At 39.6% G+C, this 69318-nt stretch overlaps 7 protein-coding genes across 19 annotated transcripts in view; 4 read left to right on the forward strand and 3 right to left on the reverse strand.

Moving 5' to 3' along the window:
- The first annotated feature begins 1028 nt into the window (after positions 1 to 1028).
- Positions 1029 to 11984, forward strand: rapsn (receptor-associated protein of the synapse, 43kD). Its single transcript, XM_026927067.3, has 8 exons — positions 1029 to 2009; positions 4438 to 4776; positions 5378 to 5536; positions 6514 to 6612; positions 7223 to 7345; positions 7499 to 7552; positions 7769 to 7968; positions 9456 to 11984. Exons 1-8 carry the CDS (start codon positions 1797 to 1799, stop codon positions 9526 to 9528), a joined length of 1260 nt encoding a protein of 419 aa, XP_026782868.1. The 5' UTR covers positions 1029 to 1796; the 3' UTR covers positions 9529 to 11984.
- Positions 11985 to 12181: 197 nt separating this feature from the next.
- ighmbp2 (immunoglobulin mu DNA binding protein 2) lies at positions 12182 to 20285 on the reverse strand. The gene is made up of 16 exons (XM_026927815.3): positions 20156 to 20285; positions 19802 to 19888; positions 19518 to 19687; positions 17762 to 17957; positions 17566 to 17663; positions 17306 to 17469; positions 16731 to 16931; positions 16436 to 16583; positions 16150 to 16324; positions 15628 to 15810; positions 15374 to 15492; positions 15143 to 15237; positions 14895 to 15018; positions 13945 to 14802; positions 12652 to 12851; positions 12182 to 12447 (listed from the first exon to the last, which is right to left on the reverse strand). The coding sequence occupies exons 2-16, from the start codon at positions 19876 to 19878 to the stop codon at positions 12250 to 12252; spliced, it is 3006 nt and encodes a 1001-aa protein (XP_026783616.3). The 5' UTR covers positions 19879 to 19888; positions 20156 to 20285; the 3' UTR covers positions 12182 to 12249.
- A 635-nt stretch (positions 20286 to 20920) lies between these two features.
- agk (acylglycerol kinase) lies at positions 20921 to 29605 on the forward strand. Of its 2 annotated transcripts, none has more exons than XM_026926924.3 (15): positions 20921 to 21215; positions 21487 to 21526; positions 22372 to 22451; positions 22562 to 22637; positions 22724 to 22816; positions 22916 to 22948; positions 24064 to 24158; positions 24299 to 24368; positions 24454 to 24533; positions 24636 to 24693; positions 24780 to 24927; positions 25061 to 25149; positions 27070 to 27140; positions 27282 to 27366; positions 28988 to 29605. In XM_026926924.3, the coding sequence occupies exons 1-15, from the start codon at positions 21106 to 21108 to the stop codon at positions 29117 to 29119; spliced, it is 1260 nt and encodes a 419-aa protein (XP_026782725.3). In that variant the 5' UTR covers positions 20921 to 21105; the 3' UTR covers positions 29120 to 29605. The 2 variants fall into 2 exon arrangements, with proteins under 2 accessions (XP_026782725.3, XP_053090799.1); XM_053234824.1 differs by having other exon boundaries at positions 20922 to 21215; positions 25061 to 25158.
- Positions 29606 to 30217: 612 nt separating this feature from the next.
- Positions 30218 to 41269, reverse strand: dennd11 (DENN domain containing 11). 6 transcript variants are annotated; one of them, XR_008301902.1, is made up of 11 exons: positions 40689 to 41269; positions 38471 to 38570; positions 38178 to 38336; positions 36801 to 36948; positions 36212 to 36350; positions 35791 to 35922; positions 35310 to 35460; positions 34926 to 34994; positions 32790 to 32981; positions 32204 to 32338; positions 30218 to 31928 (listed from the first exon to the last, which is right to left on the reverse strand). XR_008301902.1 is itself a non-coding variant. In XM_026927738.3 (10 exons), exons 1-10 carry the CDS (start codon positions 41068 to 41070, stop codon positions 32320 to 32322), a joined length of 1491 nt encoding a protein of 496 aa, XP_026783539.1. In that variant the 5' UTR covers positions 41071 to 41269; the 3' UTR covers positions 30218 to 32319. The 6 variants fall into 6 exon arrangements, 4 of the variants coding, with proteins under 4 accessions (XP_026783539.1, XP_026783538.1, XP_026783540.1 ...); XR_003403523.3 differs by having other exon boundaries at positions 32204 to 32342; XM_026927738.3 differs by having other exon boundaries at positions 30218 to 32338.
- A 2166-nt stretch (positions 41270 to 43435) lies between these two features.
- Positions 43436 to 49247, forward strand: wee2 (WEE2 oocyte meiosis inhibiting kinase). 4 transcript variants are annotated; one of them, XM_026927021.3, is made up of 12 exons: positions 43436 to 43578; positions 44128 to 44397; positions 44493 to 44692; positions 44794 to 44848; positions 45823 to 45992; positions 46164 to 46285; positions 46424 to 46570; positions 46658 to 46762; positions 46864 to 46949; positions 47663 to 47833; positions 48614 to 48762; positions 48972 to 49247. In XM_026927021.3, exons 2-12 carry the CDS (start codon positions 44137 to 44139, stop codon positions 49129 to 49131), a joined length of 1626 nt encoding a protein of 541 aa, XP_026782822.1. In that variant the 5' UTR covers positions 43436 to 43578; positions 44128 to 44136; the 3' UTR covers positions 49132 to 49247. The 4 variants fall into 4 exon arrangements, with proteins under 4 accessions (XP_026782822.1, XP_026782821.1, XP_034160899.1 ...); XM_026927020.3 differs by having other exon boundaries at positions 43442 to 43578; positions 44077 to 44397; XM_034305008.2 differs by having other exon boundaries at positions 43448 to 43578; positions 44135 to 44397.
- A 936-nt stretch (positions 49248 to 50183) lies between these two features.
- Positions 50184 to 59092, forward strand: bida (BH3 interacting domain death agonist). Of its 2 annotated transcripts, XM_026926948.3 has the most exons (5): positions 50204 to 50327; positions 50767 to 50793; positions 52277 to 52581; positions 54379 to 54512; positions 58691 to 59092. In XM_026926948.3, exons 3-5 carry the CDS (start codon positions 52302 to 52304, stop codon positions 58859 to 58861), a joined length of 585 nt encoding a protein of 194 aa, XP_026782749.1. In that variant the 5' UTR covers positions 50204 to 50327; positions 50767 to 50793; positions 52277 to 52301; the 3' UTR covers positions 58862 to 59092. The 2 variants fall into 2 exon arrangements, with proteins under 2 accessions (XP_026782748.1, XP_026782749.1); XM_026926947.3 differs by lacking the exon at positions 50767 to 50793 and having other exon boundaries at positions 50184 to 50327.
- A 2011-nt stretch (positions 59093 to 61103) lies between these two features.
- bcl2l13 (BCL2 like 13) overlaps positions 61104 to 69318 on the reverse strand; it is an 18145-nt gene continuing 9930 nt past the window's right edge. For all 3 annotated transcript variants that reach the window (XM_026927358.3, XM_053234883.1, XM_026927359.3), the window contains exon 7: positions 61104 to 62924. In XM_026927358.3, the coding sequence (XP_026783159.2) occupies positions 61596 to 62924 (1329 nt within the window). In that variant the 3' untranslated portion in view covers positions 61104 to 61595. The remainder of the gene's footprint in view (positions 62925 to 69318) is intronic.

Genomic DNA, 69318 nt, shown 5'->3' on the forward strand with positions numbered 1-69318 from the left:
TGCCCCTAAAATGTCTGTACACAGGCTTGTACTCTGCTATTTACAATACAGGGCTTAGATGACTGCTGATAAAAAATATGTATTGCGTATACATGAAACATGAAATGAAGAGACCTGATAGGGGAGGTCACTTCCAGGATGACAACGCCCCAATCCACAGTCAACAAGTGTTTATGAAGTAACTGTGCTTTGCCACTTCCCATCTCTTTGTTTAGGCTCTTGTTGCTTTTCCTCATCAGCCACAAATCATTGCCGATCACGTGAATCACATGGGAAGGCTACGGGAATAGAAATTAACCTGTTTGACCCAACCACTATGGCATTTCCTCAATTCACAACTCTTACTAAGCTTTAACTTCCCTTCATCATCTAATACTGCTACTTATTTTAGCTGCTCATATCCTTTTTTTATCCTTTTTATGAATATGTTTAATGGCAATAAGTCTTAAAAAAATCACATAGGATCCAATACTAGGTACAAATATAAGTAACTGATGTCTAATTAACATTTCCATAGGCTTATTACAAATTGTGCAAATTAGTAAAGATAAACAAACTACTTACATGGCAACTATTAAATTAAATTAATAAATTTCTGTATAAAATTGTTTATTTAGTTATACAGGGAAATGTGAACAGTCAAAGCTAATGAGGGCTAAGTCTGTGTCTTGATCATCAACCCTCCAGGAATTGTGTTATGATCATGCCGTGACTTACAAAGTCCAGAGACATGTCTTGGGAAAGTTGTGAATGGCAAGGTGTTAAAAGTGCCTATTTGTATCCTCGAAGCAAGCTGAAAGGAAAGGGGGGTGGGAAAGCTAGAACTTGATAATTCGATCCCATTGATGTGTCTCAAGAAGCATTGATACTGTAACTTAAGACAAATACCATGTCAGACTTTGTGAACTATTCTAAGCATCAGTTGCTGACACCAGAGCAGGGGGTATGGGGGGGTGGGGGGTTTGGGGGGGTGGCACATATGCGCTTTAACAAGGCCCGCCCCCAGGAACTCGCCAGCCAGTGCAAGGAGTGTTTGACTTGCTCAGCTTTAATGTTGTGAAATTACTGTCTGTTTTTAGCTTCTCATTTGCTGAGCCCTGAATCTTGCAGAACTCCGGACCCTTTTTTAGGCATTTTCCTGTTTCATTACTAATTGTGGTGTTGATGTCTGATTGAAAAAAAAAATCTGCAGGTGAGGTGAAGGGTTGGTTTCAAGGCTGGAGGCGAAGCATGTAGGCGTCTTTTGTGACCTTGGGTCTTTTCAGAGACTGAAGCTGGATTCCAGCAGGGACACATGGTCCAGACTGACAAGGCCATCTGCTACAGCGCCAGGCCAGGAGAGGGAGGGAGGAAAGAGGTAAAGAAAGGGAGGGCAGGGGATACAGAATTCCTCCCACTGGGGTGTGGAGGGAGTAGATATTCTGGGAGATCATTGCCAGCACCTTGGAGTGGAACTTATGCATTCAGTGTCTTCAAACGTCACTGGAGTATTCTAAAGCTTCTATGGTGACTCGTTGAGAAGATCCAGGTCTGGCCTTCAAACTGAGCAGCACAGATGACATTCTTGTAGTGATGAGCAATCTTGGCTTTGGGGTTCTTGTATGCAGTGGATCCAGTTCCTTCCTCTTGCCTCTGCACCCGAAGCTGAGCACGGTGGAATAAAGAGGCTGGCGGGTGCAGAGGCCTGGCGTGGGCTGTCTATCTCTTATCTGCTTCTACGTCCAAACAGCGACGGAAAGGGATTGTATGCTTTCGGTTCTTCTGAAGACCAAAGAGCCAGGTAAAGGAATATTTTTATGAGGCACATGTTCACAAAGATGGGCCAGGACCAAACAAAGCAGCAGATTGAGAAAGGGCTCAAGCTTTACCAGTCAAACGAGACGGAGAAAGCTCTACATGTCTGGATGAAGGTTCTGGAGAAGACCACTGATCCCGGGGGCAAGTTCAGGGCTTTAGGTTGCCTGATCACAGCACATTCAGAGATGGGGAAATACAAAGAGATGCTAAAGGTAAGCTACATTTTTCATGTTTGTCAGCATATTACTGATATCATAATGCTTTTCAAATTTATTAGAGAATTTGATATTATGACTAGGTATGTGAAGTTTTATATTTTTAAATATTTGTGTAATTGTGTAAAAAAAAATCCTTGATATCCATTTTCTATATATAATGATATAATTGTACATTCATAGCATATACTTGTTTTGGATAGCTATTATTTAAAATAGTAACTAAGTATTGTTATTTGCTAATTCTTGCTAGGTAGCTTGCTATATAGATTGAGGTATCTAGCTAGAATAAGGCTAATGCATATTATAATAAGTTAGACAGACTGACCCACATCTCTTAAGGATTCACATATCATTGTAAGCTTTAATATTATATTTCAGAAAAACATGAATTTTTGTCCATAAAGACAAGTTTGATTATGGTATTATATGATTTACATGAATATTGTCTATAACCATTCACATAGAAACATCATAGAAATGTGTGTAGCAGCATGTAGTCACAAAATTTAGAATTGAACATGTACTATATATATGGAAAAAGCTATCAAGTTCTTTGTTGATAACTGATCATTAGCAATGACCAGTTTTTAATGTTCAGAAACAGCTCCTGTAACACACTTGATTCACTAAATTCTGCCATCAGAAGCATCTGAAACTGAGAATCAGTTTAGAATTAAGATTGCAAATTCACTATATTTTAAATACAAAATGAAAAAAAAAATAATAAATCAGTTACTGTACTACTTGTACTACTGCCACAAATTCTTCTGTTAACAAATGAACAACTTATTGTTCATTGTTTTCTTTTCTTGTAATTTCTTTTTTTAATGAAGTTAATGTTGCTTCCACTCTTTGGCCTGTTTGGGCAGTTGGGGGATAGCTTCAACTATCTCAGTAAAATCTGATACAGCTGGAGAGAAAAGAGACGGTGCTGTCTGTAATGTACTGGCCTGCAACTTGACCTAAGTGATTTGCTCAGGTTAAAGTAGGTTTGAAAGCTATGTGAGAGAGAGAGAGAGAGAGTTCCACTCAGATACACAAACATTTAGGAAGTTCTGAAAAAGACAAGGAGAGAGTCCTTGAGGAATGCCTGGACTGTTCACATGTGTGCTAAGCCACTAAAGAAGGCATTTTGATGAATATATTGTTTGAGTTATTGTAACAAATATTTATGTGATATTATCTCCCTTAGAATAAATCTGCTTCATTTTTCATATGATCAAAATATTACAAACTAACAAACACACTGCTGATTGTCAGTTGTCTCTAAGCTTTTGATGGCTTTTAATTTATATATATGTGTGTGTGTGTGTGTGTGTCAACATAAAATGTTGTCCTAATATTTTACCCGTAATGCCATCTGTTCTCATATGCCATAATGTCATTAAAACAGTTTTCTAATTTTAAAGTAATATTACACTACCATTTGCCTACTTTGTTGGGTTCAAATAAAACAAAGTGATCTCAACTATTTAAGCAAATCTTATCAGACGTTAATAGTTACAGGAATTTAAGTGTGATAACATGTGATATATCTAACGTAAATCCTGAGGAGCCATTTTAAATTTGTGGCTTCCGAAGGAAAGCGGTAACGAGAGCCTCATGATATATGAGCCCCAACTCAGGATATCTTGTTGACATAAACCCCCTTACTCCCAGGAACATGCTTTGCTAAGTTTAGTGTAGACTTCATTAGCACGCTAATGCTCTTAAACAACATAAACAAGAGTAGTGAACAGAGTGGGAGAAATTGTACTCATACTTTTGTGTAGTATCTGTACAATTTATGCCTGTAGAATGCATTGAATGTTTTTTAAAATCAGTTGTGCTGATCATTTTGAAAGTTACAACTATAGGACAGAGTGTGTGTGGACTGATACTGAAAAGAAATAAGTAACTACGTAGATTTGTCTTTAAATGGGCACGCAATATAATGTAAAAGTGGAAAGATGATTCTATTAAAAGTTATTCAAGTAAATGCATTTGAAAGCTCACAAAACTAGTACTGGCTTCATATTAATGAAATGTCTCAGGGGGATTTAGGATCAGATTTCCCAGTCAGCATTCATAAAAATGTAAAATCACTTATGAATTGCAAATACACTTACTGAGCAGCTTAGCAAATATAAGCCTAAGGGAAAAAAATCCATACATTAAGGTACATGTAATATTTTAGCTGTGAGATTTATTCACTGTTTACTGAGCCGTTCATGATAGGCATAGTCTTAAAAGATACAACAGCACAAGCGTCAAGAATATTGACTCATAGATACCTTGTATGAATAATTTTAGCATACGCATTATTGTATGAACTTACACTCCTTTGATCAATCCTGTATAGAGTAATTCTTACCAAATTATTCATACTTTGCTTTTCTGTCATCTCCTTCTCCACTAACACACTCACACACATATGGATCAGTATGCCCTAGCTCAGATTGACACAGCACGAGAGATGGAGGACCCAGACTACCTAACCGAAGGCTACCTGAACCTGGCCCGCAGCAACGAGAAGCTCTGCGACTTTCAGAAGACCATTTCATACTGCAAGACCTGCTTAAACATGCAAGGCACCACTGTGAGCCTGCAGCTCAACGGCCAAGTGTGTCTGAGCATGGGCAATGCCTTCCTGGGCCTCAGTGTCTTTCAGAAAGCCTTGGAGAGTTACGAGAAGGCCCTGCGGTATGCACACAATAACGATGACAAGATGCTGGAGTGCAGGGTGTGCTGCAGCCTGGGCAGCTTCTACATTCAGCTAAAGGTACAGTGCTCAAAAGGCCCTGCTGCTGGTAATTCTATCTATGTGAAAATGATTGAGCTATTATCCTCAGACCTGCTTTTGAACTAAAATTGATTAATGTGTAGCATGCTATATAGTTGCATAAGCGTTAAAATTATGGCGCACTCCCTGAACAACCGGTAGTGTAAAAGGTTGGGTCACGTACAACCTTCCACTGGTCTGATGTCACTCTGCTGCAGTCACTCACAGCGCGGCACTATAAGAAACCGCCAACATGCATCATGCAGGGTAACAGAAGACAAGCCAAATACAGCAGGCCAGTCCAGATATAGACCTTTGTACTCACCTTGACACTGGAGATTTGTAGATTTTAATCCCCCGGATACCCAGAATGGTCTGGTGTAATGAGTCTGTGATGAAATGGCATGTGGAGAATGTACTCGTATGTCAAAGGCACTGACTGCCACAATATAGAAAATATAAAAATAGCCCATTTTTAACTTCCTAGCATGATGTTTATGCAGTACATTTTGATATTCATTCATTCACTCATTCACCAGAAAGTATTCACTGGATGTTTTACCATACGATATATGTTCATGCATATTCTTTGCTCTTGTAGGATTACGAGAAGGCCTTGTTTTTTCCATGCAAAGCAGCTGAGCTTGTCAATGACTACGGGAAAGGCTGGAGTCTCAAGTACCGTGCCATGAGCCAGTACCACATGTCAGTGGCCTACAGGAAGCTAGAGCGTCTGCCAGATGCCATGGAATGCTGTGAGGTAAGCACTAGTGGAGGGTTCTAGTAAGAGCTCATTTGGAAAGGTTAATGCAATCACTGATTCATTTGGCAGACACTTTTATTCAAATTGGCTAACAAGTCAAATCAAATACTACCCAAGAATATAGCTGTTAATCTGTTAAACTCCCAAGACATACTGTTGGTTCCAGACTTCACTGCTTTTTTTTATTAATTTCACTGTAGTTTCTGGATGATTAATAGTAGCTACTGGATTATATGTGTTATGATTATTTACTGAATTTGCATCAAAAGAGCAGAAGCAAGTGTGAACAGATAACACAGAGCCTTGAGCAAGTTCTGATACAAGCAAGTCATGAAATACTCAGTCAAACTAGACATTTTACACTTTGACTCAGGCAATTAATGGGAATGAATGTTTTATAAAGACAGTGAGGTCATGTTAGAAAATCTCAGTATGTAACAGTAACTTAGCAGACTGCCATTGGAAAGCACTGCAACTGTAAATATATCACACATTATATCAGTGATGACCTGAATGTCTCCCAACTGTACTGAAGTTTAGCACTCGCTTTGTCATAGTTTCAACTCTGGTGACACACTCCATGTTTCTGTGCGTAGCTACATCTGAATGGCGTCCAACAACTGACAGGTGCAGCTGTTTGTGAGTCGTGTGCCAGACCACCCAACTTTACTATGACAGAGAAAAATAGGCCAAGGGCCCTGTACCATGTTAAAGTGCCGTCGTCATGAAGAGATTAGTCCCTACACTAACAAGCAGTGCTACAAAGAGACATTGCTCTGGACCATGAATATCACACTGCAGTAATATGGGGACAGATGGCAGAGTAGCACATTCCTCTTTACGTTTATGATCGAATTTCAGCTGTTGTGCAACTGGCATGGGGGGCTGTGCTTCCCGAAAGTGTCTTGTGGAACTATCTTTAATGCTCCTGTAACCTTAAAAACAAAGTAAACGAATGCCGTCTGCCCTCACAGGAATCAATGAAGATCGCTCTGCAGCACGGAGACCGTCCTCTGCAAGCCATGTGTCTCCTGAATTTTGCAGATATCCATCGCTGCCGCAATGATGTAGATGTAAGCCACTTTCATCTCTGAAACTTCATCTCTGAAAAGCTATTTGATTAAATCAACACAGTTCCAGGCTTCAGTACATAAAGATTTGTAGCTTGTGACTTTAGTATTATAAGGTTCTGTCTCAGTGAAAGTAGATTGCAAAGTAGAACTTTATTTATGCTTGCTATTATTTGTTTATCTATGTTTTATTTCCTCTGATGCTTGCTGAACAAATCCTCAATCCCATAAGGAACACTGTTCATTCATTCATTCATTCATTCATCTTCAGTAGCTGCTTTGTCCTGGTCAGGGTCGCGGTGGATCCTGAGCCTATCCCAGGAACACTGGGGACAAAGCAGGAATGCACCCTGGATGCGTCACCAGTCCATCTCAGGGCATCATTCACACACACATTCACACACTCATTCACACCTAGGGACAATTTTAGAATAGCCAATCCACCTACCACCATGTTTTTAGTAGGTGAGAGGAACCCAGAGACTGTGGTGGAAAAACACACAGACACAGGGAGGACATGAAATTCCACACAGGCAGTAACCCGAGCTCCAGATTGAATCAGGGACATTAGAGTTTACTATGAGAAGGTTGATCATTTTCTGACTTTTCTCAGAAAGCATTCCCTCGCTACGAGTCTTCAATGTGTATAATGACAGAGATTGGCAACCGCCTTGGACAAGCAGCCATCCACTTAGGAGTGGGGAAGTGTTGGCTACTGCAGAAGGAGCTTGACAAGGTGATGAAGTGCTTTGAAAATCTGCATTTAAAAAACATTATAGAACAATATGAAACAAGCTTACACTTACCAGCATCTGAAACTGTGCGAGCTATTATAGTTCTCAGATACCTAATTTATTATATTTCTGACACTATTTTATCTCTTTTCCAGGCACTGGATTCTTTTCAGCGAGCATACGAACTAGCAGACGGAATAGGAAACAAGGTGTGTTAAGCAAGTCAAGCAAGTGTGTTAAAACAAATACCAGTCAAATTACCTTTATAACCCGTCTACTTCCACAGCATGAATCAGAATCAGAATCATTTTATTTACATGTATTAGGAATTTTTCTTGGTGTTTGGTCACAACGCTATACATTCAACACAGTTTATAAAAAATGTTTAAAACTAGCCATTTTTTGTCCCGTGTGTTTTTCCACAGCTGTTTTGTCTGAAGGTACACTGCCTGTCAGAGGGCATCTACCGTAGCAGGGAGCAGCAGGACCAGCTCAGAGAGCAGGTGGTGAAGTTCCTGCAATGCGTAGAAGAGCTGGAGCTCTACTGTGGCATGTGTGGCGAGTCAATCGGGGAGAGGAACCAGCAGCTCCAGGCTTTGCCTTGCTCCCACATCTTTCATCTCAAGTACGTGTCCCTCCTGTTCTCATGCTCACATGTTCAGTGTTTCTGATATAAACTATGAAAGGCAGTTTTCTGACTGACATAACCACATCATTAAGGTGTCATAGAAGATACAATTTATAGATTATTGAGTTGTCATGACAGTATGGCAGTGGCATATTAGCATTATTGATAGCCACCATAACATTTGATGATGAGATGGCTCATGTCACGTGATCTAGTTAGCATATATTTTATGACATGATACATACTTCATAACATACTTTTGACACATACTTCATAAGAACTGTCATAATGTCTGATGAAATAAGTGTTACATTTGCTCTGGGCTTGTAAGAAGTGTCACCTGACATATAGGTCATTTTATTTGTTTAACCTTTTTTATGTAGGATCATCTTGCTTTGTTCTTGTCACATTTAATTAAACCATTTTCACCCACCAACATATAAATTAGTTCCTTCTGTTTAAATCCATGACATCCATGCTTGTGAGAGAAACACGAGTACAGGCCTAGACTAACCTTTGTTTACGCTCACTGTCATTGTTACATTCCAACACGGATACATGGGATTAGGAGCATTGATTTAAAACTCTAATTAAAATGTTTGTCTAATCTACTGTTGCATTCAGATGAAGATGAGAACATGATATGCTGCTGTTCATGTGGTGAGAACACTGTTGAAGGATAACTGAGATATAGCCTTTATGAATTTCTACAGAACATCTAAATGTACTCTCACAAGCCATTTTAATAGGAACATCTGTACACATGTTCACTCATGCCGTTCTTCAATCAGCCATAACTGGACAGTTCTAGATTGAAGATTTGATGTGTTGTGCATTCTGAGATGCTTTTCTACTCACCGTGGTTGTAAAGAGTGGTTATTTGAGTGTCCATAGCCTTTCTGTCCCAGGAGATCAGCAGTTTCTGAAATGTTCAAACCAGTCCATCTGGCACCAACAACTGTGCATTTGGCATCTAGTAGGAAAACAACATAAAATCATGAATTCTTCTAAAACACGGACAATAAGCAACACAGTCCTGTGCAACAGAATACAACATACCATGAAAAATGATATATTAAATTTTACTTTTATGCTGGAATTCTCCTTCAACTGAAGCTCTTAGCCTGTATCTGCACTGTGCTGTCACCGCATGATTAGCTGATTGGACAATTGCATGAATGTACAGGTGTACACGTGTTCCTAAAAAGTTGGTGAGTTTATACCTTTTTTATGACTTATGACGTTATCTTTTTTCACACATTGCAAAAATTAGCATGTGACATAATATGTCATAACATTAAACATCATGCCAGCCAACATATCAGTTAAAGTTAATAGAAACATGTAACTGGACATGACAGCATAAGTCATTTTTCATGACATGTTTTCGATGTGGCTAGTGCTCAAGTAAATTGTTACAGAAATCACTTCATATAGATGCTGGTTAATTGATTATTTCTATTTTTTTTTTTTTGTTTAATCAGGTGCCTGCAGACGAACGGGACACAGGGTTGCCCAAAATGTCGCCGTTCCTCCATGAAGCCAGGTTTTGTATGATGTGGTTGTGAAGTTCCTCTTTGGACTAGGCGACATATCAACGTGGCTCCACTTGAGAAAAAGACTGCAATGTCCTCTACCAGGAGACACAAAAACAGAAAAAAGGGAGTGTGTTAAATTCCACCCTGTTCAGCTCGTCTGGAATTAATATCGAGACTGAACACAAATGGAAATAGCCGAAATGGTCACTCCAACCATCTGCACAAAGTGTATCTTTGTGCTGTGAGACTTTGAAGAGCGCTGACTCAAATCTGTGCGTACGCCCTAGTGGGCTAGCCGGAGGCAGCAACTCAGATACAAAATTCTTAAAGCACTAAGAATTTAAGAAAGATAATGAGACAAGGGGTCACTATACATATCATATTGCCAAGTCAGTGTACACTGGCTATATGGCATGGATCATGTTTTCATGGATTCAGGTAGAATTATAATCTTTAGGACATGCCGTGTTTGGCATCTGTAAATTGAATAAAATGTAGAAATTATGCTGACTGTTAAACTGTATTACATTTTCATACTATAGTAGTATTATTATTATGATTATTGCTAGGCTACTGTATATATAGCACTAACAAACCATATACATTTAAACTGTATAACTTGAGGATATAGTTAATGCATTGTATATACTTTGTACTACAAAAAATAGTGTTAGTAGCTCGTTTGATGTTCAGGGAGGTTCAGTGATTACAGTGATGGTAAAATCGAATACAGCTAGCTGTGGTTTTAAAACTATGTTCATAACAGACCCTCTCAAGAAACTAAAATACTATTTTATACTAAAGATACTAGTGTTAACTGAACCGAATGTGTGCTGCAGTGGTTCTTGACTACAGTCCCGAGGATCCCTTTGCACTGCATATATTTTTTTCTTGCCGATTCTACACAGTTAACACAGCACACAGTAATAAAAGCCCTTCATGAGCCATTCAAAACTCAGTCCAAAGTGCGGGATCATTAGGGACTGGGGCTTAGAATCATTTCACTCCTGCATGTCTGCTTGGCTCCCTGCTTTCCCTGCCCACAACAGCGCTTTCATAGATATGACAAATTTTTCGCAAATGTATGTATGCATGTATGATTACTAAAATATATAGGTAGCTTATTAAAAATTGGATGCGTATTACACAGCGGTTACACAGACTGTACAGTGGTTCGACATCTAACATTATGACAGAACATTTGGTAAATTAAAGATTATTGTTGAATGTCAACTCTTAAGAAGGACTGAATTCTTATAACTAAATGGGAGCAATGTGAGATGCTGCTGCTCTTCTGTTTGTGTTCATTCTGTTTGTGTATCATTATTAGTTATACCTTATGTTTTCAAAATTAATAGAACTGTCCCATTTTACTAACAAAACACATGTAGCAATTTCACCTTCTGTCTACTCCTAGTACAAAACTACCTCTTTCCATTCTTTACTACACAAGCATGTTTTTGTTTCAGGATCAGATTTAAGCTCCAAATATAAGAATATATGTTGAATGTTTGAGAATGGTCCTTCAGACATATCCAGTGGATTTTTTTTTATAGTGAAATTTCAATAAACCTTTTTTGCTACAATTGATGTCAGACTCTTCCTTTTCCATGACGACATAGCTACACACTGTGCATTTGTAGCAGCTTTTTTTGTAAAGCTGTTACAGGTCCCGTCACTCAGCACAACTTAAACTAAACTGATCCTCAGTAATGAGTGCACAGGCGTGCGATATGAAAAGAAGCAGTTGCTTCCTGATAATTGGTGAAGTTCTAGCCCAAGGGTGTCCAAACTTATCCACAAAGGCCCACTGTGGGTGCAGGCTTTCATTCCAACCAAGCAGAAGCCACACCTGAGTCTACTGAAAGCCAGGATCAACTGATTAAACTGGTGGAATCGGGTGTGGCTCCTGCTTGATTGGAATGAAAACTGCACCCACACCGGCTCTCAGATTACACACCCCTGCTCTAGCCATATGGTTGTGCATAAGTTTAACAAATTATTATTCAGTACTCTTATCAAGTTTTCTTAATAACTTTAACTGTCAGTTTTTTTTTGCCTCCTCCCAAACAAAACCTTTTAATAATTTTCATTTATGTTCATTCATTCTTGCCTTTTGCTTCCACTTTTCCTTGTGGCAACAGTCTGAGATGGTCTCTTCTCTGTCCCTAGCCACATATTAGAGCTCCTCCTGAGGGAATCCCCAGACATTCCCAAGCCAACTGTGAGATATATCCTTTCCAGCGCGTCCTGGGTCTGCCCCAGGGTCTCCGACCACAGCGCCATGTCTGATACAGTTCCTCCTGGAGGGCATACCTGTAGGCACCCAAAAGCACCTCAACAGCAGCTCTACTCTCAGGCTCTCTCAGACTGCTGAGCTCCTCACACATCACGGAGATTAAGAACAGCAACTCTGCAGGAGAACCCTGTTTCCACCACCTGTACACGCAGCCATATTCTTTCAGTCACTACTAATGTGCCTTTTCTCATTTTCTAAAATAAATCATTTATTTTAATATATCTTAATAGTTTAAACATGTATTTCAATTCCACTATTAAAAAGTTCTAAGACATTAGCAATCAAAAAAAAACTAAAAATGACAATGTTTAAATATTGTTGCAGGTGTATTTCAAGTGCTCATATATAAGCATAGATCTACTAATGCAATGCATAGATCAAACCACCACTTTATTCGTTTAATTAGAATAAATTAATTTTTACACAGCAGAACTGAAATATTCAATGTTCTTTATCCTTTGACTTGGATTTTCTTTGGGATGCCATGTCTTTGAGTTTAGAGTCTAGTTTGCGTTGCAGGTATGCTTTTTTGTTCGGATCCATGGACTTGTCCTTCTGCCCGCTTCCAGCATACAGCACTCCCTCTTTGCTTATTCTCATGCGAGCCTGCGCCTTCGCTTTGTCTCCACATCCATGGACCTACAAAACAATAAACTGATTATAGTAGTATGCCAACATCGGTAAGAATGAATGAATGAATGAAAACTAGTTGAGACCAGTTATCGTGCTCTCAGGAGAATAATGTGATCTGTCCTGCAGTAGTTTTTATTTATGATTAGCAATGTTAGCATTTTGACTGACGTATACTATTACTGAGAAGGTTGTCATTAAAGCATGTGCTACCTCAGGTATGTGGTGACTCAGGCAGTACTGTCTGTTACAGTAGACACACAGCTGCCCCAGTGTGAGCACACTGGCTTTACACTTCATGAAGCCACACACGCTTTCTGCTTTCACCACAGCATCAATGAGTGCATCAAAATCATCCTCAGCTGTAGCAGCTGCAGCAACGTCCACAGCCCCTGCTTTCATTTTCCCCTTTCCTAAGACAGAAAGTCACAATAACATGATAGTAATGTGGAATATACAGCTGGACAGAATTAACCCAGCACAGAGATATAATATTAAATACAATGCCTTGCATAAGTCTTCACCCCCCTTGAACTTTTCCACATTTTGTAGTGTTACAACCTGAAACTGAAATGGACTTAACTGGGATTATACAGTATATCATTAATCTACACATAATCTACACAAGCCCATAATATTGAAGTGGGATGAACAAAATAACAAGTTCAAGTTGTGACTGCATCAGTATTCAACCATTTCTGTGAAATCAGTTGCCATCAGAAGTCACACAATTAGTTAAATCACCTCCACTGAGTTTGCAAATAAAATATAACATGCTCTCTATAGAAATAAAAATGTTCCTGTAAGGCCCTAGATTTTATTATGGAACTACCAACACAAGTCCATGCTAGTAAAGTCAAAAAGCATCAATCTGGGTTTGATTATTTAAATAAATGCCAAACTTTGAACATCCTACAGAGCAGCATTAAATCCATTATTTAAAAATGCAAAGAAAATAGGACAACTGTGACTCTGTCTAGATGAGGCCTTTCACCAGAAGTCAGTGATTTGGTCAGGAGGGCATTGAACAAAGAAACAAACAAGAGACCAAGGGTAACTCTGAAGGAGTTGGAGAGATCCACAGCTCTGAAGGGAGAAGCTGTTCACATGACAACCACAGCCTGAACACTCCACAAAGCTGGGTTTTATGGAAGAGTGGCAAGCCAAGAACAAAAGCCATATGGGTTTGCCAAAAGACATGTTTGAGGCTAAGAAAACATGTGGAAAAAAGTCTTCTGGTATGTTGAGACCAAAATTGAGGTTTTTGGTCTTGGGAGAAAGAGCTTTGTTTGGTGGAAACCATCATCCTGAGAAGACCATTCCCACAGTGAAGCATGGTTATGGGGGTGCTTACCATCAGCAGAGACTAGGAAATTGGTCAGGGTTGAAGGTAGGATGGACATTTTGTATAAAATCAAATGTTAAAAATCCCAATTAAGTTAATTTCCTACAACTACAAAACATGGAAATGTTCAAGGGGGTGAATACTTATGCAAGGCAACGTACCTTTTGTTACACCTTTGTTCTTTTTCGTGGATGGCCCTTTGCTGTCTTTATGCTCTGTCTCCTGTCTTTTGCTCTGAATTTTCTCCTCCCGTTTTTCTTGCTCCCGGCGCATACGCTCCAAATGCAAGCTTTTCAAATCTAGAGCAGGCTTTAGTGGTTGCCTGTTGGATTCTTTTTCTGTTAGTTCCTCTGGAGTCTGGATTTCTGGCCTTGTGGACACTGATTCCTCTTCCAGTCTCTCCTCTGGCTCTGCCACTGGTTTGGAAACAGTGATATGACGCTGTTTTCCGGTTCCCTTGCTCACATGCTTTAGTTCCAGCTCTTCACAGAGTTGGTGGACTAGGAGGCGTTCATGTGAATTCAGAGAGGAAGGAAATTGAAGCTCTGTCTGACTTTGGTTGTCCAGAAAGATAAGCAACTGCTGCCTCATCTCCTCTTTCTTAATTTGAGACTCAATTTGATCATCTGCTTTTGGTTTGGGAAGGCTTGACTTTAGGTTACTGCTGATGTGGGGATCATCCTTTGATTGGCCGTTTCCTTTGCTCTTGCTCTCAGAGATTTTATTGTGCTTGGTCTCATTTCTCTTGCCTTGTTGGTTTTTTGCCTTTGTTTTGGTGGAAGATGCTTTAATGTTATTCTGTTCGTCTTTAAAATCGCGGTGGTAGTTTTCAGGAACCAGGTCCTCTAGGTACTCGAAGGCAGTGCGAACCTCCCCGTGTTCAGACATGTAGTCAACCAAGCTCCTGAGAAAGTCATGGTTTCGGACAGTCTGGGAATCACATACCACTACAAGCTGTCGTCTGGCACGTGTTACTGCCACGTTGATCCTCCTGTCCTCCGCAAGAAATCCAACCTCTCCTGCAAGCTCAAAGTGAAACAGTCAAATGAGGTACTGATCATTTAGATCCTATCCTTGTTGTTATTTACTAGTTTCACATATGTTGCCTCACCTTTTCTATTAGATCTAACCAGAGACAGCAGCACTGCCTCCTTTTCTCTGCCTTGAAAGCCATCTACAGATTTGATCTCCAGGTCAGGATACTCATTTGAGAGTTTCTGTCTTAGCAGATCTACCTGAAACATAAACAGTGAAGGTTATGACAAAAAAGTAATGTATGATATACTGGGGAAACATATTTGCAACTTCCTTCAACAAAACCTTCCCTTTAATTGGAATGTCTGGAAAGGAATAGTCTACCTGTAGGTTATAAGGTGCAATGACTGCAATGTCTTTGGCCTGCACTCCAGCCTCAGTCAAGGTTTTCACATGAAGTGCCACTATGTCAACTTCACCTGGGTTTTCAGAAGGAAAAAAAAAAATAAAAAAAAAATCTAAAGTTACACTGTAAATGTTTAGGCCAAATTGTGATTTCCAGTGATGTGAGGTCAGAGTAGAAAATAATACAAAGATTTAATATCTGATCATTACCCTGATTGCCTTTTGACTGCTCATCTGTGTCCTCCATTTCATTAAGACCACAGCCAGCAGTGTCAATTAAGAGCAGAGGCATGCTGGTCTCCTCAACATGAGTTACACCAGCCAGGTCCCTGATGAAAAAAAGATACTACACTAAACACCTGCAAAGAGACATTATGTCTAATCTAAAACAGACAACAATGCTACAATTCCAGTACCATTATAGCTATATAAAAGTGGGCCTGACCTAATATTCAATCGCATACCTTAATAAATGTTTCTCCACTGAAGGATGTGCAGTCAGTTTCCCTTGGTACATCTGCTCTGAGGCCCACTGCATGATGGCACTGTTCATACGGTACTGAGTGGTCAGCATTCGAACTATTGAGTCTCCGTACTTCTGAATCAGCCGCTCCATTAAACTCACAGACAGACCTTTAGCAGCTGCACTGTTTAACAGTGAAATCAAAGTTGTTTGAAATCGTAGCGTGACCAAAAAATAGTCATGGGACAAAGGAAAATGTTTATGATACTCTCCAATAATTTGCATAAGCTATATTTACATATTGAAACTGATATCATATGAAGTAAATCACTTGCCTATGCATTCAAATGCTCATACAACATGTGTTATTAAATTTAGAGTGACTTTATATACTTCTATATTTAAGTATTCTATAAGGTTCTCATAAGTCAATCCTTATATCACACTGTTCGATACTACATAACAATTGCAAACAAAAGATTTCATAATAAAATATAAACATTGGGTTAGTTTCTCGGCATACTTCTGAGATTTAATTGTGGGTGGCAGCTGCTTGTAGTCTCCAGCCAGGATGCACTTGCGTGCTTTGAGCAGTGCAATCCAACAGCTGCTCTCCAGAGCCTGAGCACATTCATCTATCACCACCAGGTCGAAATGCTCGCTTGGCAAATACTTCAGTGGACCATCATCACTAGATCCTGTATGCGACAAATATTACTTCAGAGCCTGAGAGGAAAAAGTAGGACCATATTCTCTATGATTGGGTGTATAAGGATTAGAGGTTTATACAATAGTACAGTACTACTCACCAGTGTTGGTTGCTAGAATAACACTGGCCCTTTTCAGGATTTGGGAGATGGCCACCTCTTCCCTGGACTTCAGTTCCTTTCGCAGCTCTCCTATTTCTCGCCTTAGGCTGCTTCTCTGTCCTTTGTCACGCACTTTCTTTATCTGACTCTGTGACCAGATCAACAGGTTTCGAATCCATTTATAATCCGTCACAATATCTTAACGTAGTTACATCACTGTATACGGGACAGAATCATGTACCAGAAAATTTTGGAAACACTACATTAAAAGTCTTATGAGAAAATAAAAGCTTACAAAGGCTTTATCCATGTCTTTTCGGACATCTGCGATGATGTTGGTGCTGTCGCTCTGTGCAAGCACTGCATCCAGTGAATGCTTCTGGATTGACTCTAGCAGGCGTGCTGGATGTCCCAGGCGCAGGACCTTAGCCTTGCTCTTAGCCAGGCGCTCCACTAAATTATCCACCGCCACATTGGATGGAGCACAGCACAAAACCTGCAGGGATTTCCATCAGTGGATCATTAAATTACACCAATGATTTTTGTAGACCCGGCTTCACTGCAGAGCTGAAAAATGCTCTTTAGGATGTCAAGGTGCAGTGCATGACTTGACTAAAATGGCCGGAGAGAAGGAGGGATTGTCAACATGAAGCAATCAGACAAAGTTTTATAATAATAATGGACAGCGACGCAGAGATAGTGAGGTGTCACAGAGTAATTTGGGACAGAGAGATAACATCTTGGTGAGTGATTAACTCTTTAAGTAAATGCCTTCTTTCTTTCAATAATAAAGCTGCTGAACTCTTAAATAGCAATTTTTTAATACACTTATTATTTCACAAATGACTGACTACAACTTCTAGGTTGTACCTTCTGGCCTTGTTTTACAGCCTGTAGAATAACTTCAACCACCGTTGTGGTTTTCCCCGTCCCTGGTGGCCCGTGTATGATAGCAACGTCTTTCTGAGAGAGCGCGAATGACACAGCCTCCTGCTGAGAACTGTCTAATCCATTATTGATCCACTCTAAAGCATCTGAGCATGCAAAGTCAAACAAAAAATTCAGTTTTTACATAGTCTGAGCCATATTTATCTTGTAAAATCTTCTCAGAGGTCTTAACATATACTTACTCTGCTGTGACAACATTCCAGGCTCAGAGTAACCAAAAAGGACACTAATTAGATGGGTGGCAGGACCACTTCTATACCCATTCAAAGAATTTAAAGCACTGCAAACAAATAGGAAAATGATTTCCATTTATAAGAGTGTGACTCCAAATGGCTGACAGAAAGCACTGATGAAACCAGGTATGGTCAAAATACTTACCGAGTCAATCGTTTATAAGTTACATCATTTGCAAGCTTCATAATATTGTATAGTCCATCACTTTCCAGGTTGAGGCCATCATGCGTTTCATCAAAAGCAACTGTTATGGATGCTTGCGTCACACGGGTCACCACACCTGAGCAAAGCTGATTAGGCTGGCTGCATCCTTCTGATTCGTAAAGACCCACAATGTCACCTGGAATAAGAACCAACAAACCAGTTATGCTAGCCACAAAATGTAGTTAGCTGTGGTTCCATTCAGCATTCAGTAGGAAATGTAATGCATTACTGATTACAGGTCTTAAAATATAATAAGTATGAAAACATTTTCAGAAATTAAAATGTAGGGATGAACCAGTGAGTTTCGATCTAGGAAATGAAACTGGCTTGAAATGCTGAATCAGTATCGTGTCATATTTTAAATTTTCCCGGTCAGTCAATTGACATTTTATGATGTCAGGATTTTGTGCCATGTTGACAGATGAGAAAGATCCTGTATACGGACACATGACATAATGCGTCTTCAAGCATGTCTCCACCACAGCTGTGATATCTGTGATAATTGGATTGGTTTCCAAAGGTATGTCAGTATCTGCTGATACCTGACACTCATCTTGCATTTTAAGTTAAGCACTTAGCAATGACCCTGGCTGTCCCAACTTTAGCTAACTATCTGGTTTCATGTTAAGCTACCAGCCCTCTTGCCATCTTCTATCAGGAGTTGCTGGGGTGAGCCAATCTACTGCAATGGAGGACTACTAAAGCAGAAGTGGGACCAAGTCATTGTTTTGCAAGTCACAAGTAAGTCTCAAGTCTTGGCATTCAATTCCCAAGTCAAATTACAAGTCAAGACTGCTAAATGCAAGTCAAGTTACAAGTCCTTAACTTAAGTTCAGAGTCCTAAATAAGACATAATGCGCTCTTTACCAAATTTAAGACCAGAGTTCTGATTAGAAAATTTATACAAATCATGCAGGCTTTTTAAAATTAGTGTTCATCACTTTCTAGACAAACTTTATAACTCAATGGAAATATATGGGTATTTCAGAGACGTGTATCTATGACTTAAAAAATTAATATTTCAGTTCAATTTCAAATAAGACAAGGTGTAGACTAAGTTTTCACTAAGTGTACCCATCTATCTCAGGTCAGTTTGGTTTTGCCTTGGAATTTGCTTTGCAAATGCTGAACAAAATTGTTGCTTTTGCATCAGATATTCCTGAACCACAGGTTCTACATGTTGCAACCTTTCTGGTGTTGCAAATAACATAATCTTTGCAGGTGAAGGCTGCTATCTTCAGGAGCGTGGCTACTGCAAAGCGCCTCTGTCATCAGGGAATGAGCAGTCTTTCAACTTTGGCGTTGTCTAGTGCAAGGAAGTGCTATCTGTCTGATTGAAGACTGACCTTGGAAATGAACATTGGTGCTGATTTGCTGAAAATAATTGTTTGTTGGGAAGACTTTTAAATGTATAAACTTTAATCTTTGGTTTTGAAAATGTATCAAGTCTTTCCAAGTCCAAGGGCTCAAGTCAAGTCGCAAGCCTTCTCTGATTATGTCGAGTCAAGTTGAAAGTCAGCAAATTTGTGATAAGTCCAAGTCATGTTACTCGAGTCCACAACGCTGTAATGAAGTCTTTGTAATTAGAATCAGAAAGACTCACAGATCCATTCAGATATCAGTGCAGTAAATTCCCCATCAAAACATTTCAAACACCGTTAACATTGTGGACAGCAGTCACAGAATAAGGCCTCACCAGGTCCAAAGCTGTGACTGGGAAGAACTGAAGGGCCGATACTTTTCCGGGGCTCAAATGAAACCAGAAGTCTGCCATGCATTCCCGTCCTTTGGCTTCCAATCTGAAGTTTCAGCAAGCATACTCCTTTCTGTTGTAGATTTTTTAGTGACAGATTCTTTTGCCATGCCCTGACAACAAAGCATTACAAACACACCACCAAAAAAAAAAGTTAATCAGTTTCCATATGACATGAACTCTGTTAGAAGAGAACAACTGTTCACAACACTGACTGTCTGGAGTACCTTGTTTCTTCTATCTCAGCTCCTCTCTCCTCTTGCAAGAGCTCAAGAGTCTTGGAAACGAAACTTTCAACCTCCATTTCTGTGACTCTGACACACAACACGATAACATAGTCAAATAAAAAACAAAGACCTACGTGAAGCTGGAACTGACAGCCGCACCATTTCCTTCATTATCTTATAAGATTAGCTAGCTAGCAAAGTTAAAAGCCACTTATATTAATTATACAAAAAATACTAATTAGACAACAAAGGGAAAGAGAAGCTAAAACACGTATCTTATAGTCGACACTTCCAGAAATAAATAACATACCTATGAATTGTTAGTATAATTATTTTATGTGAACAGACACCTACCTATCTCTGCACGCACCACAACATCGCTGCAGTCACTTTCGTTAGGAGCAGGAGTCGATTCCAGAAAGATTCAAATCCCCGAGTCTAGGCACTGGGAAGTGAGAGTCGACTCCGAAGCTTTGAGAACCACATAAGAAAAACTGATTCCGGAGCCGCTCTTGTTAACCGTTATTTATTTAGTGGTCTGGATTTTTATACTCGTGATCAAAAAGTTGCTTTTCATCGCCTTAATGCCATTTATTTTTAATAAATTAACTGGTGTCACTTGGTGTCCTAGGAACATTACCAAGAGTAAATAAATGTCTCAGTATCGCTTGTAATTCGTTTTATCCATCATAATTATGAATTATATCCTCAATTAATACTGTAATGTTAATTTTATAGGACCACAAACTTGTACTGTGTTTTATCTTTGGCACATTAAAAAAAAAATAACGTGTGGAATCGACTCCTGGAATCGACTCGCCTGGACTGCAATCAAAATCTGAGTCGACTCCAACAAATCTGGAATCGAACCGTCATGTCTGTTTTCAGCACAGCGCACGTCGGGATTGGTCCGTCCCTGAATTCATACCGACCTACACACCTCTGTTATATCATTTATTATTTATGCTATTATTTTAATTTATACTCCACAAAATAAACCACAAATATATAAGATTATTGAGTTTAAGTTATATATTTATATATATGCCACAGTACAGCAATATTTCTTTGTCAACGTTGTTCTTTTTTTAAGAGGGGAACTATCGTTGCAGTCGAGTTTTCCCTTTTTTGGAGGGGAAAGAAATTGCTGGTACACCGGTCATCATGCTTTCTGAAAAATGTCAAACCCAGTGTAGAAATAACGCTGCCGTTGAGACATATTGAAGGTTTTTGTTTTAACAGTCATTGTCATGCTAATGTTGGATGTTTTCTCTTGTAGCTAGCTAGTGATTTACACAGGAACAATGGCCCGAGTTGTGAAAGTGTTACGGACTCTACGAAATCACTGGAAAAAATCGACTTTTGCTGTATGTGTCCTGTCTTATGGTGGACACTGGTTATACGGAAAGCACTGGTTAGTAGCTCCTTAGTCATGCACTTCATACAAAAATGTCGCCTCCATACTCTTTCTGTGTCATCTATATAAAGAATATTGCATATATAATAGTCAGTGAATGTTGATTATTATCATGGTTTTATGATATTGAAGTTGTATTGGATCTCATGGGATGCAAAACATCTTCACACATCTTTTAAGAATATAGATTTTTTTTTGCATAGTTGAAGCTGTTTTTACTTGAAAACAGTTAACAAACTCTGTTATAAGTCATATTTCATCCCCACAGTGACAATGTACTGCGAAGAGAGGCATGTCAGGAGGCTAGGGTAAGTAATATTAGTAATGCTGAATATGTATATGTATATGCTGTATATACTGTATTCATGCATTCTTCTATCTATCTATTCTATCTTCAGTAACTGCTTTATCCTGGTCAGGGGTGCAGTGGATTACTTGAACACTGGCTGTGGGGCGGATTGGATACCAGTTCATTGCAGGGCACCATGTACACGCTTTCACATCTACAGGCAGTTTAGAGTCACCTGATTACCCACAGGCATGTTTTTGGGATGTGGGAGGAAACCCACGTGAACACGGCGAGAATATGTGAAACTCCACATGGACAATAACCCCAGCTCAGGAGTGAGCCAGGGACCCTGGAGCTATGAGGCGGCAACTGTGACATGTATTTTTGGTTAACTGCCAAGTTATAGAACATACCTGATACGAAAGGAAAATAATATTCCTGCAAGAAAGCAGCTCATGCAGCACAATATATTAAATAGGAAGAACTAAGAATTGGTAAAAAGGGTAATGATCAGGTTCTCTGGTTTCCTCCCAGCTCCCAAAAACCTGCTGGGAAGTGGATAGGTTTCTCTAAAATACCCCTAGATGTGAATGAGTGTGTGAATTTATGTGCCCTGTGATGGACCGGCGATCCATCCACCTCATGCTCACTGTTTCCAGGACAGGCTCCTGATCCACCGCGACCCTGACCAGGATAAATGAATGAATGAATGATTGAAAGATGAATGAATGAATGATTAACAATTTGTCAGTATGTAGGTATTATATGACACACCCCTAACTATAGGTTAGAAATAATGGGAATATTGTAGTGTTGATGTTGCAAAATAGTAAGTAGCAAAGATCTTGATATGGTTTATAACAGAAATTTGGCCAGAAATTAGTTGGACCCCAGGAGTCACTGCAGAAAGCCACAGTAATCCTGAATCCTGCGGCATGCAAAGGGTGAGCGTTTGCTATAATCACTTTTCAGCACACTCTGGAACATTTGCCAGTCAAACTGTACTAATCATGGTGATTGTAGTGCTAAAATTCTTGTGCACATTTTTCCACAGAAAGGCTAACAATCTGTTTGAAAAGAACGCAGCCCCTATTCTACATCTTGCTGGCATTGAGGTTAAAGTTATAAAGGTATTGGACTTTATTGTGTTGTTTTATAGCCTTCAAACATATATATTTTTTTTCAAACTCATGATAATGCCTTGAACTTTCTATAGACAGATTATGAAGGGCAAGCCAAAAAGCTAATGGATCTGATGGAACAGACGGACATGTTGATTGTTGCTGGGGGTGATGGAACCCTGCAGGAGGTAAAACATGTTGGTGTAATTTCCCTGGAAAGATTTTAACATTTTGCTGGCATAAGATCTTGTAGCAGGTAATTATTTCCTGTCTTTTGTTTTGTTCAGGTGATAACTGGCTTGCTGCGCAGACCTGATGAGGTATGTTCTCTGATAAAACTACCCATGTCCAGTAGGAGTAATTTGGGAAATACTCGTTAGAGGGAGCTTGGGCATTATTTTGCAGGCAAAGCATGAAGAGATTCACTATTTGCTATTTACTGTGATTCTCTTTATTAACATGGGCGGATGCACTTCTATATAAAAGCTCTAAATTATATCTGTGCATAGTTGGTGGGACCAATTTTTAATCGTCATACATACAAGATTCTTCAGCATTCATAGTGAGCCTCATTTATCAAGCTGGTTATGAACAAATGGATTCATATTCAAATTATTCAGTGAAAAATTTACACAAGAAATGTGATATTCGTGAAAATATAAGTTGTATAAGAAAATGTTTTGTATAAGAATATAAGAAAATGTTTGTATCCTACAAGAGCCCCCAAGTTGGTGTAATTGGCATGAGTTACTGCAGTTTAATAGTTTATATAATATAACTTATGCTGTCACACGAAGTTAGTGAAAAAGTTGTTAAACCTATGTTTCATATTAATGATTTGAAAGAAAGCAATAAAAAACATCCATAAATTAAGTCAAATAAGACTAGCTATTCAATTAGGACAAATACCGGGACCCTATATAACCCTATAAATCTTACTATAAGATTTATAGCATTTCGTCATCATTTTGTCATTTTTAGCTCTCTGTGAGCTTTGCCTTTTATGGCGTTTTGTGGTTGTGATGTGCTGTGAGCATGCATGGTTCTTTACAGCTGATTGACGTTCACCAACATATGAACATGAATACATAGAAAATCCGCGTTACTTAAACTTGTGTAAATCTGGCAGAAATTTCTGATTTGGTTCGTTCTACGAATACATTTATACACAGCTTTTGTAAACACACTAAATGATTGATAAATGAGGCCATTATGTGTTTATTCCAAATCCGGGCATTATTCTTGTCAAATCCACTGACAATAACATGACATCCTTCTCTCCAGTAAAAATGTCCTAAGGGTATTTTAGTAGGAAAGACAATGAAATTGAATATTTAAAAATTGGTGGATGCTATGGGGTCTTGAGCGTTTACTGGTTTATTTCCCTTTTAATATGTGCTGCTTTTTTTTTTTCTTTCTTTCTTTTTAATCCCAGGAAGCGTTCAGTAAAACTCCCATTGGCTTCATTCCTCTGGGCTCTCAGAACTCCTTGAGCCAAAGTCTGCATATAGTTACTGATGACAAAGTAAAGTAAGCACTCCTGTTAAACTCTCTCTTTGGACTATATTTGTCACTGAGTAATTTATGTAGTATTTAGTTATCTTTTATCTGCTTATCTCTATGGTATGACGTGTATGTCAGGGCAGGATGTAACTGATTGTGAATTTCAGATGCATCACGTCAGCAACGCTGTCTATTCTGAAAGGGGAGACGGTGCCACTGGATGTCCTTCAGATAAAGGTACACTATAATTGCTCTGTTGCTGTGTGGGTAATTTTTGAGCATGATTGATCATTTTGTGGTGTTTATTGCATTATGTTCTCAGAGTGAGAAGGAGCAGCCTGTCTTTGCTCTTTTAAGTTTACGCTGGGGTTCCTTCCGAGATGTTGCGACATCCATTAGCAAGTGAGTGATGCAGCAAAATGGGAAACTATATTAATGCATTTGTTATTTTAAACTCGTATATTTTTATACATTTAAATGAGCTCTTCTCTGCCTGTCTTTAAGATATTGGTATCTTGGACCTTTAAAAACAAGAGCAGCACACTGGTTTAGTACACTAAGGGTGAGTATTGTGTTTTGTGTACATTTATGTTCCAGTTTTTATGAATTTTGAATGTTAAATCAACCAAATTGTCTTCTGTATCTCAGGAATGGCCACAGATGCATCATGCTTCTGTCTCGTACCTGCCTCCCATCCCTCGACCCCCAGACCTGCCCGATGTGAAGCCCGTGAGACCCAGTCTGCTCTATCGCATCTATCGGAGACTTAAAAACTACTGGACGCCTCCTCCAGAAGGTAGAATTGATGTACATCTGTGAAATTTGCCTTTGCTACAGGTTGTAATGGCTGAAGTCTCAGTGCATTTTGTGTGTGTGTGTGTGTGTGTGTGTGTGTGTGTGTGTGTGTGTGTGTGTGTGGGCGGGCTCAGAGCCGCAAGTAGAGGCAGAACCAGAGCGCTGGGAGGATAAGCAGATCTCTACAATGGAGCTCACAATCAGCACACAGAACAGGAATCCGGTGAAAAGAGTAAGTCATCTTAAAGAATAATATTAATTTGTTCAGACGCTTTTTTTTTCTTTTCTTTTTTTTATGAAACAATACATTTTATCCATTTGATGGCAATACCTGTGTGTATATATAGGTGGATATCATAACATAGAGTCAAAACTGAAGCCAAAATGTCTGTGAGGCCCTCTAGTGGCTGACTCGCATGTTAGTTACTGAGACAGATGGCAGTCTTCCATTTTAAGTCATTAAAATCGCAAATTATTTTTTGATTTTTACAAATTTTTAGTTTAGTTGACCCTGATATCTCCCCCAATATTTTTAATTAATGAGCTGATTGACAGTTCTGCATATGGAAGCTGAACTTCATGAACACACACCTATTTTCCGACACACACTTGAAGCTCAGGACAGTGCTGTAGCAAAGCCAGGTCTTGTTCTGCTGTAAACTGTTCTAACAGACCCTCATCAGGGAGTTCTTCTGGCATGTTGCTTATTTTGATGTCAAAGCTAGTTCGTTGTGCTGATATTTTTACTAGCAAACCAACGTGAGTGAGCGCAGAAGTGATGGCAGAATCCAAGGCATCTAACACTAGCGAGATTTCATAATATAATATTTACTGTATGACTTTAGAGAACACTTGAAATATCTTGTTAAGGTTAGCCAGTCACTCTTTTTTAGATGAACTGCAGTTACAGAATGAGTGGAGCATAAAAGAGCACTTCTTTTTATTCAGATGTGTGATTTACTGCAGCTGTCAGAGCTAGGTGAAAATCATAGACAGCAGTGATATATTTTCCCTCAAAAATAGGTTGTGTTGAGTGTAAATGTTTGTTGTTTACCAGTATATTCTCAGTTATACGTTACATTACCTACTTATACTTACTTTACTTTGATTAAAATGATGGAGCTAACAAGTGGGAGCTCAGTCAGTCAGTCATGACTCAAAGCTCGACAGTAAAACAATGGTAAAATTAATATAGCTGCGAACATTATCTGACTGTAATTTAGCATTGTACATATTAATTAGTAATATTAGCCATATTAAGTTGTACATCAGGTAATATCTGCACATCCTCCGGCTCCAAGGTTTCTACTATGCAGACTCCGGCTCCAGTTTCACTCCAATAGTGACTCCCATTTTGACCCAAAAAAGGCTTTGTTTTAGCTGTTTGAGAAATAAAATGTATGAAATTAGAATGTTTCTAAACGTCCTGTTCGCACACCTTTTGCTTTCTTTTTTATATTGTTGTGAAGTGGTCTCATAACATCTTGTATATTTCTCTTAATGACTGATATTAAATCAATTGCTACAGTCCTGTATGTGTGTTAATACTAAATCTTACTTGTATAGGGAAAAAATTGCAATTTTGTCTGAGGTATATAGTTTGACAAAAATATTTGACAGAAAAATATTACAGAGGTGCCAACATCTGTTTTTTTTTTTTAACCTCTTGCTACTGTGATAGAGGAAGCACTTTTTAGCTAAAGAAATGGTCAGACTAAATGCAAATCAATTTCACCCAGCAGAAAAAGCCAATTCACTGAAGGGCAAAGGACACGGGAAGCGAATGACGCACTTGCTCCTGTTACCGGTTCCGTTTTGCTTCGTACCGACTGTAGGTGAATTTTGATCCATAAATTCATGAGCATCAATTCTGTGAACCAACAGAAAACAAGAAGGTGGTGCTGTGGGCTCTGGTCTCTAAAAGCGCAGGGTGGAATGTGCTGTTTATCGTTTATGTCGTCTCAACCAGACATACGCTAGGGTTTTTTTGCAAAAATGCCTGCTCGGATTTTCTTCTTAGCAATGTTGGCATCTCTGCTATTATTTTCTTGTGACTGATAAAAATAGTTGTGGCTAATGGGGTCAGACCTTGCTGTACATTGAGAAAGGCATTGGATCCTCATTGTCTGTCTTCCTCCTGCAGCGGACAGATGATTCCCTGGTGCTCTCTGTGGAGCCAGACACACTTACAGTTGGACAGTTCATCACAGAAGGGTATTTATTTTAATGTAATATTTTAACTTGGGAAAACTAATGAAAACTGCTTTATTTGCTCAGAGCTATTATTCAGGGGATGATGTATTTTGTTGACTGTTACAGTATATGATTTATAATCATTTGTGTGATTGTGTGCAGGATTAAAAAAGCTGAAAACCCATTGGAGTGCACAGAGAAGGCACTTCAGATAGAGGCAAGCGTATGTCGGCTCAGTTTGCCCCAGGTGAGGATTAGTTTTTTGTGAAAAGTGTTAAAAGTATCGGTTATTAGTTCGACAACATACCAAAGTTGATACTGATGAATTCTTGCATCTGGTTGGTCATAAGGTTAATTAATTTTCTTTATACAACAGTTAGTTCTGGTCCACTAATTGGATTGGACGAACAGCAATCCAAGAGTGCCTATATTTAATATAACCACACTGAGATGTTTTACTGTGTATCACTCCACTTGTCTGTGTTCATCACGTAAAATTTAATTTCTAGCAACAGTTCCACTGAAACCGTTACTACAGTAGAGTTAGCGACATCAGCAGCAGAGATGGCAAACAATACATTTTTCATGAATATAACTTCTAACCTAAAATATGAAAGCTTGTCAGATGAAGATAAAATGCACCAAATGCACCTTTATTGGGAATGTACAAATCATTGTGAGCTAGCCAGCTAGCCGAAGGGTTATTAGTGAATGTGGCTTCTTTGGGATCGATCATGGAGCAAAAATAAAGAAACCATTTGGCCATATTATGTCTCATTCATTTCTTATTTATAAAACTGTTGTATAAAAGCAATATCACACTTGCAGTTGTGCGGTAATACTGAATATCAGCACAGCTGTGATTACCTCCAACCTGGTGCCTACGCCTGAATCACTGCCATGCCGATATTCAGTATAACCACACTCTTGCTTGTGTGATGTTGCTTGAGTATACCACAGCGCAGGTCAATGCTCTAATCTGATTGGTCAGAAGGTGTGCATTATTTTCGTGTAACAGCACGGCTGGGACAGTAGTTCTGGCTGTAACATGAACGAGAGGTTAATATTAATGCGCTTGTTCTAATACATTATTGTTTCTATAGTAACAGCTCATCATAAGGGTTTATGCTTTGCTTTCTCACTAACATGACAGGCAGCACTTTTTGAGAGAGAGAGAGAGAGAGACGCTGATGAGAGAATGACTGTTTATCACAGCTATAACATATATGAGAACAAGGACCTTCCACAACATAAAATCTAACTATAAACCTTTAAACATTAAACATTTGTTGGCAAATTACTGTAGTGTAAGCCGAATAACACACTTGAGACCGTGCGACTATACAAAAATAACACATACTGGAAGAACCCATCCCCCACCACCACAGGAGTGTCGTCAGGACAGAGGAGTTTGCATTTTCCACTATTTCTCTGTAACATGGCAAGCATGCTGCTTGTGTTTTTTTTCTTTTCTTTTCCATAAAAGAGAGGCTGGTGAAGAAACGACTGTTTATAGCTGCTATAACATAAGTGATAAGTAACTTTTCACAGGTGTTCCACAACATAAAATGTAACTAGAAACAGAAAAAGTACGTCATTCTTTAATTAATAAAATTATGTAATTGTTGAGAAATTGCTGTGGTATAGGGGGAAAAAAAAAGCTCGTAACATGCTCTTACAGGGGAAAACATAAGATCAGCTTTCATGTAGGGTGCCATCACACCACCCTGTTGTTGATTATTTGCTTATTACTGTATGCCCCATTGTGTTTTATTCCTGACTTATTCCACCATTGCCTGTCTATCAGCAGAGAGCTGCACTGTGCCTTGGGCTAACTCTATTCTATGTTTCTGACGTTTTGGTCACAGGAGGGCGCTGGCTTTTTTGACGTTGACAATGAAGAGTTTGAGGCAATGCCAGTGGAAGTGAAGCTTTTGCCAAGGAAACTGAGGTTCTTTTGCAGCTCCGAACGCAGAGACCAGCTGGCACAGATGAACTGACCAAGATGCTGAAGGTGCTGAAACGCACAGTGTGGAAGGTTCAGAGATCTGCTCTCTAATTTATTGGACTTTTAGCCATGTATCACAAACTTTTTCTGCCTGGGTGCTAATTACACAGCATCAGAGCCATATTATGACAGTATAGTGTCATGTTACTTAAATCTGGATTTGATGGTTGAATGTTTTCAATGGATTCTATGGCTAAAAAAAATGACTAATGTATGTTAGAGAACACAAACGCCTCCAAGCTCAGTTAAAAAAGTGTGCTTCAGTACACATAGCACCAGGAAGCTGTATGTGCAATGTTTGCTTTGCTGGACATGAGTGTGATGGTATGAAGGAAGGAAGAGGACGCAACACCGTTGAGCTTCCTTAACATACAAACCGTGTTGCTTACATGTGGACCAAGGACCAGGCATAAATGAACCATTATTCCAACTGATTATGTAAGAGAAGTTCCATTAAAAAACATAACTACAAACATGACCTGACTCATTTCTGATTATTTCATTAATAATTTAATTGTTAATGATGAATTAATTGTTTATGACTGTCCTCATTGTGTCAGAGAGCAGCCACCCTCAACCAACCTTAACCTTCTCAAATACAAAAATCCCATGTTTCATTTACAAGTTACGTAAGAATGCAACACTACAGCACACAAACAAAACAATGTAAAGGAAAAAAAAAATTTAAACAATTAACTCTGTTTTGCTGCTTAACTATAAGTTGAGCAATGCAAATTTATATAATTATAAACCTCCTATTTGCAGAAGTTATGGATTAAACAGAGCAGGATAAAGTAAGCACAGTTGTAGGCAGGTGTTTACAGTGATCTAGGTAGCTAGTTGTATTAGTCTTGTTCTACTGGAAGCCATTAAGTTTATTACAACCACCATCTGTCATAAACAGAGAGTTTTGAGAATTTCGCTCCAGCTTATGCAGAGGTTGGACAGCTCTTACCAAAATGAAAATTAAATTGAAACTAAAATATGATTTTAGTGCTTACATTTTTATGGTCCTGCACAAACAAGAACTTCATGGCTCCCTGCTTTTTCTTAACCAACTAATTAATTAAGTTCAAGCTTTGAAAACATAAACCATCAGCAAAGAGAGTTTATTTCAAGATGGCAGTAAAAAGAACCACTGGGTTTAGACCAAAAAAAACAAAAAACATGCAGTTACAGTCGGTAGCATGATGGAAAAAATGTTAAACGAGTACAGACATCGGCTAAATGGAGCTGAACATTTCTCCACTGTGTATGCCTTAATGACATTTTAATGCTTAGTCAACACCTATTTGTTTAAGCATTCATACACAGTTGATTCATATGCAGTCATTACTGTATATTTTCTCATCAAGATCACATTAACGCTGCTGTTAATAAAATATTATTTAAGAGGTAAAGAATAGGTAGTACATGAGATATATCAAAAAATTCACATCAGCGATTCCGCCATATTACCGCTATATAACATGTCTAAGAGATTATATATTGTTAATTTAAACTCGGTAGATTTTACCATCAATAGTAAAAGCATATTTGTATCCCAAATATGTATCAATCAACGAGTGCCTGCACTCATTCACAGAAAGAAGACATGATTACTCTTTGCAGTCAACCTTTCAAATAAGAGTTTGGTATGTAGATTGAACACAAATCTGGACTGCTGGATCGAAGACAGTAGGGTTTATTGCCTGCAAAGTTCCACAGGCCCTAAACAACACAATAGACTGTTTGTTACTGAGTTTCTCACCCTTACAGACATAGACAATGTTTGGTGATAAATAGGGGCAAACTTATCACCTATGTACAAGCCATGGATTACAACTAATGTAGTGCGATCTAAATGTAATCTATTAACTGGTGCTGTATGAATAAATTCTTTTAGGGAGCAGCAGCTGACTTTGCCAGTATGGCCATATGATCTAGTTCTGATAAAAACTAATTGAGTCAAATCATTGCAAATACATTTTAAACACAAATCCAAGCTTACACATAAAACGAAGTCTACAGAAGTCATTAAACAATACAGCATTCACTGATAGAATCACATTCATATTTTTCTGTGTGGGGAAAAAAAAAAAAAACATTCAAAAGCATCACAATAACTGGATCAAAATGTGTCATTGTATTACAACTGAGCTTCATATGGTGCAGAAAAAATATACAACTTGCAACCAATACCTAACGTAAGGAATGTGTTAAATTCAGCACAAATACATACATATATATATATATATACCCCTGTCTGTGTCTGTGTCATTAGCATTCACACCTACTGTATCCATATTATAATACAGTAGAATTATTATAGTCATATTAAAGGCAGTCCAAATAAGAGACTGGTCTTTTTACTCTAGAGCAGGGGACACCTGGTGTGTCAAAATACAGTGCATCATTTAAGCCAAGAGCCAAAACACAACATGTAAATTCCATTAATTTTAATTAATTTACTTGGCCAAAACTGATGCCACTGTGAAAACTGATCTAATCCTGGCACATATATCCAGCCATCTTCTGAGGCTACAGGTTGTCCAGCCCTGCTCTAGAAAATACAGTGATTCAGGATCAACAGAATTTGCAGCAAATCCAATGTGGTCCATGAGCATGATTGAAGGTGAACATACAGCAGTTGAGACGCTTGTGTCTTTCATCATGAATTTACATTCCAGACCCGTCATCACTCTGGAGACCAGAATATTTAACCGATGAATTCTTAAAGGATTTATTAGCACTCTTCAAAATATTTAAATTGTTCCTTTTGTCATCGACACTCATCCAGTCATTAGGTACAGGCATAAGGGCTGACAAAATCCAAAAAGCATCAGTGGAGAGGGAGAGAGAGAGAGAGAGAGAGAGAGAGAGAGAGAGAGAGGGAGAGACACCAAAATGGTCAAACTGATGTCCATTTTGTTTTTAGAAAATAAAAACTGAATTTATGTTGAGTAAGCTTAATAAATAGTGCAGGAAATTATGGAAATGTGGTCCAATAAAACAGTTCCAGTCAGGTGCATTATACCGTACATCTGCAAAAACCGTTAATATGGAACAACGTAGTGGATCATTGCCTTTCAGTTACCTTCCTTCATCAGACAAAATACCAGTCCGACACAAGGATGAAAGTGTTTCCATTGCTTTACTTTAAGTCTGTGGGGCTCAGATGAAGCACACTGGAGACCCAGACAGGGCCTTACATCAGGCCTCCAAAACAGCACTGGCTAGAAGAAAAGAGTCACAATTGAGGTCCACAAAACAAGCAGTAATAAAGAGGCACAGAGATCAGTTTTGTCACTTTTCAGGACGTAGGCGCAGTTGGGAAAGAAACCCACAGGTAGCTGTCAAGATACTGAGAAAAAAACACACACACACACACACACACACACACACACGCAAACATACATAAGCAGACAGACGTCAGGGGCGTGAAGGCAGCAGTGTATCAAAGCCTGAAGAGGCAGTATCATTTCACTCCAGCGGTGAGGCCAGGGGTCAGTACTGGCTCCTGAGACACCCGGGCCAAGAAAAAGACAAAGACAAAGAGAGGAAAGCAGGGAGTCAGGCAGTGTGTTCCAGCCTAGCAAGGCTAGCGGATCCAGAGAGAGCATTAGTGATTAGTGAGACATAGATGAAGGGAGAAAGAGAGAGAGAAACCTCTCTAGCCTTACGGGCAGCATGGATTGTCGATAACCAGCATGACATCGATGCCGTAGACCTCCAGCAGATCCACAAGGAAGCCGCGGTCAGCCTGCGGGTCCAAGCCCATAGCACGCACATGCTCGGGAGTCAGGGTGGGATCAGCGCTCCCTGCGACCTCCAGCAGGGTTTGAAAGATGCGGTTGTTCTGCTCCATGAAGAACCTAGCATGGGGGAACACACAGAATATTTATACACTGACTGCTTAAGCACCTGTGGTCAGTTAGCACAGCAGGAAATAAAATTATGCTAATTGGCCTCCACTAGCTTTGATTTACTGTGAGCCATATTATCGTCCTTAAAGTATCCCTACACTGGGAAACTAGATTTTCTTTAATTGTTTTTTAATTGATATACTAATTGATAATTGATAAACATTAGGGCTAAGCAATGAATGGTTTAGAGCTCAAAATTATGATTTGAAAGAGACCAATGTACAGTGAACTAGCACTGTTTACAGTGTAAAAACTGCAGCTACTATCCAGCTAGATGGACCTGGGCTGATCCCAGAGCTGTATATTCAACCTACAGCAGCTTGGCTCGCCCAGTCACACTGAAGTGATTAGGGATACTGTTACTGTAGTCTGCAGCACAGCTGCTGAAGCAGATAATGTAGGGAAAAACACACTTCATATTTCCACTTAATGCAGAATAGCTGCAAGCTGCACCCGTTTAGACCTGACCAACCCAAAAGCAGGCCTGACTGTAAATCTGAGTTGGTAAACATAGTTCCTTCTGTCTAAAGTATGGTTCCTATGTACACAGCCTCCACAACCCTCTTTTTCCTTGAACTATGATGTATTTAGACCGAGTTTATTTTTACATATTTATATATATTTGTATATAACTTGTATTAACAAATGTACAGATTTCAAACTGTAACTTAAGCAGGGATGTGTGGCTTTGCATGCGCCTGTAAATACACAGATACATTACAGATAATTTAACATGATACTTAACAAAATTCTCAATTCAAGAGGTCTATTTTAGAACCAAAAATAAAAGAATAAGAAGATGTTTTATTTGTCCACAATTTCATATTTGACATGGTTGTATGTAAGCTAGCCTGTGGACAGACCAATGTAATAAATTCGTACAATCTTGCCATCTTATATAAATACTCCCTTATAGATAGGAGGAATGCTATTTTCCTTGTTTCAGTGAATTTCATCTATACAGTGTAAAAAAATGACATCTTAGTGATCTGAAAATATCTTGAATATAGTCTGTTTTATTAGAGTATTTTCTATTATAAGATTTCAATAAATTATTTTTATACATTACATTATAATTTGCTAATTTCAAGCGTGAAATAATCTTGTTCTATTGGCAGATAATTTTCCTAATTTGAAACATTTTTTCTATAAAGATGCAAAATTATTTGCCAACAAAATAAGAAAATTTACAACCTGAAATTAATAGTACATTTGTCTAGAAATAGGTTCAACAGTTTCATATTTGGTTTATGGCAATCTTATCATAGGAAATAGTAGATAATTCTGACTATATTCAGGATATTTTCACTTGCTAAGATGTCGTTTTTTTGTGATGTGTTTTAGCTTTTTGTTTTGTTCATTTTTGAAATTTTTCTGTTTATGTATGCATCATAAAAACTGGTTTTCCCAGACTTACTCCCTCAGTAAAGTCTAACAAGAACCAGTTTTTGTTTATTCCATTGAGCATTCACACTCAAGGGAAAAGATAAGGTCTTAGGGAAAAGTGGCAAAGGTGGAGGCCACAGTGGAAGCATGTTGCTTCCAAAATCTCAGACACTGCTCAGCTCCTGTACAACCTCAGGTTGTCAGATATTCTCAGCACTATCTAACTTATTAATGTAAGTATAAATGATTCACATAGACTTTTAAGCATTGGTTTTGCTATGCTCCAGTGTTTCCCTGCCCATTCCTTCGGAACCCCAGGCAGTCTACACTTCTGCTCTGTATTAGCACATGACAAACCTGTAGCAGGTATTCAGTACTCCTGATTGCTTGGTACAGTTTTTTGGGGAGCTCTGAGAGAGCACAAGCATGGACTATCTGGAGCTCCCCAGAACTTAGTTGGGAAACATGAGCTTAGATGATAGCAAGCAATACAAATCTGCTACTCACAGAATAAAGAGGTCTTCCTCACTAGAGGTGCAGTCTCCATCAACCTCCTGGGAATACAGCAACAACTGCCTGCAGAGACATGTTCATGACATCATGACAAGCTGATATGCATTACCTCATTCAAATTATTAAGCATGTCATTACAAATAAGGAGGAAACTGAACTTTGTGGTATGTTTAGTTGCACTGCAGGAGTACGCTATCTTCCTTAAGTAAGGCAGAAACATTAATGTACTTAATTCCAAACCTTCCTGTGGAAGTACTGAATATGTAAATGAATGTGGATTCTTGCAAATTAGAATCTTAAGTCTAGTGCGGCTTGTATTTATGTGACTTGTATTTATACTACAGTGATCAGAAAGCTTTACAGTCTTCTTCTCAGTACCTCTGTTCACTGAGTTTGCGATACTTCTCCCTGTCGGCATTGTTAATTCGCAACAGAGGCTGCAGGCTTTCTCTGTGTGTCTTCACATTCTGGTTGTCAATGTAGACATCATAAAGCTCTTTCTTTTCCTCAAAAATCTTCTCTGTAGTGCCTACACACACAGAACACACACACACACACACACACACACACACACACACACACACATTGAAACCTCACAGAGGCTTGAAAGCACTATTCAATAACTTTCTTGAAAACTTTGTCAGCATGTCAATCACCACAACTTTTGTATGAAAGTAATGTGCTTTTTCAATCATTTTGAGACAGCCTAAGAAAGCTATTTGTTCAACTACCATGAAATAAATTAATAAAGGCAAGCCTTTTCATGACTGAGTCATGCAGCAGTTGTGTAACAGCTCATAATTTCATCATATTTGCTTTAAATGCAAACACCGGCAGCAATTTATAATGAAGTACTCACAAGCCACGTAGGACAATTCCGTCTCCAGAGCTGTGATGTCAGCGACATTGATATAGAAGAAGGGGCGGAGCTCTGGTACAGAGCCACCAATCCCAGGTATGGACACATTAGCAAGGCAGCAACAGCAGTATACTGAAAACCATCAAGAAAGAAGGAGAAGGAACAATGCAAATCACAACCCATTGAAAAGAAACTGACAGGCTCAAAATTGACCAAGAACTGCTATTATAAGTAGTATAAAAGCTTGTACTAACTAATAAGTCTAAATGAATGAAGGTAATGCGTGCCAACGTTATTAAATGGACTTGTTAGAATGCCCCATTCAAACATCTAAGTTCATAAACACACATTCTTATGAGTGTATATTACTGGGTCTTTAGCATATTAACTTCATTTGCATTAAACACTGTTTAATTCTCACCCCGGTAACAGACCACGCCGACAGGTGGAGGAGAAAAGATGAGGATGCGCTTCCTTAACAAGGCAAACTTCCACAACACCATGATCTGCTCTCCAAAGAAACGGATGAACTGAGACATGCAGCCAGCAGGATGTGTAATCTGACAGGAAGTAAACAACAATCTTGAGTCATCTGATACTCAGAATGCCATTTAAACTTACTGAAAAGACAATGGACTATGTGGACGTTGACATTCAGTTGGACTTAAGGATAATAATGTTATGGTCATAGACATGGACAGAGCATCCACATGAAACCACAGACATGGAATCCCGTTCTATCAAAACACGTTTATGTTTAGCAGTGTGAAAGTTACGAGTGGTCCAGTATTTCAGCAAAACAACACACAAAACTTCAAAGTATTAAAAATCTGCATTTTTTTACAGAATAAGCTGACTTCCTGTTTTTGCACTGTAGAAGTACATCAAATCTGAGCCCTCAGCAAAAAGCAGTGCACAGCATAAACAGACTAAAAGCAGATCCAATAAGACAAAAACAGGTAAGAGAAGAATGAAATATTTTAGCAGTGCAGGGTTCCACATGTTCTCACCTTCATCTCTGGATGCATGCAGCGGTTCACCATGGTGCTAGTGGGGCAGACCGTGACCAGACCGTTCCCCCCCGGGGGAAGCACAGCCTTCTTATCCTCGTAAAAAGCCTCCAGTGGTGAGTACTGGCCCGGATACTGCAGCTGGTGCCTGTAGTCAAACACAGGTAGCACTGTCATATAATTCACACAGTTTCCTCAACCTTAAACAAGCATAACATGAACTAAATATGTATCATTCAGAGAATAAGAGGTCAGTGTAGATTCAAGTGTCCTAGAGGACACATTTACAAAAACAAAAGAGCAATGGCATGGCTGTGTGCAGCTCCAGAGTAGAGCACACTGCCTGATTGTTATTAAATAGATTAAATCCAGAAGAGATGCTACAAATAAAATAAGGCTCCATTCAGATTATATATTGGAATTTTTCAGGCTTTCAGACTCTACAGAGCTATGCTAACACAAAAATCTGATCTTTTTAAGCCTTTTAAGTTTAATCCACTTTCACCTGTGGTATTAGACTGGACACTTATCCAATACATGCCATATACATGTAATGATAATTGTAAGGTCAAAGTTTTTTTTTTTTTTTAAAAAACACTTCCTAACCACTAGTCAGATCTCCCCTCAGATCATATGATAGCTAACAGGGAGGATGAAGGCTATTAGGTGCTTCTCTGAGACACGTGTTGCCAGCCAACCACAGCTTTTCGAACCGCTGCATCACAGGACTGCGCAACACACTTCGAAGAAAGCTCTATCTGCCCTCTTTCACATGCGTGATCTCACAGACACCCACAATTGGTTAGTATTGCTGTGATTGATAGGAGAGAGAGAGAGAGAGTATGCCCTCCGTCCTACCCAGAGAATAGGCTGTGCTCTCTTGGACTTCCAGCCAACGGATGACTGTGGCATCGTCTGGATTCGAACTCTCAATCTCCGGACTTTAGAGCAAACACCTTTCTGTTGCATCACTCGGAAGCCCAAAAACTGGTCTTTTTGCCTTCTCTGCCAAGTCATCAGCCGACAAGCCACCAATCAACCATCCAATAACCAAATAAACCAACCAAATCAAAAAGGGAATTAATTTAAAAAATGGAATAAAGCTTATAATATGAAAGAAAAATGACCACCTGTGTCTCAGAGCTTATAATCAATTAGAACACAATAAATATAGCAACAAGAGACAGAAGAGAAAGAGGAAGTGAGGCATCGTAAGTGTCAGTGTGAAGAGAGACTAAGTGAGATGACACACAGAACAAAATATTGCTGAATGCAATAATCAGAAAGACAAGAAACCAAACTTGGTTTAAATATACCCTGATGTCTGAAAACATTATAGCTTTCAGGATTCAAATAGGTGAATCAAAAAGCACTTACTTGACCTGGTTCTCTAGAAAGTGCATGTAGCGGTAGAGCAGTGTGTATGACGGTGACAGGATGCCTACAGACTTCATTCGAGCCCCCCTCTCTAGCTCACTCTCCACCGGCATATTGGCGAAGCATGCCAGCCCAAAGAAAGATCCTTTGCGAAAATATCTAGAAAGAGTCAAAACAAGCATTCTATTGCAGATAGATGTATGGTAAGGTACATCATGCAGAATCAAACTGCACTGTCTCTGTATAGGAAAATATTATATTACTTCACTTCATATCTAAAACTAGATTCTTACATGAAATCATTTGCAATTCGATGAGAACCGCTGGCCATTGACTTGAACTCCACACCTTCCAGGTTTATGTCCTGAGGTAAGCACCACTCCACAATGTTTCCTGTACATCACACAAGTATAAAACCCATGATTACTGACTGCACATTACATAATGGCAGAAGAAGCCTATCTATCTTAAATTATAAAAGAAGTCTATCTCAATATACCATATAGTGTATACAAGTTGCAAGAAATAAACAAGATAGTATATTATAACAGCAGTTCCTAAACTAATAGTCATAAGTCATGACGCCATGTGATTATAAGTGGGGTCATGAGAGAAACTCAACTCATCTTCAACCCAAAAATGTCCTCTGTTGTTATATATTATGGTATTTTATGAGTATTTAACTATGAAGATGAATTTTGTGTGCTTCTACAGGGTGTAGCAAAAGTCTCCATACATATGGGAAATGAACTTTTTTATCAAATGTTTTCCAAAATTTGTCATACTTAGTTTATATTTTATATTTTTTCAGATAGATTTTAAGAATGCGTTTGACAAAAGAAGAACGTATTGAAAACATTCTCATGGCTGGATCTACCTCAGCTAGTTCCTCGACAACAGTTACAGACTCTGACTTAGTGGAATAACAGATGTCAAAAAAACGAACATGAAAATATGCCGAAACATTATTAAATATGGATTTACAAGCATTATATGAGTAATTTGCACATATAGTCAAATCTAGTCCTCTATTATAAATCTGAAATAAAAAATGTAGAGTTGTGCAAGCTTGGGGTCACAGAAAATTCATAATGTCAATTTGAGATTGTTTGTCCAAAAACCTTTTGAATCACTGTTCTATGATTTTATCACTATACAGTGGGATTGTGATATGTGTTGCAATATATTAAAAATATGCTTTGACATGATGGAGAGAAGCAGGTCAGGGTAAAAGTCTACTTTTGGTTAGAAAATGTCATGATTCATCAACAAAATTGGTTGGTCATGATGTTCATCATAATTCAGTAATTTGTGATAGACTCATACAATGTTACATGAACAGCATTGGAGCAGCATGGTGACACAGCAGGAAGCACTGCCGCCTCACAGCTCCAGGGTCCCTGGTTTGATCCTGAGCTCGGGTTACTGTCTGTGTGGAGTTTTGCATGTTCTCCCTGTGTCTGTATGGGCTTTCATCTGGGTTCTCCAGTTTCCTCCCACTTCCCAAAAACATGCAGGTAATTGGGACTGGCTGCTCTGACTGACCCTAGGTGTGAATGAGTGTGTTAATGCGTGTCCGCATGGTACCCTGTGATGGACTAGTGTCCCATTCAGGGTGTGTCCCTGCTTCATGCCCAGTGTTCCCAGTTACCCTAACCAGGATAAAGTGGTTACTGAAAATGAATGAATGGATGAATGAATGAATGATTAATAGAATAACAATAGTCATTTCCAAACAATGTGTAACACAGCCATACTGTACAGTAAAGAAAGCAGAAGTCAGGCAGTGTGTATTAGTCACCAAGATGACTTGGGAAAACTAGCCGTTTTCACTTCACTTTTCTTGTGCAAATTTAAATGACTGTAATATTTAATCAGTGAAAGGTAGGCACACACATCACGCTTATATACAGGGTGTCCCAAAAGTCTTCATTCCCATAGGGGAAATTAACTTTTTAGCTAAATGTCTTCTAAAATTTTTCACACTTAGCTTGTAGTAGATATTTTTTCAGATAGCCTTTAAGAATGCATTTGACAAAAGAAGATCGTATTGAAATCATTCTCATGGCTGGATCGGGAAGCTGTCGCAAGGTTGCAATGGACATGCAATTACTGTACATGCATAACACCAGATGGGTTAATATGAGTTCATCATGAGTGAGAGAGTGTGTGTTTACAAAGAAATGGCAATCATGTAGAGGATGTTTTGTAAATAAAGTTACATTTTGCTAAAAAGTGTTAATTTGCCTTATGTATGGAGACTTTTGGGACACCCTGTGTGTGTGTGTATATATATATATATATATATATATATATATATATACACACACACACACACACACACATATATACACTGTGTGTGTATGTGTGTGTGTGTGTATGTATGTATATTCTGGGTAAGGCCAACATAGCAGACTGTGGATAGAACAAATATTATCTCTAATGAGAATTAAGCCATGAAGCCAGTGAGCTCGTGAAGCGCTCCTGTGCTGTAACACTACTCCTGCTCACCTGATCTCGTGTCAAAGGTCACCACGAACACAGCAACAATCTGATCTTTCTCTTCCCACCCCTGTACTGCGCGGGTTTTGATGGAGGGTCCGGGGAAGGCGCAGTCTCCTTCCTCATCCGTGCCTGAAGCATAAGCATCCCCCTCCGGCCCAGGGCGCGTGCTCCTGCCCCTGCCTTTAACAGCTGTTACACTACCTCCACCTCCCGGGCTCGCGCTCCAGCCGGGATTCGCGCCATTTTTGCTCGGAGGACAGCGGTCTGGCGGGTCTGTGGCCAGGAATCCGCCGCTGTGAGGAGCGGGCATGGCGGGGCTCGGTTCGGCCCGCCCGACCTCCTCTTCCCAGTCGAGCAGCGGAGCTCGGTCCGACTGCTCCACCATCATCGCGTCTTCGCTGCTGAAGAGAGAGAGTCGGGAATAAGCGTCGTCTCGACGGTGCTGACAGACTTAATTGGTTCTATCACGGTAAAACACCCCTCGAATTCTGAAATTAAACATGTCTGCAGCTTGACACGTTCCGAATATGCACGAAGTGAGACGAAGAAACCGGACACGGCCGGGAAACGACACTGTTTTGATGAGGTCACACACTTCCGCTCACGTGATACATTTGCGCTATATAAGGTTGAGGACCGAACGGCTCTCAAACGGATCTCATAGCAAAAACACATACACGGAGGTTGTTATTTGATATTACTTAATTTTCACCATCAACTATATTTTAGAAATTGTTATAGTTTACTGGTATTACATCACCTTAAAATTTCGAATGTTCTATTAGCCTGATATGAAAAAAAAGTCATTGTAGCACAAGCAAGACCTACAGTTGAAATGTCAGTGTGTGCTTTTACCTGTAACACAATGTAACACAGTGTAACACAGTGTAACACAGTTCTAGCTCTACACATCTATTAACAAAATGGAACAGAGCTGGAAAGTGTGAACACACCTAGTAACATTTCACATAGAGTAGAACAGTTTGCTTTCAGCATTATGGTAAAGGTTGAAACAGCTCAGATCAGGATATAGTAAACATATATATAAGCCATTATTTAATGTGTGTAAAGATACACTTTGTCACAATTCGATTCAACTCACGATACTAGCTTCATGATTTCAGTTTGACTTGATTTTCATAATATTTTGAACAACATTTATATGAAGAAAAATGATGACTGAAAAGAGTCCTTTTTTAAATTACTCAGTCATAAACAATGCAAAGCAATGTGCATTTTTGTCTGTATAAAACTAAATAAATAAAAAACTGCTATGAACAGTGGTTTAATATTGTAAACAAAGTGTACTGCAGACTTGCAGAAGTGGAGATATGTGTCTTAATGTCCTATACATATTTATCCATCCATTTTCTATCCCAGGGGACTCTGGGCACAAGGCAGGGGACACCATGGAAGGGGTGCCAACCCATCGCAGGGCACAATCGCACACACTATGGATAATTTGGAAATGCCAGCCATCCTACAATGCGTGTCTTTGGACTGGGGAGGAAACCAGAGTACCCAGAGGAAACCCCTGAAGCACGGAGAGAACAGGCAAGCTCTGCGTACACAGGGCGGTGGCAAGAGTCGAACCCCCAGCCCTGGAGGTGTGAGGCATCAGTGCTAACCACTAAGCCACTGTGACCCCCTCTATACATAGAAAACGTATTTCTATTCTTAATAACACAACTCACCCCAGTTAGAGTGCCCCAGTCAAAGCCCAGACCTCAGTTCTCTTGAGAATTTATGGCCGGACTTGAAGATTGCATAATGTTACCAAGATGAACGTGCAAAAATATCAGGATCTGGATGTGCAAAGCTGATAGAGACATATCACTGATGACTTGCAGCTATAATTGCAGCCAAAGTTGGTTCTACCAAGTATTGACCCATGGGAGTTAATAATTGCAACCAACAGATGTCTTTTTTTGTTTTTAATTAACCTCGGTGTCTTAATTAAAAATAATTTGCACCATCAAATGTTTAACATGTGACATGTTGACTGTGTAAAGCAAATGGTAAAAATACCCAATAAGTCAATTTACTGAAGATGTATGAGTGAATGAATATTTTTTTTCTTTGATTTAATACGAACTTGAGCACATTAGCATAGAGGATGTAAAAACATAATATCAGCGTAGGTCACCACAGTTGTAACGAGTGATTATTTGAGTTACTACAGACTTCCTGTAGCTCAGACCAGTCTGATCATCCTCCTCCGATCTCTCTCTCTCTCTCTCTCTCTCTCTCGTGTGTGTTTGTGTGTGTGTGAGAGAGAGAGAATTCCCCTGTAATATCCTTCAAATTAGGGATAGGACTGACCATGAGATTTCTGGTTCCAAATATAGAAAATGGCTGATTTTGATTTAAAAAAAAAAAAAAAAAAAAAAGAAAAGAAAGTTTTAAATAAATATAATGTGATTATATTATATTATATATTATAGTGAATATTATAAGGTCTATAAAGAAAATTGGCATGTATATATCATAATGACATATTGCACATTTACATTATTATCAAAAAAGTGGGCGGAGCTTAAGACTTCTTCAAAGTTGCTAAGTTGGATAAAACAAGAGATAATACAAAAATCGTGAATTTAATATTTTGTTAAATTATTGTTACTACAGTTTAAGAGAAGGTATGTTATAGATGTAATTTATTTAAAAAAAACTGAAAAAAAAATTGACGTGACTAAAATTGTTGTTTTAGTGTCTTAAGCAAAAAGCTACTGGCTTAAATGGTTGACTGACAGCATGAAGCGCCCGCCCAGTAATCAGTGAAATAAACGCGCGCGCAGACGGGCTGAGTGGTCTAAAGCAGGGCAGGCTGGAGGCTCGTTAGGAGAAGCACAGTCGAGCGCGTGAAACTCAAGCGTGGCGGCACGCGCTGCTTACGGTAAGTTGGATGTACAGGATTTCAGATAATAATAAATCTTAAAATTTTTGACTTTTCAGGAGCTTTAAATCGTAGTCATTTTAGGTCACTGCTGTAACTAAAGTCATTTAGGCACCTGAAGCGTTTATTCCCATTTAAATTTGACCTTGTTCTTTATAGGCCTTTAGTCTTGACTGATTTCTTACACTTTTCATATGATCATTGTCATTAAGATGGATTAAAAATCTCTCATGTCAAATGATAAGAATTGGAGACTTCTTCGTACAGCTAAATGTGCTATAGGTAACATCTGAGAAATTTAAGAAACATTCTTAAATTACTACTTGCACAAAATATAGTATTATACAATATTCCTACTAGCTTAAAAAAAAAAGAACATTTTGGGGATATTTTAGTACACCCTTGGGGAAAAAAAAAATAAAAAATCAGGTTGTGCAAGTCTCTTGCAGCTCATCTGGTAACCCAGTCAGTCTAGTAAACCATAAAGGTCCCTTCTAGATCTTGCTCCAGTGTACATGTACCTGCATCACTAAGTTGCTGAATGTCTAGTGGCCAGGGATGGCAGCAGCAAATGAGAAATCAGTGCAGCAGCATCTGTACTTCTCGAGCTGTGGCGAGGAGGACAGCAGCGACAGCAGTGTGGAGGACTGGGTGCCCAGAAGTGTGTCGCTAAGAAGTCCATCCTCCGCCTGCCGAACCCCAAGAGTGCAGCGCCACCGCACCAGGAGTAACACGGTCTCACCAGCTGCGCCCACCTCACCAATACCTTACGCTGCCTGGAGGAAGCTGAGGCTCTGTGACTCCCCCAGTACACCGAAGGTAACATTGCAGCCCTTGCTACATTGCTTCAGAGCAATGGATTAGACACTAATGATAAGTTTCAAGCTACGGGAACCAAATGTCTGTTCCCCTAGAGCCTGCTGTCCAAGTCAGCACTGCCCTACTCAAGCAGCAAGCCATGTCGCAGCCAGAGAGTCCTGTGCCGGCCTGCTCTGTCTGCCCAAGCACCCTCGGTCAATGTTAACCCTTTCACGCCAGATACGGTGCGGAGGAACAGCGAGCACTACAAGAGGAAGAACTGTAGAAGCGATGGTGATGATGATGATGGGCACAGGTAACACAAGCTTCTATAAGCAAAAAATACTGAAAATTCCTGATCAGATGTGATCTGGTTGCAGGCAGTGATCTCAAACATGCCACACTTGCTCCCTGCAGGTCAAAGGAAACTCAAACTTCATCTGAAGATGAAAGCTATTTTCTTCCATCAAAGGTATGACATTAGACATTTCTGGAAACATGATGTGCTGTTTATTTCCCACTTGCTTTTAGGGTTTGGCTAATATAATTGGCCAATATTAAGTCCTTGTGAATGTCAAGAAAGCAGAAAATGTTTCTGCTATAGGGAAAAACACCATTATGAATCTCCTGCTATTATGAACAGGGAATAATACTTTATGGCTCTTGGGCATCGCCTGCAGGTCTCATGACAAAGTAAGTGAATGCAGGTCCTTGACTGACCCTTTGCATGACAGTAAGGAAGACATATGACAAAGCAGCTTTCTCTTATAAGTTGATTTTATTAAACTAACATTAATTTTCTTAAACTTTCTCCTGCTGAATTCAAAATGAACAATAAAATAGATGCCTTATGTAAGCTGTTGTGCTGTTGTCAGCTGTATAGACATGCATGTTATAGGCATATTCACATAAAGTAGTATTAGTATACATAGACTACATATGTAGTTTCTTGGTTACTTTGGAAGGTACAACTATATTTTCATGTTGATTGTTTTGTATTGTATTTAATGCATTCATGTGAAAGTGGATTTTATTAGCTGTCTATCCAACACTTGGATGAATGAGGATCACATCAGATGATTAAATTTTCTTTTTGCCAGTAAAAACAAATTAGTTCTGTTAGCAGGCATCTTAAAAGTGACTGCATGGAGCTGCAAGTGAGAACAGTTAAATTTTCCAAAATCCAGGTTGGCCATTTTAGGTTTTTGTGCCAAGTATTCCAAAATCAGAACATTAAGTATGGGTGACTAAAACTGTTGGTGGCTGTTCAATTTTTGAACACATGTATTTAATTTATAAAGAATTAAGTGCCTTATAATTGGTGTTGGTGAGAAATTTCATAAAAGTCATGGCCTACTCATGTGAAAATGTACAGAAACCTAACCATCTGTAGATAAAATTCATCATCTGGGCACTGTGTTCCTTCTTCCATCTGTTGGCACTCAGAGACCAGCAGTGCCAGCCCTCATGCTGTCACGTTATGAGAGCGAGTTCCTGGAACTGGGCCGGATCGGTGTGGGCGAGTTTGGTGCTGTGTATCGCTGTGTGAAGAGGCTGGATGGCTGCATGTACGCCATCAAACGTTTGCGCAGACCACTTGCAGGTTCTGCCAATGAGTAAGTGTGCACCAGAACAGACAGGAGAAATTCTTTTCCCCCTGGCCAGACTGATACTGTTTTACAAAGTGGTATTCATGCATATAAATGAAGAAATATCGTGTGGAGATGATACAAGGCTAAGATAAGTTACTTGGGCATATGATGTGTGTGTTTTTGTTTTGTCTGCAGGCAGCTGGCCTTAAAAGAGGTATATGCCCATGCTGTGCTGGGACATCACCCACATGTTGTGCGCTACTACTCTGCTTGGGCAGAAGATGACCATATGATCATTCAAAATGAGTACTGTGATGGTACTGTGATATTTGCAGTGGTTTGAGACATTACAGCTAAGGGAACTTGCCTTTTCCTTTCTTAGCCACCTACTGTACATCTGAGCATAAGGCTACAATATACCCATATGGTATCCTAAAATATTGTCCATTTTGCAGGTGGGAGCCTCCATGATGTCATAACAGAGAAAGAAGAACAGGGTGAATTCTTTCAGGAGCCAGAGCTGAGGGATCTGCTGCTTCAGGTCTCAATGGGACTCAAATACATCCACGTGCTAGGTTTGGTACATCTAGACATCAAACCAAGTGAGATGGATTGAATTTCTTACCACATTCTCAGTTTGTCATTTTATAGAGTTCAGTTTAAGTAAATGTTTGCTCTCTGCTGTTGAGGTAACATCTTCATCAGCCATCGGCCTAGCTCCAGTGCTGGTGGAGCAGGAGACAGCGAAGAGGAAGATGATGGGCACACTTCATCAGGGGTAGTTTATAAAATTGGTAAGCCATTTCAAGCATAACTGTTTAGGATGGCTTGTATAGCTACAGACTGTTTAATGGCACAGTCTACCTGTTTTCAGTACATGTCCTTCTCGTTGTAGGGGATCTTGGCCACGTGACCTCAATCTCAAGTCCTCAGGTGGAGGAGGGGGACAGCCGCTTCCTAGCATGTGAAGTTTTGCGAGAGGTACCCTGGGGGGAGGGGGGATTTGTGGAAGTAGGGGGTGTGCACACTACATAAGCAATCACAGATGAGATTTGCACAAGACATGATCTTTCACCTGGAGAGATCCTAGACAAAGCACACCTGATCCTCAGAGTGCTGCATTCTCTCTCGTGTGACTGTCATTCTTTTGTACATAAATAAGGAGGAGAAATAAGAGAATGTTGATCTATTGGTTGGGGAGGTGTGGGTCATGTGGACTCTACAAAGAGAACTGGGAGTATAGTGAAAGGAAACACAGCTATTTTTATACTGTGTCTTCAAGAATCTTTTGTTTATCCAACCATTTGGATATGATGTGCCACATAATTTCTTATAGAATCAATATTGTTGTGCTTTGCCCTCACTCTCCCATACAAATAGTTGGATGATGGAGATGGATCTGGATTCAGGGATCTGTTACGCATGAGGAGATGTGCGCTCCCCCCCCCGGACTCTAATTGACTGTTTCTCAGTGCTGCTGTTGCCGCTAATTGCAACAGGGCATGCACTACACCATTTATTGCTGAAACATACTTGAAGTCAGGGCTGAAACTGTGTAGTGTGCACTAGGTTTACTTTCACCCATCAACCGGTTATCACAAATGATTAATAGGAAAGCCACTAACTTTTGTAAATGTGTAAAAATGTTCTAGTTGTGATTTGTGCCCTTTTTGTTTGCCCTGGCTGGCTTGCAGGACTACACACACCTACCCAAGGCGGATATCTTTGCCCTGAGCCTGACCGTGCTGTTGGCAGCCGGTGCTCCACCACTGCCTCAGAATGGAGAAGAATGGCACCGCCTCAGGCAGGCTCACTTACCCAGCCTGCCCCATGAATTAACGTCAGCCTTAAGAAATCTTCTACAGGTGTAACACTATGAAGGGAATTGTGGTCTAGAGACACTAATTCCTAATGTTTGGTTTAGATTTACTTTTTTTTTTTTTTTTTTTGATAAAATCTTGTGAAAGGTGTAATTGACTTTAAAGGAAAAATCCACCCTGAATGACTTGAATATTATCTTCAGTGAGCTTCAGGAACATCCAATATTTATTTTGTAATGAAATTCTGAGTTTACTTTTTTTGTTTGTTTGTTTTAAAGCTAAAATCTTTCAATGGCACGTTGGTCTAATTTCACTTTGGTTAATGGTTTCCTACATTGCCCACTATGGCAGTTGACTACCTGCTGATGGTGATGCCAGTGGGAAATGGCTTGTTTTCTTTTCTTTTCTACCTAAAGACACTGCACTATCATGCTTGTCATCTTGGATCACTAAGAGAGGGTAATGTTTGCCCTTTCCACTACTATGTTGGATTTCTCATTAATATGAAATTGAACTTTGCTAGGAAATGGTGAGTGAGAAAAGCCCTTGCTCTATTGGTTTCAGGTTTTGCTGTTAGTTTCTAACTCCTTTTTTTTCCCCTCCTCCTTCTCCCCCCTCTCTTTAAACACCATTAGAACTTGCTAGTACTGTCCCCTTGCAAAATTAGAGTGCCAGACATCAGCTAATTTCTTACTGGTTATAAGCAAATGCAGCACCTACCAACAAATTGGCACCAGAAGCACTGTGCATTTAATGTGTTTCAGGGTGGGGTTTTCCTTTAAGCAAGTATAACTTGTATTGATGAACAGATCCTGTATTTGACAGACGATGATGGACCCTGATCCTGCTGTGAGGCCGTCTGCGTCTGCATTGTGCAGGCACCCGGTGCTGCGCAGAGAAAGAGCTGGAAAACTGGCCGCACAGCTGCGCAGAGAGCTCAATGTGGAGAAGTTCAGGACAGCAATGCTGGAAAGGTGAGCGGTGCTACTGTGATCAATCTCAAAGATGAGATGTTAATTCTTGAAACAAATCACCATAGTTCAGTCTAATTCCCACCAGGGGACACTGTTGTACATAGTTGTACTGTCACTGAAGTAATTATTACTTACTTGGAATGCTCCATAGTGAGCCATGAGTCTTTTAACTGGGTTCAGACTTTGAATTTCTGCTATCCTTCTTACAGGGAACTCCAGGAGGCTCGGTTAGCTGCTGTCTCACCTCAGCAGCCTGCTCTCACCACAGGATGCAGAACTTCACAGGCTGGCTCACTTCCTAGGCCAGGACGGAGGCTGGTGGGGCGAAAAACAACTCGATCCATGAGCTTTGGTTGCCTGGGACACTGAACTTTTGCTTAATGGGTAGAACTGCTCTGGAGATGCTTTGATGGTTTTTGTTTTTTTTTTTTTTTATTGACTTAAATGGATTTTATCCTTGTAAATAAAGATTTTAAATGCCTTAAGCAGTGTGGTTTGTAGGTGGTTTTTTTTTTGTTTTTGGTTTTTGGCTGTCATTCTCTAGAAGCACTACATATTTGCATGTAGTGTGCTGCTTGCTTATCTTAGACATACAGTGTCACTTTAGGGGAACTCCAAAGTTCAGACATTTATGAACGATGTTTAGCTACTTGTTATCATGGTGGTGAGGAAACAAATGGGGGGCTTTCCAGCACTCTAACTATAGCAAGAATGCTGTATAACTTCGTTTGCTAGGGATTTAACACCCTAGTTAGACTTCAGTTCACTTCAGTATTAAACCAGGGATGATTTAAATCAAAGGTATTAGCCGTCAAGACGGTTTAGCCTATACAGTCTCGACATATTTAAGGAAGTTTTTTTTTCCCTCTAATTCTGAGGAAAACTGACTTCAGTCGACTCCTGCTGAAAGCCGGAGTCTGAGACCATTTCATAAACATGGCCACTTACACTAACCATTGCGAGTCTCCTTCTGGAGGTATTTAGGTGTAGATTCACTCGACTTGACTCTTTTAAAAAAAAAAAAAAAAAAAAAAAACACGAAGAGAACGTAAATTCGCACATACTGTATATACATATGCAGTAGTGCCTCATTTATTCCAGCGCCACCTAAACAATCTACCACTACACTACTTCCACTGAATTATAGACGTTATTTCCCCAAAGAGGCTGAGTCAAGTAAGCGAGTAAGTCAAGTAAGGCTGAGTCGCCGCTTAGTGAGACACTTCCACTTGAAAATATTCGGAGGGGTGATCAGTTTTCAAATAGAATAAAAACCGCCTCAGCTAATTTTAAAGTTTGTCAAAACTTTTAGAGTCTGCTTTTGTACACCCTAATTCTAATTTTTACTCTATGTAGTTCTTTAAAAGCACTAAGAGAATTTGATTTCATACATATATGTAGGTGTACGCCCCCGTCATAACATGTTTACATCGCTCATGCTCTGTGTTTGCGTTAACGCTGAACTGCACTGGTACTTCAGGTGGCGATATAAACTTGTCGCGGGAGAGAGAGCTGTAAAGGATGTGTAGCTCGCACTCAGAGGGTTCGACGAATTATGAACGAGTGTAAGTTGTTTGCTTTACTACCGAAACTGTCAGATTTATTCACTTACTTATACACGACTAATTTGACTAACAGTTATTTTAGCTGTTTTCCTTAGACTAGATTTTGGGTAGTTAGTTAGGCTAGCTCGCTAGTTAGCACGTCTCTTTAAAGGGAGTTTAGAGAAGAAAATAAAGCTAGCGCGGAGTTGTAACGTTACTCGCTCGAGAAGAAACAGTAAGATTGACTGACCGAGTTAGTTTTAACAAACTTACGAAATATAAGTACATAGACAGACAGCTAACTTTCTTAGTGTGCGTTTTTAACTGACGTTTATCAGTCTTAGCCTGCTGTTGACCTCTTAGATAGTTTCTTAGCTCTTATTATTGTTGTATTTCCGTAGAGCTAACCTAGCTACCTAAACTGGTCAAGTTTCAATATTGTTATTTTATCATTTTTAAGCAAAGCAGCATCACGTTCGGACTAAAGGTATGGCAAAAATATCTATCTATCTATCTATCTGTGTGTGTGTGTGTGTGTGTGTGTGTGTGTGTGTACATATATATGAGAGAGGTAGATAGATATTGTTTGTTTGTTTGTGTGTGTGTGTGTGTGTGTGTGTGTGTAGTCCTCTTTATAGCTAAGGTGATATATAATCAGTGGTCACTAAATGGTTTGATCACTATGAAAATCATGTGCCATGATTTTCACACCAGATCTTATCCCAGTTAAACAGTGGGCGATTTTGGACAAGCATGTAAGACTGCCATCATCACCACCACCATCATTAAAACACATCTGAGAAAATACAGTTACATCAAAACACAACTGAGAGTGCTTACAGCTCTACAGCTCTACAGCTCTATTTATAAAATCTGTGCCAAGACTTGTGCTTATACTGTGTGTGTGTGTGTGTGTATATATATATATATATATATATATATATATATATATAAAATGTGTGTGTGTACACCTGCTCATTTATGCAGTTATCCAATCAGCCAATCGTGTGGCAACAGCGCAATGCATAAAATCAGGATTTCTGCTGAGGCACACAGATGGTAGGGTCAGAATTTGGCACCAACAGCATGAATCCATGAACCCAACCTGTCTTGTGTCAACAGTCCAGGCTGGTGGAGGTGGCGTAATGGTGTGGGGAATGTTTTCTTGGCACACTTTGGGCCTTTTACTAACAATCAATCATCGCTTGCATGCCACAGCCTATTTGTTGCTGAACGTGTGCATCCCTTCATGGCCACAATTTACCCATCTTGTAATGGTTACGTCCAGCACGATAATGCACCATGTCACAAAGTATACAGATATACCCATGTGGATTTGGATGTATGTTTCGGATCATTGTCCTGCTGGAAGGTCCAACCACGACTTACTTGGCCGGGGCAGGCAGATTTTCATTTAAGATCTGATGTCATGTATACTAACGAGGTTCTCAGGGATTTGGAGCAAAAACAGCCACGTAACGTTGCACATCCTCCACCATACTTAGCATTAGAGATTAGGTTCTCTTCTGTAAACACCCTTCTTTTTAATGCCAAACACACCTTGAGTATTTGTTGCCAGAATGCTCTATTTTTGTCTCATCTGACCATAGTCAAAGTCAAAGTTCCAGTGGCGTCTAATAAACTGCAGGCGCTCGTGCTTGTGGTTAGATGAAAGAAAGGCTTTTCTTCAGCACACCATCCAAATAGTTTGTTCGCATGGATTTTGATCTAATTGTAGATTTGGAGTGACCACAAAATGCTTCCATCTTTCTGCAAATCACCAGCCATACTCCATGAAGAAATTTTCACCCCTCTATTCATCCTCCTCACTGTGCCGTCTGTCCTCCTTCAGAGAGTTTTATTACATCTTAGACTTTGAACTTCTTAGTCATTGCCCTAGTTAATAATAGATTAATAAAACATAGTAATGTGACTGTATATTCACCTAATGTTTTTGTTTAACTTTACAGAGTACAAAGGAAAAGGGTCAACAGCATGATGGACGTTCACTCATTTTCACAAACTCCTCTCCTCTTCCTGACATTCCTCCAGCAAAGGCCTTGTCTGAACAGTGAGCTACAGAGGGAGCTAGAGAATCTGCACTGTGAAGTGAAACTCAGTGCAGCTCTGAGTGGATTAAATGACCACATAGCGTATCCCCAGTACCATGGCTTTGACTCCGACATTGAATGTGATGGCGAGCTGCAAACAGATGGACACTCATTTCACAGAGGTCTACTACATGATGTTCCTCAAGTTGATCTTGTATTACCAGGTATTTTCTAGTTCATTTATGACAATTTATGATTTTTTTTTTTCCTTTTTGCATTGCTTAGGAATGTGTCACATTATGGCTAAGTGACAAAGTAGACAAAGTTTTGGATGAATTTGGGTGGATAATGTAATCTGCTAGAGGACTTTCTTTTGGACTTCTTCTGAGTAAATTTGTTTATTTGGTTTCATTATGCATATTACATATTATTTTACATAGAAAATGAAAGAGAAACATTTAATCAACCACTACTTTTTTATTCTTAGTATACCAAAATTGAGCCAGAAATAAAGGGCTTCTTCTTAAATATAAATTACTGCATGCAGTAATTCGAAGGTCTTATAAATGTAACTTGCACATTTAAACATATCTCCCTACAGATAACAGGTAGGCGCCATTTTGTATTGTGAATTAAATTTATGGCTGTCCCAACCTCATACCTCTGTCTCCACCTACCCATTAGTGTAACAGGATGAGCATGACACGTCAAACTCAGGGTCTGCAGGTCTAATACAGCCTACTGCCTCGTTTCATTCGGCCTGCAAGATCTTGCAAAAAATAATAGTGAAACGTGTGACACTATTACTCATAATTTCCATGGTATTTAGAATTTACATCCGACCTGTAGCACCCATGGTCTCATCACTGTACAGCATGAGCAGGCTCAAATTCACACAGTTCCAAAAACACTGATTAATCTCAATGCCTGTCTGCTGTGTGCGAAGTCAGACATTCGTACAAATGATTAAAAAAATGAGCCACATCAAATGTGGTTATCTTTAGTGTGATGCTGTGGGTGAATCCACATACACAAATGTGTCATCCACTGTAGACACCTGCAAATATATTGGGGGGGGGATCGCAAAGACAAGAGAGAAAAAGACATGTATATTCTTAGTGTACAAGATATAATTCCATGTGAACTCATCTTAAATCTATATCTTTCCATTATATATTTTACAAATTTGAAAAACAGATTTAATTTTTACTAGTGGACCAGTAGGCCTAATTAAAAAAGTAGTGGACTAGTCAACTCATCTTTTCCATAGTTAGGGCAAAAAGTGCAGTACACTTCATACAAAGTGATATCAAAGTGAAAACGTTCCATTAAAGCAAAATTCAATTTAAAAAAATTCTTTCCCAGTGTAGCCTTACACAATGTGCAGTTGACTGTAGAATTTGTTTGGTCTAGGCTGAAACATTATATTTTAAAAAAATGTTAATTAGATATCACATACAGTTGAAAAGATTAGCCCTTCTATTTCCTACAGTCATCTTGTTCTACTTTCAGAACCAAGGATATTGTTACTCTCTAGAATAGATAATAATAATATTACAAAAATGAGTAGTTTTAGTTTATGGCCCTTCCATCTTTTTCCACCTTCATTTGTTTCCAAGCATACTGTGTGCTGTAAGCTGTATATTTTTGGTTGGTGGTCTGTTTCTCAAGGGAGTGAAGAAGAAGAAAGACATTGTCACATATACATTACAGTAAAATTATTCTCTTTGTAAATCCCAGCCTGTTAGGAAGTTGGGGTAAGAGCACAGGGTCAGCCATGATGCAGCTCCCATGATGCAGAAAGGCCTTGCTCAAGGGTCTGACAGTGCTCGGACTTGCACCCTCGACCTTCTGATCAGTAACCCAGAGCCTTAACCACTGAACTTCAACTGCCCTGATGCGACACTGATGTGACACTGATGTGTTTAAAAACACTAACAATGCTGTGCATCAATGTAACAGTGTCACTGCTGTGCTGGGTTGTAGACATATGATTGATTTGTGTGTTTGTGTGTGTATAGTACCTGTCGAAGAAGCGAATGCAGTAAGGGAGGTGGCTGCTGAGCTCATTAGAATGGCAGATGAATTCAATCACAGCATTGTCTCTCAAGCCGCTGAGCATCTGACCAAGAAACTTTGCAATTCTTCTCCACAGGTGAGCATCTATAGAATAGCTTGGATAGAGTACCTTTATCATCATTCTACAAGTACAATGAAATTAGGTTTTGCATCTGCCAGTGTTACAATAATGTTTTATACAGTGTGTGTGTGTATATATATATGTGTGTGTGTGTGTGTGTGTGTGTGTATATATATATATATATATATATATATATATATATATATATATATATATATATATATATATATATACACACACACATACTTACATACATACATATATAGAAAATGTGCAAGTTCTGTTCTGAAAGGCAGCATAAGACAGTAGAGTGTAGCAGTAACGTTACAGTCAGGAGAGGGCAGAATGTTGGGGCAGCAGGTAACGTTCAGTCTCACAGCTCCAGGGTCCCTGGTTCAATCCTGATCACACATTATTGTGTGGAGTTTCCCTCTGCTCCCCATATCTGACACCCCATCTACGATATCTTCTCCTCTCATGGTGTGAATGTTCCCAGGATAAGCTCCAGATATAGGCAGCATTAGTTTACTTTGTATGTTAATGCCAGAATTACAATATGTAACGATTAAAACACAATTGGACAACAAGCGTCAGTATTGACAATTACCAAAAAACAAGTGTCAGTGCATCCCTATTTATGTACGTGTGGAGTGGACATGTGGAGGAAGCAGTTCTAGTGGGTCAGTCAGATCCGTGAAAGTGAATGGTCTGAGGGAAAAAGTCTGTTTGTCAGTCTGGAGGTGCATGAGTAAATGGTCCTGTAGCAACTGCCTGATAGTAGGAGGGTGAATGAATGATGGCAAAGGTGAGTGGGATCCATGCAGCTGTTGTTTTGCGTAGGCAATGTGACCTGTCGATGTCCAAAGTAGAAGGTCATCAGCAGCTGTCAGGGCAGCTTGGTATACTTGAGCCTTCTCAGAAAGTACAGATGCTGTGCACTTTTGACCGGTGACAGGAAGCTTGTAGCAGGAAGGTGAACCTGAAGCTGTTCACCCTCTGCACCATGAAGACTAGATCATGTTCATCGATGACCCACAAGACCAAGACCACAGAGCTCAGGTTATTGAGCATTGTCAAGGTTTAACATTTCCTTTCTGACTCATGATCATCAGAAATCAGCCCACTCACCTTTGTGTAATCTGCAAACTTGATAACAGTGTTTGTGGCATGTGCAGGTGAATAGATTCTCAGATGAACAGGAAGTCTAGCTGGATGAGTTACAGCCTTGGTAGGCAAACTGGTGTTGATCCAGAGAGACTGAAATAATGGCTTCAGTGTGAGATGACCATCCTCTCAAAGCACTTCATGATAACGGGAGTGAGTGCTATTGGGTGATAGTCGTTTTTAATGCCTGTTTTTTGGTGCCGGCTCAATAATGGCAGATTTAAGGTTGCTTTCACACATGCAGCTTTCAGACCTTGTTGTGGTTTGTTTGCACATGTGAGACCGCAGTAGTCACACTGAGGTGTGGATCAAAACAACTGGGCATCCGAGTGAGGTGGTTTCAGTCCAGTTCTACTCTAGCACAGTTTATTGTAGGGAGAATGTGATTCAGGCGTGCATGCTGTGTATTTTGGGTACCAAGCAGCATTTTTTTGTAAATGCAAGCTACTAAACTGACCCATGAGGTGCAAACTGAGCCAAAGAAAAAAGCTGAGATGCTATACTGTGTTCTGAGTATTTGGATATCTTAACATTAAAAACAAGGGAAATGAACACTGGATGCAATACAAAAATGTTTCAGATGAGTAATTTTATATAATTATCTCATAATTTATTTAGTGCAGACTGTGTTCTCCATGCTTGGTTCATATTTGTTCTTTTTGCTTTGTTTTTTGCTTTGTAATTATGTGCAGAGTGAACCCAGAAAGCTCCCTTAGGAATTAGTGCTTGATAAAAAGACTAAATATGTTCATGAAGTCTTCTGCCAGTCTCTCAGTACAGTTGTCACCCTCCTTAGATCACACATACCTAAAGTGAGCACCTGATTTTTGAGCTCATTTGCAAGTGTGGCATCGTCGCTGTCGTGGGTTGGCATAATGAGTAATGGACTGGAAACTTTGACATGTGCATCCTCCATCTGCTTGCCACTTACACTGCTAGTGCTAAAATTTACTTTTTTTTTTTTTTTTTAACCCCTCCACCTGCCACTGCAGCAGGTAAAAAAGAATGTTTCCCTACTTCTTCTAAAAGCCATATGGGACGCTCACCAGCCACTTTAATAGGAACACCTGTACACCTGCTTCTTCATGCAATTATCCAAACAGTCAGTCATGTGGCAGCAGCTCAGTGTATAAAATCATGCAGAAACAGGTCACAAGCTTCAGTTAATGATCAAGTCAAACATCAGAATAGGGGGAAAATGTTATGTCAGTGACTTTGACTGTTGCAGGGTTGTTGGTGCCAGATGGACTGGTTTGAGCATTTCAGAAACTGCTGATCTCCTGGGATTTTCACAGATAGCAGTCTCTAGAGTTTACACAGAATGGTGTGAAAAACAAAAAACATCCTGATTGTTGTGTTACTGGAACATGATTGGCTGATTGGATAATTGCATGAATGACCAGGGGTACAGGAGTTCCTATTAAAGTGGCCTTTGAGAGTATGTTCAGAAATGATTGTATAAAACAAATATTCCACTCAAACAGTTTCATAAGCTTCACCCATCTGTATATTAATATTGGCACAAATTAGACATTCATTAGGGGGCCATTGGGTGTAATTTGAAATCTAGCTGTTTCAGGAACATTTGATTTTGCTCTCTGTGCCCACACCTAACATCCATATCCAACTACACGAAGCCATGTCTCCAAGAATAAGTGAAATTAGCTTACCATGTTGGCATGCTGCCTTTAACCACCAAGAATTATTAGCCAAATTCAGCACAGGAGACAAGATTTGTACCAGTGTGGGTGGGGGGGAAACCCACTTGTGTCACGCTTGTTTATCTTGTTATGCAGTTATGAAATTAATCACCTGTTCCTCTGCCAGTCAATCCAGTCCTGAGAGGCTGCAGCAGTTTTTCAGTGCAGTTACCACAATTTAAAAAGCTCAAAATAATGACAAACCTAACATTACAATTTCATCTACCAGTAGCCAAGTTTCCATCCACTTCCTGTGTTGTTCTGTTATCAGCAGAGTGAAAATGCGTTTGTGAAATTTGCTGTCAACAACAAATTCTCCCATAAGTTTTGGGGTATCGCAAAAGAAATCTGCCCATTTCCATACATAATTTTGTGTATATCACAAATTGTGTACCTTTTGTGTCCCACATGTCCTCAGATCTTTGTAAAATGGAGAGAGTACTGAGACATTAAACTGAAATTGGCGATACAAAATATCAGAATGGAGCAGTTGCTCGTCTGAAAGGGCTCCAAGTAACTGCCCTTATGTGACGAAGCCCGTGGGTCTGGGAGAGACCACGCAATAGGCCGTTCTGGGCAGTAGTGGTGGAGAGACGCTTCACAGAAAGTCTCTGGCTGCAATATTTTAGAATGTCATGACCCACGTCTGAGACGCTGTGCCAATTAATTGGTCCTGATGTTGTGCCCATTGCGGGTTGCCACCAACCACTGGTTCCAACCTGAAAGTGGATTGCCATTGCCATGGTCAAGCTGGCAACCTGCATCGTGTACAGAGTAGTGGGGGAAACTTTTGTGGTTTAGTAAAACAACCGTCCATCGATGTGTATATGCTGTGTGTACAGCTATTAAAGAAAAATTCATGCGGCATTATATCAGGCTGCCGAATGTAGTGGAGGCCAGTGAATTTGCATACCGTAAATTGTTATGTGACAGTTTTTTTCTTGTTTTGCATGAATGCCATTTTTCTCGACAAACACTGTCTCCAAACTTTTTTTTTTCGCAACATTTGAAGTATCAACATAGAATTGATGTGCCAAAATTAAATGAAAAAAGGTTATGTCAGCTCGTGAAATTTTAGCAATAATCAGCTATACTGGTAAAGATTTCAATGCACTAAACCTTTTTTCGCAAAAAAAATAAATAAATAAAAAAATCCTTGCATGGAAACATAGCTACTGTGAACATTTTACCTGCGTGTGGTTGGGGGTTGCGTTCGATTCAGATCTTGCTGTCCAGTAATGAATCTGTTGTTAAATGAAACTCTTCACAGAAGAGGATGAGTGGAGAGGATGATGCATTTATAATGTCCTTGTATGTTGTGGTTTGCAGTACTGGTGGACCTGCTTGTCTCAGGGTGTTGACAGCATACTCAAGGACATGCCTGGTGTGCACAATGAGCGAATGGTGATGGCGCTCACCTTCTCCCTGGTGAAGGCAGTCTGTGAACGTGCACCTCGTCTGCTTCGTGAGCTCTGGAACACCTTCACTAGACCTCAGTGACTCATTTCTTTTACACGATGTGACTTACATTCTCAGGTTACCGTTGTTTGTTTGTTTTTGTTTTCAACTCTGATAAATGTGTACTTTTTCTTACTAGTAGTAGTTCATGTGTACTGTTTCTTAGTAGATAAACAGTACCTGATTGTTGTTTTTTGTTTGTTTTGTCAGTCTGAACCTTTTTGGATGTTTCAATGTGTTATTGTTGTGGAAGTAAACACAAAAATGGATGAACTGTGACTTTTTTGACCTTTTTTTTATGATTTAACATCTCCCACTAAAGGTATTGTAAATTACATCACACACTACCGCAAAGTTTGCTTTTTTTGGTGTGTTTTGGGTATTTTGTGGCAGATCCTACAACATACCCTATTTGCCCTGTCGTAGGGAAATTGCTAGTTCAAATCCCAACGATGTCACAGGAGCTCCTCACGTGGGACAGAGCCAATGGAGCAAAACTGGCCCCCTGGTTATGCTTCATGGACCCCTGGGGGGTCCCTGGGCCCCACTTTGAGAACCATGAGTTTTACAACTCCATGTTAGATACACACAGATCAGAGATTCCCAAACTAGAGTTTGCAACCCCATGTGGAGTCAACTGATTTACACTTGGGGAGATTCTTTTGGTTTTACTCATTTTTTTTCACAAATTAATGATAGGATTATTGCTCTAACTACAAAGAAGAATTTTGTGTACTTCTCTTACTGAGTGTGTGTGCTATTTTAGTCTTTTCAGTAGCCTGCACTAGGAAGTCAGCAATAATTATGAACACATTTCCCTATACTCTATATCTACCTAAACCTGACAGACAGGAATGTTTTGGCTTTGATGTGCCATCTACTGAACGTCACATAAAATCCTCCAGATTACATAAAATAGGGCAGACAAGTATGTGAACAATGCCACTCACCACAGCACTGCTTCTGCATGTAAATTCATGTGTCAAGTACAAACCAGCCCCATGTGTTTCACGTCAGGCCATATCCCACGACCCCAGTGTGGATTATTTTCTTGTAAATACATAAATGTTACAGTAGTCATAAATTATAATTTAGGAATTAAAAAATTGTAGAGTGGTCAAGGCTTGGGGTCACAAATCAGTGACAAATCAAGGCTTGGGGTCATTTGCTCAAAAGGTTTGGGAATCCCTGTTGTAGATGTTGCATAAATAAAGAATATAGCCTTCACGTTGTTTGCAAATAAAACGTAGATGCACAAACCAGAGGGGCTCTAATTCTAAATGTGGGTTTACTGGTGTACAAGACTTTATTAGTGACGTAAAATCTCACATCAGCCTTACTGGTATCTCTTATCCAGACACAAAAACAAATGCTCAGATTGAGAAACACAGTAGAAACCATATCAGCACGAGACTAACAGGAAGTGTGTGGATCTGTTGGTTTTCTGTGAAGTGAGATAGCACTTAAAACTGAATAAAGTCATCAGTATTAAAAACAATATAGTATCAGAATTTAAAATCAGTTGTGATCATTGTGATGAAGACTATATTCAGTAATAGTAACTAAAAAACAAATCTGTAGGGACTATGGGGAACTCTACTATACTCGTACTACAAGCAAAATGAATAGGGTGTTTTCCATCTTAGGCTGTGTCCTGGGCATGCTGTTCCTTTTGTTTATAAGGGGAATTCAGTGGCTGAACACAAGCAGTCAGTCAGGGCATGTTGCATTTTAGCCATAGTCAGCTCCTTAATTCATGCTTTATTTAGATCAGCCAGTGAAGTGGCTGTACAAAATGCCTTTAAAATTCTTATCAACAAATGATCAGTGCTCTCATAACAGGTGTCTGTCTGGGTTGCCCAGTCTTGCCCATTGGAAACACTGGTTTCTCCTTATTCATATACAGTGATCAGCCATAGGATTAAAACCACTGACAGGTGAAGTGAAGAACACTGATTATCTGATCTATCTGGACAAATGGGTCAGAGCATCTCCAAAACAGCAGGTCTTGTGGGGTGTACCCAGTGTGCAGTGGTTAGTACCTACCAAAAGTGGTCCAAGGAAGGACAACCTCCTCATAACCTCATATTCAATGTCAAGATGCAGGAATGTCTAAACATTATCCATCATGCAAACATAAACCATTTGACACATCACAACAAACTGTTCAAAATCTCATTCTGCTATATGCGGTCTCAAAGTCAAACTTAAACATTAAATATTTAGGCTTAAACTAAGCCTAAATATTCCAAATAGATCAAATCAGACAATGTAGTGGACATAATTTGAGGTGTGCACCTTTTATTTATTTGGCAAATCATAATTGTTTTCAAAACACCAAATCAAGTCCATTCTTCTTGAATAACAGTTACCTGCTTCTAAAAACTGGTAAAATGATACCATGATTTCCCACATGTCAGTCTTACAGAATTTAAAACCTAAGACAAATTAACAAGCGTATGAGAACTGTATATGAGAATGTGAAATGAACATCAAATTGACAATGCATATGCCTCAGTAGTGGTTCAGAGGCTCAGTAGTGGTTCACTGAAACAATAATATGAAACAACGAAAACTCAGGGGAAAAAAAAAAATTTAAACCCAAAAAAAAATCCCCCCCAAAAAAACAGGAACTTGGAAGAGAATCGACAAAACTTAGCATGGCGCAGACAGGAGAACTGAATTTCCCCACAACTTTTGGCAGCACAATGGCCCCAGTTCCTGAAAAGGGTCACTGATGTGGTGTGGTCACGGGGAAGGGCGAGATGTTCACTTCCTAATACTTCTTCCTGTAAGCCAGAGCTCCATAGGCCACCAAAGCAGCAATGGCTGCCAGTGCAGCACCACCATACAGAAGAACTGGAAGCTCAGAGGACACAGGCTCTGCTACAGGCTCTGTGCGTGCTGGAGCTGCAGGTGGTTCCTGAGCTGGAACAGATGCTGTGTGTACAGGCTGTAGCTCCTGTGGCAGTATTTCCTGTTCTGGAGCTGCAGCAGAAGGTAAAACAAGAGGAACCTGGGTTGGAGCAGACGTCTCCTTTACAATCTGTGGTTCCAGTGATGGTATCTCCTGTGCTGGAGCTGGGGGTAAAAGAGGTGGCTCCTGGGCTGTAATGGCCTGTACAACCTCTGCTTGTAGCTCTTGTGGTAGCATCTCATGTACTGGAGCTACTTGGACAGCTTCAGGCTGTGGCTCAGATTTAGCTTCTGGTTCTTGAACTGTTCTTAGAATCTTTGGCTCCACAGGAGCTAGAACAGGTTCTGGCTGAGCTGACTGAGGCTCAGGTTCAGGGTCAAGCACTTGGGGTGTAGCAGCAATAGGAAGGGAAGGATGAACAGAACATTCCAGCTTCACATCAACTGGAGCATCAGCAATGATAGTAGAGGATGAAGACGCAAAGTATTCTGGTTCTACTTCAACTGGAGCATCAGTGATGACAGTGTAGGATGAAGGCGAGAGAGATTCCTGCTGTACATTAATTGGAACTTCAGCAATGACAGTTGGCCATGAAGAAGTAAGGGACTTTGGCTCTATATCAACTGGTGGAACAGCAGCAACCAGGCTAGGAGGTGCCTCCAGGATGACAATCTGCTCCTCTAGGGACATCAGTGACTCTGGTGCTTCTGAAACTGGCTGTTGTGGAGATGAAGCTTCTCTTCTAAGCTCCTCTCTGAGGGCCTCCAGCTCGCTTTCAGTGCCTAGGACACTGAGCACGCTCTCCTGCAGCTCTCCCTCTTCTACAGCTTCTCCCTCCTCCAGAAGCTCGGCCTCCTCACGCTCCACGTGCACAATGTCCGAGTTGGACGAGTTGTTCTCACTGCGCTCCTCGGCTGAGGCCACGCCCTCACCACTGTCCACACTCTTGGCATCCTCTGGCTCCATGGTGCCAACCTGAGCCCAGGATTCGTGGCCACTCATTGATACGGGCAAACTCTCTGTGTGCCAGGAGCTCAGACCGCTGCTATCTGCCACACTGATGAGCAGTGACTCAGGGGGGCTCAGCTGCTCGCGGCCTTGCTCCCCTGACAGGATGTAGATATCGTTACTGTCTTCAGCTATGAGCACGCCTGGTTCCTCCACATCCTCCAGGCCAAACACTGCACTCTGCAAAATAAGAAGACGATGCTTGAACACTAAACAAAAATTAGTCAATCATTTTTGAGAGAACTTGCATTATCATCTTGAAGCTGTTTTGACACTCACTTGATCAGAATGAATAAAGCCTCTCAGATGAAAACCTCAGTGGAAAAACTTCAATCAATCTGATTTACTACCAACAGACATTCAAAATAACTGAAAAGCTTCACAGATATTTGTTAGTTTTAAGAGCAAATCAGAGGTTTGCTACACCGAAACCAGCGAACTAGCTAAGGTTTGCTACACTGAAACCAAGTAGCAAGGTTTTTATTTTGAATGCAAACTGAGACACTGAGACATTGTTCCACTTTGAATAAGCTATGCTGTTGTGAACTGTGGCAAGTATATACATGCATTTCTCTCTCAATGTTGTACCCCAGAATAATCCTAAAGATCAAGGAATTTGTCAGTGTGAAACAGTACAGGAAATACGTCATAAAACCACAAGCTGATTCATATAGCGAGCACCTGTTAAGAATTAATGGCTTCCACTGAAGTTGTTTGGACGCAAGGTTAGTTACAGAATGAATACCAACACAGGGGGCTTCAAACAGGATGTCTAGCTACAGCCAAATGTAATTGTCATTATTTGTGCTCAACTTCAGAGATCGTGGTTGTTTTCTAACAAAGGCAAAGCATGAACGTCTTGTTTTGCAGATTAAGTGCAACAAGGTTTGGCCTGCCACTGTCAGGCAGGGGGAGATATTTAAGGTGCTACCTAAGCAGCAGTTGAGCTCAACTCTAAAGGGGTGAGGCCTCATTTTTTAGGCTTTTTTTTAAAAGTCTTTTCTTGGCCTTTTTCTATGAGGACACTGTTGGGCCAGTAAGCATCACAGATTTGTTTCCTGCTATTCCAGTGGATGACAGGCTGGAGAAGTTCTTGTAAATACATTTATGCACAGTCTTCCTTGTAAAGTCATAACCTGTTTTCTTTATCTTAACTGGACCACCTGGAGGTAGTCTCATAAGCCAGAATCCGAGCTTTAACTAAAGTGTCTGGTACATTTCAGCACTAATCATGGCCGCCACCCCCCCCCCCCCCCCCCTTTTTTTTTTTTTTTTTTTTTTTTTTTAAACAGGAAAATGCTGTTTAACAATTTGTTTTACCAATGTGTAACAGGGAATATAGAAAATAACTGTGATTGGCACAGAGCAACTCGCAGAAGTGCAGATAACTTTTTGCAAATCCCTTCTGCATATCTCCTGTGTAATATACTGTATTAACTTCCTCTAAGCTCCAAAACCAAAATGAGTTATTTCAGTGATTGTGTAGTCAAAGCTATAAGCTGTGCAGTAATGCATGTCTGACTGACTTAATGAGTTAAATGAATAAGATAATCTTGTCAGTACCTGCAGGTTCAACTGGTAGCAGACAATTATGATATTCAAATATTCAATCCACCAGTAACCATGTGAACACTCTCACTCTCTCTCTCACTCTCTGTTCCTGTCTCTCACACACACACAAACTCTGTTGTGTATAATCAAGTCAGATTTCTTGTCTTTTGCGCATGTGTTTGTAATCTCAGATTTTGTCATTATTTTGTATTTTGCATAATTTTGTACATATGGGCATGAGTCTATATCTCTGTCTGATCATTCTTACCAAGGTCTTTTCACCTTAAAACATTTTTCTTTGCTTCCACATGACCATAATATTCTCACATACCAGAGACCACAGATCATTCTTGCTTTGGAAAACCATTCAATTTTATAGTCAAATCATATTTCCCCACAGACCCTGTTAATCACAGGTGGACAAAATTCACCCTAAGCCTTTGGTCCTATTTTTAAGCTGCTTTGAATAAAATCCAAAAAAGAAGCTTTAGCAGTTCATTTGCCTGAAATTTATGACTTTAGCTCTCGTCTTCTTTAATGTCTATGAAGTGACCTCAAGAACAAAGCCTGAGAACTGTCTGTTGTCTCTCATGCTGTAATGGCTTGGATATCCGGAGATATGACCTGCAGTCAGATCCAATAATGTGCAATCCATAACAAAAAAATAACATTTTAAGAGAGAGGGAGACCAAAAAAAATACTGGATCACAATGAAGTTGCAGGAGTTATCAAACAATAGTTCAATAGCCATCATCAAATTCCCTATGTTGTTGTACTATACAAAATCTGAATAGAAATCTAAGGGCAAGTAACACTAAAGCATTTTTCTCTCGGGTGTGCGCACAGGGTGGAGTGCCTTTTCCACAATCCTCCACTTACCTCAGGGCCTGGAATCCAAAATGAATATACCAGCGTGTCCCCACAAGTGTCGATCAGTAAACAGGAGAAGTGGAGTACATCTTACACAACCTGACTGAACAAATTTGTCCAACAATTATCCTAGTAGGCTTCCCAAATCTGTTTTGTTGTGTGCATAATATAAACACATTCACAGGTCTACTAGTGCAGCAAAAAAAGATAAGAAATAAACTGACCAATACTGGAGTCAATATATATGTGCAATATAAGACTATATATTATCGAGCTTATTTTGAAAACGAGAGCACACTCACCAAGTCACACTACAAGTCAGTTATAGTAGTTGTTAGACTGTTTTGTCTGATAGTTATGTGCAGGCTGATATAAGAGGAGATATAAGGGGCCCACAAAGATTGTATCATTTTTTCATTTTTTTTCATGTGATTTTTAGGGTTACTGAAAGGTTCTTAAAAAAAAAAAAAAACACTCCAGAATGACATGTTTTGTTTTGTTTTTTTTTTTTAAAAAAAAAAGTGTTTGCTCTGTCATCAGGAGATCACAAGGATACTTTTATGGTCAAAAGTATCTGGACACCTGACCATCACACCCATGTGTGAGCCCTTCCCACAACTGTTTCCACAAAGGTGGAGGCACACAATTGTCTTGAAGGTCTTTGCACTCTGTAGCTTTAAGATTTTCCTTCACTGGAACTAAGGGGCCAAAACCTGTTCCAGGATGGCTATGCCCCTGTGCTGGTCCATGAAGACATGGTTTGCCAAGGTGTGTGGAAGAACTCAAGTGGCCTGCACAGAGCCCAGACCTCAACCCCAGTTAATACATTTGGGAAGAACTGGAACATAGACTACACACCAGGCCTTCTTGCCAGACATCAGTGGTTGACCTCTTGTGCTCTTGTGGCTGAATGAGCACAAATCCTCACAGCCACATTCCAAAATCTAACGGAACCTTCCCAGAACAGTGGAGGTTATTCTAACAGCAAAGGGGGACTGAATCTGGAATGGGATGTTCAAAAAGCCCATATGAGCAGGTGGTCAGGTGTCCTGACCTTATATACTGTATGAAGAAGAGGGCAGTTAGTGCTTTCCTCAGAGTGTGTTACACTACCCTGTAATGCAGCATGAGCAGCAGTTTGAAAAGACACAGTGGCTGCCTTCACGTGGCTCAGAGGAAGCATGTACTAGTCTTTATACCCACTCTAGATAGGGGAAGGAATTGGAAAATTAACAATCTGGGAGAAAATGGGGTTAAAAAAAGGAATGCTTTGCTCATTAAATAATTAAAAGTGCATCTGGAATTCTGTCACCCCTCAAGTAGTTCCTTCTGTATAAACTTTCAATGGTTTAACACAGATCAGTGTTATTAATGGACAGAAAGTCATGAGATGACACTGTCCTGTTCCTGACAATGAGCAAAGCTTTTTTCCTGGATTTCTTTTAGCTGAGGGACATCATAAGGTCATGAAGTTCTGCTTTAATTAAAAAAAAAAAGGTATGATTCTAAGCACAGAAGACTCCACAAGGGCTGCAAAAGACATCTACGGTGATTTGTGTCTGAATCTCTATTACCGCTAAACTTCAAATGACCATAGTAGTGTTGAGTAGAGAAGGACTTAAAAATTAAACAATGGAAAGCTGCATGAGTTTAAACATTTACAAAATGTTAGTGACAGCAGTGATGATAAGCAGCAGCAGGGTTAACCTACTCTGCTGTTTTAAGAAAGAGACAGCCGGCAGTGGAACTAGGACAGCGTCCCTGCTGATGATTTTATAGGAAGATTTATCAGATTTATTTTTGGACTTCCCTATGACACACAGTCTGTGCATGTGTGCGTGTCTGTGTGTGTAACTGTGTGTTAAGCACATGATTCCTGCTCTGCAGCTGCCACTGCTGTGAAATGTCTGTTACATAAAGCAGTGGGCCAAGCGGTGCCCAGGACATAGCGTGCCAACATGGCTTAAGCTCAGGCGCTCTCGTCACTATCCGGATTGGGATCTACTAAGAGCCAGCCACTGTTCAACACACCTGTTCAAAGCACACACCTTTAACTTTTGCTTTTCATTTCTCTTTGCTCGAATGGGAAAGATTTGCATCAAGGTCATTTGTTTGTCGATCCCTAAAAATGGATCAAGTTACGTCACATTACAACTTTGCAGAGTGTGGGAGTCCTTGCAGATCCCTAACACAGTGGTTTGACCCAGGCTTTGTGAAAGACAGCATGATGAACAAATGAATGTGAATCAATAGACTACATTAAAAATATGAAAAATAGTAAATAGTAGTAAAAATATGAAAATAGTATAATAGTAAAAAAAAAAAAAAAAAATAGTATCACAAGCCTGAAAGTGCATCAGGACTGCGCCATACTTCCTTGACAAGGTCACTCAGCTTTGCAGGGGACATTTTGTGTAGTTTCTTTAGAGCTCTTAAAACATTTTCTCAGTATCTGTTCCTGTACCTACCTACCTACCTACACACACACACACACACACACCCTCACTCCCTCTAGTAACACCCCTGAAAGCAAAACAGGATTTTTAAAACTTCTACTGAACCTAGCAACAAAACGTCAACATCTCTGTTACTGGTTTGCTTAGTAACATTTGAAAAATTATGCCTGAAACATTGACAGTTATTCACTATGAACGTGAATAAAACAGAACTAATAATGCACTTTACTGTCAGTCTGTTTTCTGTAGTGAAATTTATTCATAAAAATAAGTCAAATAATACGTGTGATGTACTATCATGTGGCAGATCTCATACATTTCAGCAAGTTGGATCATCTTTCTCATTTGTACTGCCACAAACTACAAACATCGTAAACAGGGAGGGGAAAAAAAAAAAGTTTGCCTACCTGATGTTAGCTGTTTTCTGAGACAGTGATATGCCAAGGCAGATCAGAGACAATGAATAAAGGAAAACTAAATGGACACACACACACACACACACAACATGCGCTGCCTGTCAGAGCAATGGACAGCAGCTGTACAGGACTTCTCGTTCACTGCTTACTCCCTCCCCTAAACACACAAACCCCTCCCGTCATGTTCATGTCATCTCTGCCTGAACTCTGGATTCCATTCCTCATGAAGGTTTTGCACTGGAGGTATGTGGATCTATTCAGCGTTCTAATCTCAAAAAGGAGACACTGATCGCTGTCCTCTCTGTAGAAGCAGCAGAGACGCTTTAGTTAAACTAACACCGCAGACTGAATTACCACATGTAGATTCCGCAAAATAGTTTGACTGTGCTCTGAGAAGTACGCCAACTATAATCAAATAACCACAACTTTATGATAGTATTATTGCACTCAAAGGTCATCATGTGTGTGCAAAAAAGACATTATTGCACTCAAAAGTCATTACCATGTGTCTGCAATCCAAAGGTGGCAGTCAACAGTGTTAGACCTGGTTTGTGTAAATGACCTACCTAAATATTAGTGTTGTTGAGAACAGTGACCTTTGAAATGTTTTAGATTATTGAACACACTAAGGAAGAAGGCAAAGTGAAACATGTACATAACAGAATCAATTTCAGTGGCTAATAAATCTCAACCTGGCTGTGAAACCAGAGAAGTAAACAAAGAAGAAATCAGAAGTTTGGGACTTTCAGGAGCAGAAGTTAGGCCAGGCAAGATAACAGAGAACAGATTATAGCAGTGTTTCAAATTCATTTTCAGAGACACTATTTATTCATACAGACTTCATGACTAAACACTACAATATAGTGTATACCTTAAATCACACAAGAGAATTGTGTTGCTGTCCATGTTACTCTGATATGAAACAACATACAGAAGGGAAAGCCAGATTTGCAACATGAAATGGAATTCTTTTTATGGTGTGTAATTCTCAGCTCTGCTCTGACAGCAGCTCTCTGGTTCCCTCTTGTGGTACACATGCTGCATGATTTCTTATTTCTCACACTATATCGTAAAGCATTAATACTAGAGCTGCACAAAACAGACAAAATGTTATAAAGTTGTTGGATATTACAATGAAACAAGATGCAATATATTAAGACTAAAATGTTATTTAAAGGAATAAATGTATAAATGTTTTTTCTAATGTTAACGTAAATAGTTTTTTTTTTTTTTTTAGTAATAGGCCTATGACTCAAATTGCACAATCATTAATGAAACTTC

This window comes from Pangasianodon hypophthalmus, chromosome 6 (genome assembly GCF_027358585.1).
Source record: "Pangasianodon hypophthalmus isolate fPanHyp1 chromosome 6, fPanHyp1.pri, whole genome shotgun sequence".
NCBI classification, from domain to species: domain Eukaryota; kingdom Metazoa; phylum Chordata; class Actinopteri; order Siluriformes; family Pangasiidae; genus Pangasianodon; species Pangasianodon hypophthalmus.

Excerpts from the sequence above, each read along its gene's own strand:
- rapsn (XM_026927067.3), top strand. The coding sequence starts at position 1,797 with ATGAGGCACATGTTCACAAAGATGGGCCAGGACCAAACAAAGCAGCAG. Across the intron at positions 4,777-5,377 it reads GCTTCTACATTCAGCTAAAG|GATTACGAGAAGGCCTTGTT; the intron begins GTACAGTGCTCA and ends TTGCTCTTGTAG. Across the intron at positions 6,613-7,222 it reads GCTGCCGCAATGATGTAGAT|AAAGCATTCCCTCGCTACGA; the intron begins GTAAGCCACTTT and ends GACTTTTCTCAG.
- ighmbp2 (XM_026927815.3), bottom strand. The coding sequence starts at position 19,878 with ATGGAGGTTGAAAGTTTCGTTTCCAAGACTCTTGAGCTCTTGCAAGAG. Across the intron at positions 19,688-19,801 it reads GCTGAGATAGAAGAAACAAG|GGCATGGCAAAAGAATCTGT; the intron begins GTACTCCAGACA and ends CTTTGTTGTCAG. Across the intron at positions 15,019-15,142 it reads TTGCACCTTATAACCTACAG|GTAGATCTGCTAAGACAGAA; the intron begins GTAGACTATTCC and ends TTTATGTTTCAG.
- agk (XM_053234824.1), top strand. The coding sequence starts at position 21,106 with ATGGCCCGAGTTGTGAAAGTGTTACGGACTCTACGAAATCACTGGAAA. Across the intron at positions 24,369-24,453 it reads TGGATGTCCTTCAGATAAAG|AGTGAGAAGGAGCAGCCTGT; the intron begins GTACACTATAAT and ends TTATGTTCTCAG. Across the intron at positions 25,159-27,069 it reads ACAGGAATCCGGTGAAAAGA|CGGACAGATGATTCCCTGGT; the intron begins GTAAGTCATCTT and ends TTCCTCCTGCAG.
- dennd11 (XM_026927737.3), bottom strand. The coding sequence starts at position 41,070 with ATGATGGTGGAGCAGTCGGACCGAGCTCCGCTGCTCGACTGGGAAGAG. Across the intron at positions 36,351-36,800 it reads GCATGCATCCAGAGATGAAG|ATTACACATCCTGCTGGCTG; the intron begins GTGAGAACATGT and ends ACTTCCTGTCAG. Across the intron at positions 32,343-32,789 it reads ATCGACAATCCATGCTGCCC|CCAGTGCTGTTTTGGAGGCC; the intron begins GTAAGGCTAGAG and ends CTTTTCTTCTAG.
- wee2 (XM_026927021.3), top strand. The coding sequence starts at position 44,137 with ATGGCAGCAGCAAATGAGAAATCAGTGCAGCAGCATCTGTACTTCTCG. Across the intron at positions 44,849-45,822 it reads GCTATTTTCTTCCATCAAAG|AGACCAGCAGTGCCAGCCCT; the intron begins GTATGACATTAG and ends GTTGGCACTCAG. Across the intron at positions 48,763-48,971 it reads AGGACAGCAATGCTGGAAAG|GGAACTCCAGGAGGCTCGGT; the intron begins GTGAGCGGTGCT and ends TCCTTCTTACAG.
- bida (XM_026926947.3), top strand. The coding sequence starts at position 50,284 with ATGTGTAGCTCGCACTCAGAGGGTTCGACGAATTATGAACGAGT. Across the intron at positions 50,328-52,276 it reads TCGACGAATTATGAACGAGT|AGTACAAAGGAAAAGGGTCA; the intron begins GTAAGTTGTTTG and ends TTAACTTTACAG. Across the intron at positions 52,582-54,378 it reads AGTTGATCTTGTATTACCAG|TACCTGTCGAAGAAGCGAAT; the intron begins GTATTTTCTAGT and ends GTGTGTGTATAG.